This window comes from Salmo trutta, chromosome 16 (assembly GCF_901001165.1).
Source record: "Salmo trutta chromosome 16, fSalTru1.1, whole genome shotgun sequence".
Taxonomy (NCBI): domain Eukaryota; kingdom Metazoa; phylum Chordata; class Actinopteri; order Salmoniformes; family Salmonidae; genus Salmo; species Salmo trutta.
In genome coordinates, this window is record NC_042972.1 from 40,349,466 (window position 1) to 40,421,554 (window position 72,089).

Consider the following 72,089-nt stretch of genomic DNA (forward strand, 5'->3'; position numbering starts at 1 on the left):
TCAATTTACCCTCTCATACATTCCAGGTTCCCGGAACCGGAAGGCTGATGCACTGTCGCGTCTCTACGACACCGAGGAGCGGACCATCGATCCTACTCCCATACTCCCCGCCTCCTGTCTGGTGGCACCGGTGGTATGGGAGGTGGATGCGGACAACGAGCGGGCGGGTCAGTCAGAACCCACTCCACCACAATGTCCCGCGGGCCTAAAATACGTTCCGCTTGGTGTTCGCGATCGCCTGATCCGATGGTCCCACACTCTACCCTCCTCGGGTCATCCTGGGGTGAAACGGACAGTGCGGGGCCTGAAGGGGAGGTACTGGTTGCCCACCTTGGTTGAAGATGTTCGTCATTATGTCTCTTCCTGTTCGGTGTGCGCCCAGTGCAAGGCTCCTAGGCACCTGTCTCGGGGGAAACTACAGCCCCTCCCCGTTCCACAACGACCTTGGTCTCACCTCTCGGTGGAATTTCGTCACAGGGGAACACCACAATCCTGGTCGTTGTGGATCGGTTCTCGAAGTCCTGCCGTCTGCTCCCTGTGCCCGGTCTTCCTACGGCCCTACAGACCGCGGAGGCCCTTTTCACCCATGTCTTCCGGCACTATGGGGTGCCCGAGGACATCGTATCTGATCGGGGTCCCCAGTTCACGTCCAGGGTGTGGAGGTCGTTTATGGAGGGGCTGGGGGTCTCGGTCAGCCTGACCTCGGGTTTCCACCCCGAGAGTAATGGGCAGGTAGAACGCATTAACCAGGATGTGGGCAGGTTTCTGCGGTCGTATTGCCAGGACCGGCCAGGGGAGTGGGCGCGGTTCGTGCCATGGGCCGAGATGGCCCAGAACTCCTCTACTAACCTGTCACCTTTCCAGGTTGTATTAGGTTATCAGCCGGTCCTGGTGCCATGGCAGCAGAGCCAGATGGAGGCTCCTGCGGTGGAGGAATGGGTGAAGCACTCGAAAGAGACCTGGAATGCTGTCCAGGAGTGTCTAAAGCGGGCTGTAGAACGACACAAGGAGAGCGCTGACCGCCACTGCAGTGAGGCCCCCGTGTTTAACCTCTATGGGCTAGGTGGGACGCTCTCGTTAATCTAACCACACTGTCCAATTTCAAAAAGGCTTTTCAACGAAAGCAAAACATTAGATTATGTCAGCAGAGTACCCAGCCAGAAATAATCAGACACCCATTTTTCAAGCTAGCATATAATGTCACAAAAACCAAAACCACAGCTAAATGCAGCACTAACCTTTGATGATATTCATCAGATGACACTCCTAGGACATTATGTTATACAATACATGCATGTTTTGTTCAATCAAGTTCATATTTATATCAAAAACCAGCTTTTTACATTAGCATGTGACTAGCATGTGACTAGCATTCCCACCGAACACTTCCGGTGAATTTACTAAATTACTCACGATAAACGTTCACAAAAAACATAACAATTATTTTAAGAATTATAGATACAGAACTCCTTTATGCAATCGCTATGTCCGATTTTAAAATAGCTTTTCGGTGAAAGCACATTTTGCAATATTCTGAGTAGATAGCCTGGCCATCACAGGCTAGCTAATTTGACACCCACCAAGTTTGGCACTCACCAAACTCAGATTTACTATAAGAAAAATTGGATTACCTTTTGCTGTTCTTCGTCAGAATGCACTCCCAGGACTTCTACTTCAACACCCAACGTTGGTTTGGTTCCAAATAATCCATAGTTATATCCAAATAGCTGCGTTCTGTTCTTGCGTTCAAGACACTATCCGAAGGGTGACGCGCCGGTGCGTATCGTGACAAAAAATGTAAAAATATATTCCATTACCATACTTCGAAGCATGTCAAACGCTGTTTAAAATACATTTTTATGCGATTTTTCTCGTAAAATAGCGATAATATTCCGACCGGGAGACGTTGTATCCGTTCAAAGACTGAAAGAAGTAAAATGGAGTCGTCACATGCATGCGTGCGCCTGTGTCATTGTTCTCAGATCGACCACTTTTCAAATCCCTTACTGTGTTTCGCCCAGGGACTGCAGAGTCATCATTCCCCGTTCTGGCGCCTTCTGAGAGCCTATGGGAGCCTTAGAAAATGTCATGTTACAGAAGAGATCCTCTATTTTCCATAAGGAGTCTATAGAAGTCCAAGAAATGGTCAGAGAGGGCACTTCCTGTATGGAATCTTCTCAGGTTTTGGCCTGCCATATGAGTTCTGTTATACTCACAGACACCAGTCAAACAGTTTTAGAAACTTTAGGGTGGTTTCTGTCCAAATAAAAATTATAACAACAGCAAAGGACCTTGTGAAGATGCTGGAGGAAACAGGTACAAAAGTATCTATATCCACAGTAAAACGAGTCCTATATCCACACAACCTGAAAGGCAGCTCAGCAAGGAAGAAGCCACTGCTCCAAAACCGCCATAAAACAGCCAGACTACGGTTTGCAACTGCACATGAGGACAACGATCATACTTTTTGGAGAAATGTCCTCTGGTCTGATGAAACAAAAATGGAACTGTGTGGCGGAGGAATCAGAATGTATCCCTTTGGACTCTGGTGTTGGCAGTTGCACTTCTGCACTCCCCTCAGCTGGAGCTCTGTCGCTTGGGGCCCAGAGAGGGGAGAGTTCAGGCTTGTCTTTTTACATGTCTCTTGTGCAATGCAGAATATCAGAAAGGGAAGAGGACAGGATGGAACATTGTCTTCATAGGTGAATGTGTCTGTTAAACCATGTGAAGGGATGGCGTGATTAACGGGGAACCAATTACTTGTCTCCACAATGTCTGTGCGCAAGTCACTCCCTCCTTTGGCATTGGGGGGAGGTGTATGACAGTGTCTGGAACCATTGTATGTCCTCTCTGATGTTGCACTTATTCTGGGATAGTGTATGACCTAGAGGCTCACTCCCCTCAGTGAGCTTGTCCAGGGGTGGGGTCAAGAGGGGGTTTACTTGAGATGGGAGTATCTAGAGTTGACAATTGATTTATGCCATTGGATGAGATGGTGTTTTTGTGCTGTGAATTACCAGGAACGGGATTAGAACCTCGTTTTAGGGACCAAACTGAACGATAATTTATAGCGAATGCTATCTGGCTATGGGATACTCCTCTCTCAAGCAAAAGTCTTTCTTTGTGAACTGTTCCTAAGATCTGTGGTTCGTCATGTACGTTGAGAGGGGTGTATCTTGACTATAAAAGATCTTTGTACTTTTGTGTTGTCACTTTTCAATGGTGCATCATTGAAAGTCAAGTGCTATTGCAAAGCTCTTATTATTAAAGATGTAGTTTAAGTATAACTCTGACTGGTGTGTGAAGTTTGTAACTCTCCTCATTTGGTAATGCAGAAATTAACCACCACAACTGTTTGGCCATAATGACCATTGTTATGTTTGGAGGAAAATGGGGGAAGCTTGCAAGCCGAAGAACACCAACCCAACGGGGGTGGCAGCATCATGTTGTGAGGGTGCTTTGCTGCAGGAGGGACTGGTGCACTTCACGAAATAGATGGCATCATGAGGCAGGAAAATTATGTGCATCATGAGGCAGGACAATTATGTGGATATATTGAAGCAACATCTCATGACATCAGTCAGGAAGTTATTTAGGAGGGATATATTTTTCCTGCCGAGGTGTGCCCTATACCTGCACCCAGAGGGGAGTAGTTCAAAGTCCGGGTACAGGGCGTGACTTGGGTCTAAAATTATTTTGTGAGCCTTGCGGAGGGCCTGACCTTAAAGATCTCATCCAGGCCTGTCTGTTTGACTCCAAGTACCTTCCTTGCTGTGGGGAAAATCCTTCTCAGCATATTTCTCTGGCTGACAGTGACATTGCCAAACCAACAAACAATACAAAAAGTAAAAATACTCTCAATGAAAGATTTGTAAAACACGATAAAAGTCATTGTATTACAAAGTTGGGTTGGAACTCGTAAGATGTCGCCCTTCTCCGTCGCTGCATCTTTACAGAATTATATAGAAAAGGATGTTTTTTTTCAATGGAGAACATTTTTATTGCGTGGTGATGAAATGCACAAAATATACTGATGTTAACATATCGTGACATTTTACTGGAGTGGAGACAGCTATAACGTCTACCCCCACTCCCCCTTTCCAGGGCTCGACGTCGCCAGTTTACTCATTATTACGCACACCTGCCACCCTCGTTACGCACACCTCATGAGACTCACCTGGACTCCATCACCTTCCTGATTACCTCCCCTACATCTGTCACTCCCTTTGGTTCTTTCCCCAGGCATTATTGACTCTGTTTCTGTGTTTCATGGCTGTACGCTACCCTTGTTTTGTTCAATGTGCCGTTATTTATTAAATTCACTCCCTGTACTTGCTTCTCGACTCCTAGCATACACGTTACAAGAGCAGTATGCTCTCAAGGTCATTTTCTATCTACTTTGTTTGGATAGCCCTAAAAGAGCGACTTTTACAGAGTTTCACAGTCAATATTTGGACTGTAATAGGTTGAAGAAGAGTTGGTTTTGTACAGCGAGTGCTGGACATTTATAGGAACTTTTAGGTTCAAGTGCTGAGCTTTATTTGTTTACTCCAGTGTTTGCCTCACATCTTTGGACATGAAGAGAGTTATCTCATAAGATATCTGTTTTTTCCTATCCCTGATAGTAATCACATAAGCACAACCCTCGCAACCTCTCATATCAACATGCTATTTGAAATTATATCGATTAGTAAACACAAACTGAGGACATATGTTTTCTGACTGGGTATTGACATTGATCCTGAACGTGACACAAAAGTTTCTTTCCATAGCAGCTAGATTTGTTTAAAAGTAGCACTTAATCAGTGAAGATCAACACTTATCAGTGGAAGCACATTTTTCATGGAAAGTCACAGTTTGACGGGTAATTTATTAATTTTTCTCTCACTGTGCGATTTGTCAGATGTTCTTCCTCCATCTTCAGACTGTCTTCACTTGGAACGAGGTTCACACTTTTTTAAATTTAAAATACATTTTCCCTGTGGGGATTTTTAAAAGAACCGAGAGTGAAGAGTTATTTCAAGGTTGTTCTGTGAAAGTTTAACGTGTGAGGTGTGTTATAAGTGTGAATACACAAAACACAAAAATTCAATAAATCTCAGATTTAACACATTTAACCTCTCTAGGGTATGTGGGACGAAATCGTCCCACCTACTCAACAGCCAGTGGAATCCCGTGGCGCGTTATTCAAATACCTTAGAAATGCTATTACTTAAATTTCTCAAACATATGACTATTTTACACCATTTTAAAGACAAGACTCTCGTTGATCTAACCACACTGTCCGATTTCAAAAAGGCTTTACAACGAAAGCAAAACATTAGATTATGTCAGCAGAGTACCCAGACAGAAATAATCAGACACCTATTTTTCAAGCTAGCATATAATGTCACATAAACCCAAACCACACATTAGCATGTGACATTAAGAACTAGCGTTCCCACCGCAAACTTCCGGTGAATTTACTAAATTACTCACGATAAACGTTCACAAAAAACATAACATTTATTTTAAGAATTATAGATACAGAACTCCTTTATGCAATCGCTATGTCCGATTTTAAAATAGCTTTTCGGCAAAAGCACATTTTGCAATATTCTGAGTAGATAGCCCAGACATCACGGGCTAGCTATTTTGACACCCACCAAGTTTGGCCCTCACCAAACTCCGATTTACTATTAGAAAAATGTGATTACCTTTGCTGTTCTTCGTTAGAATGCACTCCCAGGACTTCTACTTCAATAACAAATGTTGGTTTGGTTAAAAATAATCCATAGTTATGTTCAAATATCCTCTGTTTTGTTCGTGCGTTCAAGACACTATCCGAAGGGTGACGCGCCCGACGCGTTTCGTGACAAAACATTTCTAAATATTCCATTACCGTACTTCGAAGCATGTCAACCGCTGTTTAAAATCAATTTTTATGCGATTTTTCTCGTAAAAAAGCGATAATATTCTGACCGGGAAACCCTGTTTTCGTTCAAAGACGAAAAAATAAAAACATGGTGTCGCCTCGTGCATGCGCCCCAGTCTCATTGTTCTCTGATCGACCACTATCCAAATGCGCTACTGTTTTTCAGCCAGGAGCTCCAAAGGCATCATTCAGCGTTTTGCCGCCTTCTGAGAGCCTATGGGAGCCATAGGAAGTGTCACGTTACAGCAGAGATCCTCAGTTTTCAATAAAGAGAGTGTAGAAGCCCAAGAAATGGTCAGAGAGGGCGCTTCCTGTAAGGAATCTTCTCAGGTTTTTGCCTGCCATATGAGTTCTGTTATACTCAGACACCATTCAAACAGTTTTAGAAACTTTTGGGTGTTTTCTATCCAAAGCCAATAATTATATGCATATTCTAGTTTCTGGGCAGTAGTAATAACCAGATTAAATCGGGAACGTTTTTTATCCGGCCGTGCAAATACTGCCGCCTACCCTAGAGAGGTTAAAATTGTGTGTTAAGGCCTCCCGAGTGGTGCGACTGTCTAAGGCACTACATCACAGTGCTAGAGGCATTACTACAGTCCCAGGTTCATTCCCGGGCTGTGCCACAACCGGTTGTGGCCGGGAGTCCCATAGGACGGTACACAATTGGCCCAGCCTCGTCCGGGTTAGGGGAGGGTTTGGCCGAGGGGGGCTTTACTTGGCTCATTGCACCCTAGTGCCTTCTTGTGGTGGGCCGGGTGCCTGCAGGCTGACCCAGTTGAATGGTGTTTCCTCCGACACATTGGTGCGGCTGGCTTCCGGGTTAATCTGGCAGGTGTTAAGGAGCACGGTTAGGCGGGTCATGTTTTGCAGGATGCAAGACTTCGCCTCTCCCGAGCTCATTGGGGAGTTGCAGTGATGAGACAAGATCGAAATTGTGGAGAAGGGGGGTAAAATTCAATGAAATAAATAAAAAGTGTGGTAATTGCTAAACTTATGGCCAATGCACATGCTGTGGGCTGGAAGATCAGGCATAGTTTATCAACTCTCCAGTAGGAGAAAATTATGAGCCATGCTGCTGTTTCTGTAGCTCACAGAACACACAACCTATGCAATGTAGCCAATCGTGCCTTTGTTTCAGCATATGCACATCACTCTCTCTACTGTTGCTGATTTAAAACGGGAAAATTAAGATGCAGAATATGACTGCACTTGACCTGTCAGCCCGCCTACCACAACAGGGACCGTCACCACCCACACCTCAGTTATAACAAAATAACAACATCAACATCAAGATCAGCAGATCAGCTACTAACTAAATAAACAACAATTAGAGAGTATTGAAAATCCTCTTTTTTTACTTTAATATAACTCTGCCACAATGGCACCAAGTTTCTTTAGATGTTGAACATTTGTGAATAGAGTCAAATTAAAATTGAATGAATCATATTGTAGGTTAGCCGTATACTGACAAGTGTGGAATGAGCACAAGAAGAGTCATACTGGCACGCATGAACACACAAACTTGCAGAGAGAAATAGAGAAAGAGAACAAGAGAGGAAGAAATTGTGAATCATAGCTGTACTAAAGTTGGCGTGCTTTTTGAATTAAGTGAGACAACCCAGCCCTTTAATGACAGTGTCTTGAGGAGATTTCAAAGTGTGTTTACAAGTTAATGGTAGCCTGTACTTGCAGACAGAGGAGAGGCGACACATGCCTGAAATCATCCAACACTCAAAGAGAGAAGAAATGCATTTCAAGAGTTTCACAACAGGGAAAGGAAGTTGATCGACCAAACAGTTTTGTTAGATATTTACATATCATTTAACAGTGCTGCCTCGTGCCTTAGAGGGATACATTAGCTTGTTGCTCTGATGCAACTGCAAGTGGGGGAAGCAGACATTACCAGAGATAAAAAAAGAATGTCAACCAACTAGAGAGAGAAGCCATGTACAGGCCCATATCTGGTGTTGGACTGAGAATCTTGAAGGCATTGATGACTACACTATCTAACTGTGAAACTAATCTAGCCGTTGGCAAAGCGAGACCAATATAAACACATTGCAACCATCTCTCATATCAACTTAAAATCTGTTATGGCTAGGCGTGGCGCTAGCGACCCACCTCGACAACATCCGGTGAAATTGCAGAGCGCGAAATTCAAATTACAGAAATATTTAACATTCATGAAAATACAAGTGTCATACATCAAAATAAAGCTTAACTTCTTCTTAATCCAGCAGCTGTGTCAGATTTCAAAAAGGCTTTACGGCAAAAGCACACCATGCGATTATCTGAGGACAGTGCCCTGCATACAAAACCATGAAAACATTTTTCAACCAGGCAGGTGTGCCACGAAAGTCAGAAATAGAGATATAATAAATGCCTTACCTTTGAAGATCTTCTGTTGGCACTCCAAAAGGTCCCATATACATCACAAATGGTCCTTTTGTTCGATAAAGTTCTTCTTTATATCTCCAAAAACTCAGTTTAGCTGGCATGCTTCATTCAATAAGCCACCGGTTTGACATCTAGTGGAAGAAATCTAGTGGAAGCAATCTGGGAGGATTTTGCCATATCAGTTCTGTTATACTCACAGACATTATTTTAACAGTTTTAGAAAGTGTGTTTTCTATTAAAATCTACCAATTATATGCATTCTGGGCCTGAGTAACAGGCAGTTTACTTTGGAACTCTTTTCATCCGGACGTCAAAATACTGCCCCCTAGCCCAAAGAGGATGTATTAACCTCTTTGAGCAAGTACCAAAATCCCTCTGCAAGTGGTTGGAAGAAGCTTCGCCTGGCATTTCAAACTCTACTGTTTAGCCTAGTTCCCAAGTATCCTCCCTGGTAGGAAACCTTGGTCAAGGGCAAAGGGAAAAAGGTTGCCTCTGAGATTTAACCTGGTGACACTGTGGTCCAGCTTCCAGAACATTTCTGCCTGCCCCACAGTGCACTCAATTCATTCCACATGGCAAGCCACCTCAGAAGACACACTCATATTTTTGCCACTAAAAATAAAGGATTGTGGGTTATATTTACCTTATCTATTTCTATAAATACAGAGTGTGATGTGATTGAGAGTGCAGTATATTGTGGCTTTTAACACTATACTACTACCACTACTACTGTTGTAATACAACTTTTTAACACTGGGTTTAAGGCTGGGTTTAACTCTCTACATTAACTGGAAAGAGACCTGTATCCTAAGTAATGCTCTACAGAGCAATGATGCAGTAAGAAATTACAATGGGAGAATCACAGGACTCAAAATAAATTACAAAATACTGCTGGATAGAATACACTAGAGAATAGGGAAAATCACTTCAAAATCAAATATTTTGCTAATGGTTTTTCTGACATCAGATTTATCAGTAGAAACACATCATAGTTTCCAAGAAGAAAAGAGAGAGAGACTAAACTTACTCAAACATCATTATCCCCACTTCCTGTCCCATTATTAATATATAAATATTATTTCATACTGATAACAACAACAACAACAACAACAACAACAACTAGAGATTGTTTTCATCTGTTATCTTTCATCTCCCCTGCATACACATTTACAGGAAAATAATGGGAGTGGGTGTCATTGGGAAAATAGGAAGGTTATTAAGATAGCGAGTGCTGATATGGGCAGAGCGATCCTTTAAGAACTGTCAGTGTGTGTGTGTGTGTTCGTGCTTGGCTAACAGAACCACCAAACAAGACTTGAGAGACAGTGTAATGTTAGAGCTAATTTCTTAAACAGTACTGAACATCTGTAAGAAATCTGAAATAATTACAGATAGCTGCTTGTTATTTACAAAAACCCACAAGCAGAAGAAATCCCAATGTAATACCCATATCAAAGCGAGTGTGTGGAGTTGTTTGACCCTGGATTATGATTTGACTGGTTGTGATAACTCCTTTAGCCAGCCTATCGGTAGGGTTTCAGCAAGCCTTTGAAAGATGGCCGTTGGAGCCCTGGTAGGGTGAACTGCCGCTGACATAATGAACGGAGGAGGGTGACTCATTTTAGGGCTAGGCCTGATTTCATGGGGGCAGTCAGCGGCCACGGGGTATTAATCAAATCCAATGAGCAATGGGTAATTATCAGAGCTAAGACCTTGATGATGTGCCCTGCCACAGAGGAGGGAGGCGGGGGCAGAATCAGTGATGTAGTCAGATGCATGTGCACGACTAGCAGAATAAAATACAGATGGACCTGTCGGTCACCAAACGAGTTGAGGTCAGTGGAGCTGTGCACAATGTTATCTCAGAGAAAATCAGCACAAAACAGATGTATGCATGACACCTCCAAAACGTAATTGTGAAGGAACAGATTGTTAGTGAAACACATAGCCTAACATCACAGTGAAACAGATTACGAATGTGCATAGCTCAAAATATATGGAGGAAGACAGTTTACAGTAGCTCAAAAACAACAGATAGGCTGTGCAGAGAGAGAGATTAAGAGGGAGAGAGAGACTGTGTGTAATAAAGAGAAGGAATGAGAGACGGATAGTTGAGTGCCCTCTGTCTCTCTCATCTTCCTCTTCATGTCCTAAAAAGTGGTCCTGCGACAATGGGGCAGTATGAACCTAAATCCTCATTGTTTGAGAGAAGCAAAGCAAAGCCTTCATTACATCTGAGAATCACTCATGCAGTCTGGGGAGTGAGACAATCGTATGTCTGTGACATTTATCCATACTTTTTTTGTTTTTCTTTGAGCTACTTGCATCCTTTTCATGTTTGTAGCTTTCACAGCACATTTGAAAGTGTTAGCAGGCGTGTTCATTTTAACACTCATCCAGTGTTTATATAGGGCCACTCAGTGTTAGTTTAACACTTTTTGTAGTGTTCATATTGAAACACTTGGAGTGTTAAAATATAGTTGTTCAAATGACACATGGGAGTGTTTTTTCAACACCCCTAAGTATTACTATTTATTTTATTTAACCTTTATTTAACTAGGCAAGTCAGTTAAGAACAAATGATTATTTACAATGATGGCCTACCCTGGCCAAACCCAGATGACGCTGGGCCAATTATGCGCAGCCCTATGGGACTCCCAAACACAGCCGGATGTGATACAGCCTGGATACAAACCAAGGACTGTAGTGACACCTCTTGCACTGAGATGCAGTGCCTTAGACAGCTGCGCCACTCAGGAGCCAACTCTGGAGAATGCATCCTGTAGCTGAAATGACACCAGGAAGTGCTAAATATTCACACTAGCAAAATATTTTTTTGGTCTGGTTCTCTCCCACTCAAATCAAGCCTGCAAGTTGTAGGTGAGTTAAACAGGAGCAATAAAGGATTCGTTACAAGAGTAGTAACTAATTTATTTAGGCCACAGAGTGCATCAGAATGAAATCAGTGCATCACAGGCACATCAGAATGAAATCAGTGCATCACAGGCACATCAGAATGAAATCAGTGCATCACAGGCACATCAGAATGAAATCAGTGCATCACCGGCACATCAGAATGAATTCAGTGCATCACAGGCACATCAGTACATCTGTTATATGGGAACAAGAATATTTGCAGAGTTGCTATTTAACACAAGTGGAAGTCCTCCTAAGACTAGGTAAGCAATTCTCTTGACAACGTTGCCAATAATCTCACTATTACTCAATCATGGCAAACAAAGGAACAACAAAGGCTCTCATCAGCAATATAAGCACTTTGAAGGACAAAAGGCTTATAAAATGTCAGATCATCAGCTTTGACAACAACTTTTTCATCAACACCATCAAACACAGTGAATGCATGGTAATGTTCACTGAAGTTATCAGTATGCAACTTGTCCAGCAATAGGTCTACAATATTGTCAACCACAAGGATCTTAGTTATTTTACAAAAGACTTGCATTTCATGCTCCATCTTATTGCAAACCAACATTCCCTCTCTGTACTCCGTGCCATCCATGTTAACCCAGCTGTTCGCATAAATTGCTTTCCGCTATTACACCACCCCCTCACTCTCACTGCCGCCTCCTCTGTGTTTGTGCTTTTATTTGCAGATTTGGGGCAGGTGGTGCTGATTGGGTCGTTGACGTGACAAGTTGCACCTGGGTTTGGGATCAACTAGGAGATAAAAGTTCCTGGCTCTTTCTTTCTCCACAAGCACCATTTTGTTTTGTGATCTGGTTGATTGTTTTTGGATTAGGTGTGCCCTTAGACACAGTTTACCTTCATCCATGCATCTCCATTACACCCCTCACATGCCTACTTTCACAGGTTAGTTTTCCTTTGTAGTTGTGTACTTTGTTAGTTATTTAATAAACATTTGTATTCCTTAACTGCCAATGTGTGAACTCCCTTGTTTGTCAGCATCTAAAAGCCAGGTTGTGACAAATGGGGGCTTGTCTGGGTTTTTGCCTTGGCTATTTTGATGTTATCCCTAGTATACATGGTAATTGGTGACACTTTGGTGGGTCTTGTGGTTTTCTTAGTTCTGGTATTGTCCCAGAAGCCTGTATGGCTATTTGGCCATTATGTATGTGCTATTGTATATTGGGAGTTACATGTTGACTTTTTGTAATAACTTGTGTTTATTCACACTTCGATTGGTTGAGAAATTGCCTTCTCTTGTATTGGTTTGATGACTTTATTTATTAGAAGTTTTGATTTGGTGCATTGGTGGAGAGAAGACAAGTCTCTTTTCCTGTACTGTCTAGAGACACTTTGTTCTGTTCCCTGTTGGGTCATCAAATTATGGAGGTGAGTTGTCTTTGCAGTGTATGACAGTGAAGTTGAGGCAGCCATAACTGCCCAGAGCATTCTCTCTGGAGCACATCTGTGGTTCGGGGTTGGTTACCAGCGAGCTGGTTCCTCCATGTCAGCGGGCTCTAGTGCATCGATACCTCCCGCAAAGCCACACAAGACTAGGTTTAAGTTTAACAATAGGATTTGAGTAAACTCAAGTAATACTCACCAGTTTTTTGCGCTGTTAAGTCAGCTATGTACTTGTTCTGTAGTCAATATACTCATTAGGGCAGTTCAAGTTTGGTCTACTAATCTGTTCATTTGGTAGTAGCATTATACATTTTGTCCATGCTCCTGATGAGTTGCTTATGCAGTTTATGAAGGAACAGCTTTTGCAGTTGCGTGAGTATTATCATGTTAAGATTGGTGACAAATGTCTCAAGGATACTGTGAGGTCTATTCTGTCATCTAATTTGCTTTCAGCTGGTATTTTGAAGGCAGAATTGAGTGAACCTAGTCCAGCTGTACTGGACGTACCAATTGGGTCTAGTGCTGGTTTGACATTTCATCAGAAAAAGGAGTTACTTTTATTGCAGCTAAATCATGACAATGATTCTGTGAAGGTTGAAACAGGATACGGAACAAGCTAAATTGCGGTTGCAACATCAGTGGTTAGAACTTGTCAGAGAAAGCAAGCTTTCAGGTTAATTTTATTTTGAGAATGATTACTCAAGCTCCCCAATTGGATGCTCTAACCTTGGTGGTTCTCCACCTCTTGATATTGCTGGTTATCTCTGGTTAATGCCTACATTTACTGAAAAGATTCTGCTCTATTTTTTACATGATTTGAATGTGTAGCACACTGTCGGGCTTGGCCTGATGCAGACTGTACTTTGATGCTACAGTGTCTTGACCGGTAAGGCTCAGGAGGCTTACTCATCTCTTAGCGCTATAGATAGCGCCGATTACCTAAAGGTTAAAACGGCTATCCTGTATGCTAATGAGTTGGTCCCTGAAGTGTATCGACAGCGTTTCAGAACATTGAATAAAGGTTAAAAACAGTCATGTTTAGTTTTCACGGGATTTTTTAACTCAATTCCGTTGTAGGTGTACTGCTTCAGCAGTCACTAGTTTTGAAGATTTGTGCAACCTGGTTGTCCTCGAACAATTTAAAGAATCTGTCCCTGATCATCTTGCTACCCATATAAAAGTACAAAGTATGGACTGCATCTGAAGCTGCTGTTTTGGCAGATGAGTAAGTACTGAACCACAAAGGCAGTTTGAGGGTCCTGTATGTGAGATAGGGGGCAGAGGAACAGTTCAAGTGGATTTCGGTCAGCAAATTCCTTTGGTTCTGGTAATGACACATTACCATTTAGATCCAAACATGGTTCATGTGGACAGAATGATGTAAGTAAAATCTGTAATTGTCAAGGTAAAGGCCACTGGAAGAACGAATGTCCTGTCCTTGGTAAAAAGGTCAGCAGATTGGCCAGCACAAATTTAAAACATGTTGCATTAGCTGAGTCTGTTCCTCATGTTAATCCTGTTGCGCAAGCTCAATTGTCCAAACCTTTTAGTACTGATTATTCACTGTTTGTCACAGAGGGCTATGTTTCACTATTGGGAAGTGATGTGCCAGAAAAGATTCTGCGAGACACTGGTGCATCTGAATCGTTTGTTTTTGAGTGTTGTCTGCCTTTTTCTCTGGAGACAGATACAGGAACCAGTGTCATGATTCAAAGGATAGGTTTGAATACGTTATCTGTACCATTGCACTAGGTCAGATATAAGTTTGACTTTGTGCGAGGTGAGGTTTCCCTTGAGGTGTGTCCCTTTCTGCCCGTTGACGGTGTTCATGTGATTTTGGGTAACGACTTGATGTATCTCCTCTGTTAGTTTCTCATACCCTATCCCATGTAGGGATTATCTATGAAAACGTAGAGTTTCCCGGAGGTATTCTCTGCATGCACTCTGACTCGTGCTATGAGCCGTGCTGACACTACGGTCAAAATGGAACTTGCATAACACATAGCCGGACAGTTTGATAATCTATTAACTTATGGGCCGGTGGGATGGTAACGTCCCACCTGGCCAACATCCGGTGAAATTGCAGAGCGTGAAATCCAAACTACAGAATTAGAAATATTTAACTTTCATAAAATCACAAGTGTAATACATCAAAATAAAGTTTAACTTCCTGTTAATCCAGCCGCTGTGTCAGATTTCAAAAAGGCTTTACGGTGAAAGCACACCATGCGATTATCTGAGGACAGCGCCCCGCATACAAAAGCATGAAAACACATTTCAACCAGGCAGGTGCGACACGAAAGTCAGAAATGGCGATATAATAAATGCCTTACCTTTGATCTTCTTCTGTTGGCACTCCAAAAGGTCCCAGTTACATCACAAATGGTCCTTTTGTTCGAAAATGTCCTTTATATCCATAAAACTCAGTTTAGCTGGCGCGCTTCAGTTAATAATCAACCCAGTTTCCCTCCATCAAAATGCATACAAAATGAATCCCAAACGTTACTAATAAACTTTTCCAAACAATGTTTATAATCAAACCTTAGGTATCCTAATATGTAAATAAACATATTAAATTCAGTGAAAATAAGGTCTCATTGATTTATCAAGGCCAGTCCCCATGCTTGTCTCACAGTTGCGTGACACAGTGCTAAAATAGTTGTAGGCTATTGCTTCAAATCCTATTGCTTCTAACTTCAATATGCTCTTAAAATAAGATCTACACCACTTTTAATAGCACATTACTCAACACTAGTGAGACTCCTGTCGTCTACGGTAGGCCTACAGTATATCGAAAAATATGACGTGACTCTCCGCCAAAAACTACATAGAGGATTGGATTCTAAATTAAAACCAAAAGCCGCCTCGTAGGTCTCCGGTGGTGGCTGGCACGGCTATCTGTAGCAACACATTTTGCATTATGGTGACTTAGACAGCTGCACCACTGGGAGGTCCCATCCACAAAGTATCAAAATACCAAGAAGTGTTGGTAAAGGTATATTGTCCTGCAAATATTATTAGTGCAATGCCCCTTAAAGTGTTGCTCTGTGCTACCCACTGTTGCGGGGTGGGTGTCCACTCCCCTTCCCTCCTCCTCCCCCATGGGCTAGGTCTGTCTTCCACGCGCGGCTCTGCGGCCCATCCCGTGCTCCTTACCCTCGTGCGCTTTTAGTGGATACAGCTGGAGAACTGCAAGGCAATCCCATTGTGCGGCACTCGGGGGCCATGACCAATATGACCAATATATATTGTCCGGCTAATAACAGGGTTAATAATATATGTGAGAATATCCAAGGGGCTTTTATATAATTCTAAATTAATAATAATAATTGCTTTGTTTAAAAAAATAACATTTTGGAGATTTCGTTTTCAAATAATGTAAAATGAGCAAGGAAAAAGGCCATTCTTGAACATGGAGTGAGACATTGTTACTAATTTGTAAATAAAGCCATTTTGTTAATTAGAATTGTTTCTGTTTTTAGAGGGAGAGAAACCAAAAACCTACAGTCATCTAATGGGTCTCCCAGTCGAGGTTGGCAGAGGTATTGAACTAGCATCTGTAGCAACACAGCTTGCACTGCTATGCAGTGTCTTAGACCATTGCACCACTCAGGCGCTGTACAATGTGACTGGTCAGGAGTGGCCTGCAGTACTACAGTAAGAGCAAAATAATCCTAAAAGAATAAAAACCTTAGTGTAACAACAGTTTAAGTAAGTAATACTGAAGTCGTGCACAATTATCAGTTTCTATTTCGGTTTATGTCGCCCATTCATTGTCAGACACAGTAGGACCCAAAAGCAAAATCAGTGCTCTAACGTCCCCTTGCGCTGGTCTGGAGCAATGAAGTGGTGATGCAGGGTACTGTACTAAACCACAAATTACCTCTAAGTACCGCAGCATAATCGCAAAACATTTAGTGGAGCAACCACTGTATGTGCTAAAACGGACGCGGTTAGTCCTGTTCTTTCGGGGGGAATCTGTTGATCTGAGGTCAGCCACTCCACCTTCACATACTGTGGCAGAGTGTGATGAAGACGGTGTGCCGGGCCCTGATGATATTTTTTGCAGGGTAGGTTGATGAGTCCCTTGCAAACTTGGAGAGTTTGTTGGGTCACCTGTCTGATTGTAAAGCAGAGTTAACCGATTTGATCACTCATTTTCAGTCTTTGTTTGCTGATACACCTTCTCAAACACATTTGGCATTGCACGATATTGATGTTGGTGATGCTGTCCCCATTAAACAACATTTTTGTGTCGCATTTAACAGTTATCAGTTGAATTATTCAGTGGGGGAGAAGGAGGCCCTTGCCTTAATTTGGACGTTGCAGCATTTTGAGGTATATGTGGGGTCGGGTGTGGTCCCTATTGTGGTTTACATTGACCACAACACCCTTACTTTCCTGCACATGATGTTTTGGCCAAATCGCAGGATTATGCACTGGTGTTTGTTCCTTCAGGCATTCCATTTGGAACTACGACATGTAAAAGGTGTGGATAATGTGGTGGCTGATTCGCTTTCCCATGCACCGATTTAGTCGATCTTCGGACGCCTTTGTTGCGTTTGTTTTTCTTTTCGGTTGGTGGTCTGTACAGAGTTTATTTTGTCCTTCCTGTTGCTCTGGCTTCTGCTCTCCTGTCGCTCGGTCTCCATTTATTTCTCTTAAATTGTTGATTCCAGGTACCGTGGTTGCCGTGGTTGGATGGGGTCCGGAAATTTGGTTGGGTTGGTGTCATGGGCATCCGGTGGGCTACTTATGTTTATGGTTTGTATAGTATTTTGTGTCTGAACCTTTATTAGTTATGGTTTTGATCAGTTGTCTTTGTGTGGTTGTGTGTTTTGTTTTCGGGTCCTTGTTAGTCCCCGATTTTAACACCCTCTCCCTGCCGTCGCCTCTACGTTTGTGCTTTTATTTGCAGATTAGCGAGACATGGAGCTGATTGGGTCGTTGACGCGACAAGTTGCACCTGGGTTTGGATCAGCTAGGAGATAAAAGTTCCTGGTGCCCAGTCCTGGCTCTCTTTCTCCACAAGCACCATTTTGTTTTGTGATCTGGTTGATTGTTTTTTGATTAGGTGCACCCTTCAACACTCACACGCATTTACCTTCATCCATGCATCTCCATTACACCCCTCACATGCCTACTTTCACACTTCACAGGTTAGTATTCTTTTGTAGTTTTATACTTTGTTAGTTATTTAATAAATTATTTTTGTTATTCCTTAACTGCCAATGTGTGGACTCCCTTGTTTGTAACACTGCATAGGAACCTGAAGTGACGCTGCCAACTCCTCACCACCAGTAAAATCACTCATGGAAAATGCTTTCATCAGTCCATACTCAGTATGTCGCAATGGTGATGGCCTATAGCAAATTGGTGTTTTTGGCAAGGGACTTAGTAATGTTGAAATTTTCGAAGGTTTTAGTCTTATGTATGCTAGGTAATGTATGGTAAAGTGATGTTTGGGTATTAAAACCTCTTGCATCTAGACGTTCTGCTAGCGGAACGCCTCACCAATATCCAATGGTAGAGCGTGGCGCGAAATACAAAAACCTTAAAAATGCTATAACTTCAATTTCTCAAACATATGACTATTTTACACCATTTGAAAGATAAGACTCTCATTAATCCAACCACATTGTCCGATTTCAAAAAGGCTTTACAGCGAAAGCAAAACATTAGATTATGTCAGGAGAGTACCGAGCCAAAAATAATCACACAGCCATTTTCAAAGCAAGCATATATGTCACAAAAACCCAAACCACAGCTAAATGCAGCACTAACCTTTGATGATCTTCATCAGATGACACTCCAAGGACATTATGTTATACAATACATGCATGTTTTGTTCAATCAAGCTCATATATCAAAAAACTGCTTTTTACATTAGCATGTGATGTTCAGAACTAGCATACCCACCGAAAACTTCCGTTGAATTTACAAAATTACTCATGATAAACGTTGACAAAATACATAACAATTATTTTAAGAATTATAGATACTGAACTGATCGTTCAGGTCACTATCCAAAGGGTAACGCGCGAGCGCATTTCGTGACATAAAATTTCAAATGTTCCTTTACCGTACTTAGAAGCATGTCAAACGCTGTTTAAAATCTATTTTTATGCTATTTTTCTCGTAAAATAGCGATAATATTCCAACCGGACAACGTTGTATTCATTCAAAGAGGGAAAGAAAAAAATGGCGAGGTCTCGTGAACGCGCATCTCCAGTCTGTCACCAGGCAGTCCACTGACAAACTGAGCTGCTGTTATCTGCCCAGAGACAGGAGACACGTCAATCTGGTTTCTGAAGGCTTTAGAGAGCCAATGGAAGCCTTAGAAAGTGTCACGTAACAGCACAGATACTGTAATTTCGATAGAGATGCAACAGAAGGACTACAAATTGTCAGACAGGCCACTTCCTGCTTGGAATCTTTTTGCCTGCCATATGAGTTCTGTTATACTCACAGACACCATTCAAACAGTTTTAGAGTTTTAGAGTGTTTTCTATCCAAATCTACTAATAATATGCATATTCTCATTTCTGGGCAAGAGTAGTAACCAGTATAAATCGGGTACGTTTTTTTATCCGGCCGTGAAAATACTGCCCCCTATCCCAGACAGGTTAAGTTATGTAGGTAAACCTGTTTGAAAAGTGTGTGATGTTCAATTATCAAATGCTTCAGATAGACAATCATGGCCTGGCTAAGAAAAGGTGAAAAAACAATGAATATTTGCAGTAAGATGAGCAGCAAATATCAGTTCTCATTTCATGGTGGAACACCACCCAAAATCAAGGGAACATTTCTCACAAGACAGAGTTTTAATAGAATTAAGTGCTATGCTACTTCTACTGTTCTTTCGCCTCTTAAGGATCGGTCCCTTTTTGTATATTTTCGCCTAAAATCACATACCCAAAGGACATGCAGGACATGCATATTCTTGATACCATTTGAAAGGAAACACTTTGACATTTGTGGAAATGAGAAATTAAATGTAGGAGAATGAAACATTAGATCTGGTAAAAGATAATACCATGAAAAAAACATGCGTTTAAATTTTTTTTAAAGTTCCATCTTAGAAATGCAAGAGAAAGGCCAATATATGAATTTAGGTGCAATTTAGATTTGTCTATGTTCACAAGTTTAAACTGATCCAATGGATCATTGCATTTCTGTTCAAAATGTATCATGTCTGTACAAATGTGCCTAATTGGTTTATTAATACATTTTCAAGTTCATAACTTTGCACTCTGGCAAAGTAATGACCACTGAAGGACTTTGTGAAACCAAAGACTACATGCATCTCCAAATTGTCTCCAGTTATTTGGCAGACAGTGCTATAAACTCTATCAGTTGAAAATGCAAAATTCTCTCCAGTTTTTTTACATCAATTTCAAAGGGCTTTAGAATGGCATCAAAGCCACATTTCATTAGATCTTGATAATGAAATAATGACACTAAATGAATATTCATCACAGCAGAGAATATTTGGTGGCAGATTCCTGAGGACAAAATAAATTGCGCCTGTCTTGTTAACACCACGCTTGGATCCAACCGGCTTAGCAGTTTCAAAGTCATCATAGTACAATTGGATCTGTAAAGTATTTCTATGTTTTTAGAACAAGGGATGAGTCTTAAGTAACTTCCATCACTAAAGTCTTCATAAGTGGGACCAAATTCAGGAAACTAGGCGTATGTCGGAAGTCACAACTTCACAGGAGAGCCGTTTGAAGATAAAAAATATTTTATAAAAAAGCGTTTTTGGGCAGAAATGCCTACTCGAACATGTGAACTTCCATGTGCCTTAATAACAAACGTGTATGCTATCTGTAAATACAAAGAAAATTGTTAAATTACGAGCCTTGTTGGTTAAGCCACAGAAAAAGTTGGCAACCTTCCCACTAGCCATGATTGGCTGATATAATGAGTGGGCCGGACATGCCGAGAGAGGAGTTCGGAGAGGTCTGCCATATTCTGTCTATTTGAGCTTGTCAGTCTGTGTTGGTAATCCTGTTGAACGCAGCTTTTTTTTAAAGTATTCTGTAGTGGGAGCTGCATAAGTGTTGCTCTCCACTTTCTAGAGGATCAAGTTTTGAAATCAGTGGAATTAGAGTCTGACAGCTAAAGAGATGGAGAAAACACCTGTCTCCGGATTACATCTTCAAACTAAAGGCAACCATGGTATGGCATTCCTGACAGGGAGACTCATCCATTATGCATGGTGATGTATGCAGGTAAGATAGTCTAGCATTAGCCAGCTACTGAGGGAAAAAAGTATTTGATCCCCTGCTGATTTTGTACGTTTACCCACTGACAAGGAAATGATCAGTCTATAATTTTAATGGTAGGTTAATTTGAACAGTGAGAGACAGAATAACAACAACAAAAAAATCCTGAAAAACGCATGTAACATTTTTTATAAATTGATTTGCATTTTAATGAGGGAAGTAAGTATTTGACCCCCTCTCAATCAGAAAGATTTCTGGCTCCCAGGTGTCTTTTATACAGGTAACGAGCTGAGATTAGGAGCACACTCTTAAAGGGAGTGCTCCTAATCTAAGCTTGTTACCTGTATAAAAGACACCTGTCCACAGAAGCAATCAATCAATCAGATTCCAAACTCTCCACCATGGCCAAGTCCAAAGAGCTCTCCAAGGATGTCAGGGACAAGATTGTAGACCTACACAAGGCTGGAATGGGCTACAAGACCATCGCCAAGCAGCTTGGTTAGAAGGTGACAACAGATGGTGTGATTATTCACAAATGGAAGAAACACAAAAGAACTGTCAATCTCCCTCGGCCTGGGGCTCCATGCAAGATCTCACCTCGTGGAGTTGCAATTGTCATGACGTTGGCCTGTGGGTAAGGTTTATGACCCCCCCATAAATACCCTTCTCCCTTCCCCTCTCTCTCTGACCCTACTGAAGGACTTGAATAGCCTGTGTTAAATATAGAGAGTCTGGGAACATCAAACAAATGGGGAAAAGGAACTATCTTTTGATAATTAAACCAGTTGGAAATATGCTTGATAATGTAATGAGTATGTATGTCAGTTCATTGTTATCTGAGACATTATGATTGATGACAGGACGACATAAACTGTACCTGAGAAAGTATACACCCTCTAGTTATCAGAGTCACATGGAATTGTTATGCAATTGAAATGTTTGATATTGAAATTGTTTGTTAGGAGATTAAATGTAATTTTAGCTTCCAAATGAGAGAATTGGGTTTTCATAAGGAAAGGGCCCTGCCCGATCAGTGGCCAACCCTGTGAAGAGACATGGGGTTATAAACGATGAAACACCTCCTTTCCCCCTCTCCACTATATAAGTCTTTGACGAAAAGATAACCAGTGTTCCAGTACGTGAGGACTGCAGCCTCTACGTTAGAAGGACAGACACATATCAAGAACAGAACTAAGCCAACCTCGGCGTGAGCTATGGTATGAACTGGTATGAACTTTGAGCTTATTCACTACAGAAGTGATACTTCCTAGCCGTTGAGTTAGCCGCTGCTAACGTGGGCTAGGAAAGGACGGACGACGGATCCAGTCTAACAACCAGACGAAGATACCAACACGTATCCATTACCACTAGAGGCATTCTTCCACTACAGGAAGATCTGGTGGCCAACCCGGCCAGCATCTACGACCAATCTACCGAAGCGCAGCTCAGAGTAAATATTTATTGCATTTTCCTTTTCCAAATGGGCGGTAATATAGAATGCATAAGATAATGTATTTACGATAGCATAGCTGCTGTTTCTTTGTTCCTAAATCTTCCCGCTCTTTCATTCAAGCCCAACCCCCCTTTCCTTTGTGTAACCAGCCATGATACAGGCTCCGTCCACCAGGGCGAATTCTGTATGACATCATTGTATTCTGTGTATTTGTAATTCTGTGTGATTAGTTAGGTATTTAGTAAATAAATAATTAAACCCAATTTTGTATTGCTGATTCAACTTGTTAACCAGGGTTGGTGAAGATAACCAAGAATTTACAACTTTCATGATGAGACTGAAAATAAGATAAGGGTTAATATTGACTGCTATCGATGTAAAATATTACTAAGTATTTTAAGAGTTTATTCGGAAGATAACAGCTCTATAAACGTTCTTCTGTGGTGCCCCGACTTTCTCGTTAATTACATTTACATGATTAGCTTAATCAGGTAATATTAATTACAGAGAAATAATTTTATATGTTAGCATGTCATATCACTTAATCCGGCATAGCCAAAGACACGACACAATGATCATGAGAACGGTGAGGAATCAGCCCAGAACTACACGGGAGGATCTTGTCAATGATCTCAAGGCAGCTGGGACCATAGTCACCAAGAAAACAATTGGTAACACACTACGCCGTGAAGGACTGAAATCCTGCAGCACCCACAAGGTCCCCCTGCTCAAGAAAGCACATATACATGCCTGTCTGAAGTTTGCCCATGAACATCTGAATGATTCAGAGGACAACTGGGTGAAAGTGTTGTGGTCAGATGAGACCAAAATGAAGCACTTTGGCATCAACTCAACTCACCGTGTTTGGAGGAGGAATGCTGCCTATGACCTTAAGAACACCATCCCCACCGTCAAACATGGAGATGGAAACATTATGCTTTGGGGGTGTTTTTCTGCTAAGGGGACAGGACAACTTCACCGCATCAAAAGGGACGATGGACGGGGCCATGTACTGTGAAATCTTGGGTGAGAACCTCCTTCCCTCAGCCAGGGCATTGAAAATGGGTCGTGGATGGGTATTCCAGCATGACAATGCCCCTAAACACACGGCCAAGGCAACAAAGGAGTGGCTCAAGAAGAAGCACATTAAGGTCCTGGAGTGGCCTAGCCAGTCTCCAGACCTTAATCCCATAGAAAATCTGTGGAGGGAGCTGAAGGTTCGAGTTGCCAAACGTCAGCCTCGAAACCTTAATGACTTGGAGAAGATCTGCAAAGAGGAGTGGGACAAAATCCCTCCTGAGATGTGTGCAAACCTGGTGGCCATCTACAAGAAACGTCTGACCTCTGTGATTGCCAACAAGGATTTTGCCACCAAGTACTAAGTCATGTTTTGCAGAGGGCTCAAATACTTATTTCCCTCATTAAAATGCAAATCAATTTATAACATTTTTGACATGTGTTTTTCTGGATTTTTTTTGTTGATATTCTGTCTCTCACTGTTCAAATAAACCTACCATTAAAATTATAGACCGAACATTTTTTTGTCAGTGGGCAAACGTACAAAATCAGCAGGGATCAAATACTTTTTTCCCTCACTGTACTTTTATCCAATGTAAAAAAACACAATTTCACATTTTGCTACATAAGACCGAATCCAGGTGGTGAGTCACAAGTGTCTTCCACAGATGTATAACCTAGGTGCATTATCCAATAACTTACAGATTTCAGAATTGAAACACATGAACGCCAATGTTTGCAGTATTGGAATGTATAGAAAAGTGTCTTTCACTGGGACTGGATCATACATGCTTTTTGTTTATTTCATAGGCTAGTTGCCTGGTTGGGAACAAGCCTCTTGTCCACCACAATGTAGTAGTTGTACATCTTGCTCTGTCTTCTTCTGACGGCAAGGAGGTATGGCTGTCGACCATGGCTCCCGTCAAGATGGTCTTCAATGCTGCAGCATGACTGCAACACACAAAGGGTATTTTTAAGTCACTCTCCAGATGTTAAGACAATGAAGAGACAACACAAAAAAGAACTGTATCATCTTACCTTATGAAAGTGAGCTAGTCTGCCCACAGCATCACTGGCACTGATCTTGGTCCTCCTCCCTCTTTCTGGTGGTGGGAGAAGATTAAGCAGCAGCAGCAGGGATGACATATCATTGTCCCAGTCTGAGGGCAAGAAAAGTCAAACACCCCAAATCACATAAAACAATAGTGCTGAGTTTGAAACATTGCACTAACCACAAGAGAATCCACTTACTGGTTTCACTGTCATTCTCCGGCAGTTTTTCTGCAGACTTCAGGATGCGATGCAAATCGGTGGTCGTAGTCAGGGATTTTGCCAGTTTGATGAATTTAGGCTTCAATACAGTGTCCCACTTTTCAAGGAGCTTAGAGGATGTTTCATCGTCGAACATCAGCAAAAAGTCCAGATTCACCTAAAACAAAGTGGATCAACTCAACTTCATGACCAACACAAAATCATGTTCTCAATCAGACAAATAGCCTCTACTTACGATTCCAAGACATACTACATAACTCACCAATCCTTCAATTGGGAAAGACTGAGGTCTGTGCTTCTGTCTGGCCTATAAACTAGCTCCTGGCGATACTGGAACACCTCAATTTTCTGAGATTTGTTTTTCATCGGTCGAGTGGACAAGGAATGATATGACCTCCTTGTGTCGGATAAATTCTATAGGAAGAGAGAGACTGTAGATTCTTCCAACAATAGCTTTATTATAATATTTGCAAAAATGAAGCAATCAACATTACCAAGAATGGTTCAGAGTTGAAAGCTTACAGATTTGGGTAAAAAGGAAGGTCGTTTGGACCCAGCCAGAGGTTCCTCTGTATGTCAAAGGAACACTTTTCTACTGTCTCACCTCCCCAGGCCCTGCACCTGAATGCAGATCAGAAACATCCTGTAATGAAAACATATTTGCAGCAGAAATGGGAAGTGAAACCATTTGGAGAGTGGGGGAAACAATCGACATAGCAGCTGCTTTTGTAGCCATAGCATTCCCTTTAGAGACAGGGTCCGATGCGTTGGTGTGAGCTTGACACTTGCAGACAGAAATGGATGTAGGCAAGAGAATGGCTTCCAACAGGTTTGCAATCAGTTTAGAATTTGAAATCATCTTACCAGCTGAAGTAAGGAACCCACGCTGCTGCCACAATGTTCCAAAATCAGTATACATTGTAACAGTTTTATCCTTAGCTAGAATGCACACCCTAGTCAGTGCAAACAATTCTTCAGCCTGAGCTGACAGATGTGATGGCAGTCTTGCACTCTCTAAAGTATCTACAGCAGTAGTGTCTGCATAGGCCACCAATGGTTCACCCTGTGATGACTTATGGGCAGAGGCATCAACAAAAAGCTCTAGTGCCATTACAGAATGCTGACCATCAGAGAGGTCAGGGCGGGGTTTACAGGCCTGTTCCACAAGGATATCACAATCGTGTGGTTCCCCATCATTGTTATATGACAAAAGAGTAGCAGGGTTAAGAACAGTATAACGTTAAACTTCTTATGGATGGTGGCAGTATTGAGTAGCTTGGATGACTGACATGCCCAGAGTAAACTGCCTGCTACTCACGCCCAGAAACTAAGATATGCATATTATTAGTATATTTGGATAGAAAACACTCTGAAGTTTCTAAAATTGTTTGAATGATGTCTGTGTGTATATAATAACTCATATGGCAGGCAAAGACCTGAGAAAGAATCCAAACAGGAAGTGGTTTGTAGTTTTTCAAGTGATTGCCTATCAAAACTACAGTGTCTGTGGGGTCATTTTGCACTTCCTAAGGCTTCCACTAGATGTCAACAGTCTTTAGAATCTTGTTTGAGGCTTCTACTGTGAACCGGACTTCCGGTTTGGAACGAGCAGTCGCACTACGCTTCACTCCACAGGTAATATTACACTTCACTACATTACAACGGTTTGATTTGTTTGATCTGAGCAATTTTTTCTTAGCTAGCTACATAGCCGTCTTTGTAGCCGTCTTTGTATCAAAGATAATCGTGTAGCTTAGAGTAATTATCGAAGTTAGCTATCTTCGTCCTCCTAACGTAGTCATCACTGCTAGCTAGCTAGTCAACACTGCTAGCTAGCCAACCAGCCAACTTCCACCGACTAGCAGCACTGTAGAATCTATTACATTACAACGGAACGACTTGACTAGTGTAGTGTTAGTGAGCCAGCTACATAGTTGTCTTTGCATCTAAGATAATTGTGTAGTTTAGAGTAATTATTAGTAACTAGCCAGCCGCGACGCCAGACGTAGTCAACACACCTAGTCATCATTAACCCACTGCTAGCTAGCTAGCCAACAGCTAGCCAACCGTTACCGACTAGCAGCGCTGTGATACTAATACATTACAACGGAACGATTTGGCTAGTGCAGTGTTGGCTAGCTAGCTACATAGTTGTCTTTGTCATAGCTTGATAATTGTGTAGTTTAGTAATTACCGAGGTTAGCTAGCCAGCTATTGCCGTCCCCCGCGACGCCATTTTTCCAAACCCAGCCAACTATTACCGACGAGTAACACTGTAGAAACTAAATACATTACAAAGGAACGTCTTGATTAGTGTTATGTTAGCTAGCTACAAAGTTGCTTTTGTATCATGACAAGGTGTAGTACTGAAACTATCGAGGTTACCTAGCCAGCTACACGTTCAAACAAAGTCAACAACGCAGCCACTGCTAGCTAGCCTACTCCACCAGCCAGCAGTACTGTATCATTTTCGTCATTTTAGTCAATAAGATTTTTTGCAACGTAAGCTTAACTTTCTGAACATTCGAGACGTGTAGTCCACTTGTCATTCCAATCTCCTTTGCATTAGCGTAGCCTCTTCTGTAGCTTGTCAACTATGTGTCTGTCTATCCCTGTTCTCTCCCCTCTGCACAGGCCATACAAACGCTCCACACCGCGTGGCCGCTGCCACTCTAACCTGGTGGTCCCAGCGCGCACGACCCACGTGGAGTTCCAGGTCTCCGGCAGCCTCTGGAACTGCCGGTCTGCGGCAGTTCCAGAGGCTGCTACCCTCCAGTCCCTAGACTTCCTGGCGCTGACGGAAACATGGATCACCACAGCTAACACTGCTACTCCTACTGCTCTCTCCTCGTCTGCCCACGTGTTCTCGCATACCCCTAGAGCATCGAGCCAGCGGGGTGGTGGCACTGGAATCCTCATCTCTCCCAAGTGGACATTCTCTCTTTCTCACCTGACCCATCTGTCTATCTCCTCATTTGAATTCCATGCTGTCACAGTTACCAGCCCTTTCAAGCTTAACATCCTCATCATTTATCGCCCTCCAGGTTCCCTTGGAGAGTTCATCAATGAGCTTGACGCCTTGATAAGTTCCTTTCCTGAGGATGGCTCACCTCTCACAGTTCTGGGTGACTTTAACCTCCCCACGTCTACCTTCGACTCATTCCTCTCTGCCTCCTTCTTTCCACTCCTCTCCTCTTTTGACCTCACCCTCTCACCTTCCCCCCCTACTCACAAGGCAGGCAATACGCTTGACCTCATCTTTACTAGATGCTGTTCTTCCACTAATCTCATTGCAACTCCCCTCCAAGTCTCCGACCACTACCTTGTATCCTTTTCCCTCTCGCTCTCATCAAAAACTTCTCACTCTGCCCCTACTCGGATGGTATTGCGCCGTCCCAACCTTCGCTCTCTCTCTCCCGCTACTCTCTCCTCTTCCATCCTATCATCTCTTCCCTCTGCTCAAACCTTCTCCAACCTATCTCCTGATTCTGCCTCCTCAACCCTCCTCTCCTCCCTCTCTGCATCCTTTGATTTTCTCTGTCCCCTATCCTCCAGGCCGGCTCGGTCCTCCCCTCCTGCTCCGTGGCTCGACGACTCACTGCGAGCTCACAGAACAGGGCTCCGGGCAGCCGAGCGGAAATGGAGGAAAACTCGCCTCCCTGCGGACCTGGCAGCCTTTCACTCCCTCCTCTCTACATTTTCCTCTTCTGTCTCTGCTGCTAAAGCCACTTTCTACCACTCTAAATTCCAAGCATCTGCCTCTAACCCTAGGAAGCTTTTACCAGCTACCTTCTCCTCCCTCCTGAATCCTCCTCCCCCTCCCCCCCTCCTCCCTCACTGCGGATGACTTCGTCAACCATTTTGAAAAGAAGGTTGACGACATCCGATCCTCGTTTGCTAAGTCAAGCGACACCGCTGGTCCTGCTCACACTGCCCTACCCTGTGCTTTGACCTCTTTCTCCCCTCTCTCTCCAGATGAAATCTCGCGTCTTGTGACGGCCGGCCGCCCAACAACCTGCCCACTTGACGCTATCCCCTCCTCTCTTCTCCAGACCATTTCCGGAGACCTTCTCCCCTACCTCACCTCGCTCATCAACTCATCCTTGACCGCTGGCTACGTCCCTTCCGTCTTCAAGAGAGCGAGAGTTGCACCCCTTCTGAAAAAACCTACACTCGATCCCTCCGATGTCAACAACTACAGACCAGTATCCCTTCTTTCTTTTCTCTCCAAAACTCTTGAACGTGCCGTCCTTGGCCAGCTCTCCTGCTATCTCTCTCAGAACGACCTTCTTGATCCTAATCAGTCAGGTTTCAAGACTGGGCATTCAACTGAGACTGCTCTTCTCTGTGTCACGGAGGCTCTCCGCACTGCTAAAGCTAACTCTCTCTCCTCTGCTCTCATCCTTGTAGACCTATCTGCTGCCTTTGATACTGTGAACCATCAGATCCTCCTCTCCACCCTCTCCGAGCTGGGCATCTCCGGCGCGGCCCACGCTTGGATTGCGTCCTACCTGACAGGTCGCTCCTACCAGGTGGCGTGGCGAGAATCTGTCTCCGCACCACGTGCTCTCACCACTGGTGTCCCCCAGGGCTCTGTGCTAGGCCCTCTCCTATTCTCGTTATACACCAAGTCACTTGGCTCTGTCATATCCTCACATGGTCTCTCCTATCATTGCTATGCAGACGACACACAATTAATCTTCTCCTTTCCCCCTTCTGACAACCAGGTGGCGAATCGCATCTCTGCATGTCTGGCAGACATATCAGTGTGGATGACGGATCACCACCTCAAGCTGAACCTCGGCAAGACGGAGCTGCTCTTCCTCCCGGGGAAGGACTGCCCGTTCCATGATCTCGCCATCACGGTTGACAACTCCCTTGTGTCCTCCTCCCAGAGTGCTAAGAACCTTGGCGTGATCCTGGACAACACCCTGTCGTTCTCCACTAACATCAAGGCGGTGACCCGATCCTGTAGGTTCATGCTCTACAACATTCGCAGAGTACGACCCTGCCTCACACAGGAAGCGGCGCAGGTCCTAATCCAGGCACTTGTCATCTCCCGTCTGGATTACTGCAACTCGCTGTTGGCTGGGCTCCCTGCCTGCGCCATCAAACCCCTACAACTCATCCAGAACGCCGCAGCCCGTCTGGTGTTCAACCTTCCCAAGTTCTCTCACGTCACCCCGCTCCTCCGCTCTCTCCACTGGCTTCCAGTTGAAGCTCGCATCCGCTACAAGACCATGGTGCTTGCCTACGGAGCTGTGAGGGGAACGGCACCTCCGTACCTTCAGGCTCTGATCAGGCCCTACACCCAAACAAGGGCACTGCGTTCATCCATCTCTGGCCTGCTCGCCTCCCTACCTCTGAGGAAGCACAGTTCCCGCTCAGCCCAGTCAAAACTGTTCGCTGCTCTGGCACCCCAATGGTGGAACAAGCTCCCTCACGATGCCAGGACAGCGGAGTCAATCACCACCTTCCGGAGACACCTGAAACCCCACCTCTTTAAGGAATACCTGGGATAGGATAAAGTAATCCTTCTAACCCCCCCCCCTTTAAAAGATTAGATGCACTATTGTAAAGTGGTTGTTCTACTGGATATTATAGGTGAATGCACCAAGTTGTAAGTCGCTCTGGATAAAAGCGTCTGCTAAATGACTTAAATGTAAATGTAAAAAAATGTAAGTGGGCATGAATAAGAGCTCATTGATTCTATACATCGTTTGACATGTTTCTATGAACTGTAATGGACATTTTTAAGTTTTCGTCTGACCTGTGCGTCGTGAATTTGGATTTGTGAACTGAAGGCGCGAACAAAAAGGAGGTATTTGGACATAAAGGATGGACTTTATCGAACAAAACAAACATTTATTGTGGAACTGGGATTCCTGGGAGTGCATTCTGATGAAGATCATCAAAGGTAAGTGAATATTTATAATGCTATTTCTGACTATTGTTGACTCCAACATGGCGGAGATATTGTATGGCATGTTTTTGTGTCTAAGCGCCGTACTCAGATTATTGCATGGTGTGCTTTTTCGGTAAAGCTTTTTTGAAATCTGACACAGTGGTTGCATTAAGGAGAAATGTATCTAAAGTTCCATGCATAACACATGTATTTTCATCAACATTTATGATGAGTATTTCTGTAAATTGATGTGGCTCTCTGCAAAATCACCGGCTGTTTTGGAGGCAAAACATTACTGAACATAATGCGCCAATGTAAACTGAGATTTTTGGATATAAATATTAACTTTATCGAACAAAACATACATGTACATGTATTGTGTAACATGAAGTCCTATGAGTGTCATCTGATGAAGATCATCAAAGGTTAGTTATTCATTTTATCTCTATTTCTGCTTTTTGTGACTCCTCTCTGTGGCTGGAAAATGGCTGTTTTTTGTGTATAGGCGCTGACCTAACATAATCATATGGTTTGCTTTCGCAGTAAAGTCTTTTGAAATCAGACACTGTGGCTGGATTAACAAGAAGTAAAGCTTTAAAATGGTGTATAATATTTGTATGTTTGAGGAATTGTAATTATGAGATTTTTGTTGTTTTGAATTTGGCGCCCTGCACTTTCACTGGCTGTTGTCATATCGATCCCGCTAACGGGATTCAAGCCATAAGAAGTTTTAAGAGTCACATGAGATATTGTCAACAACACATTCTGAAGATGCAGGAGCCATGCTGGAGTGAGATGGGCGGTCTGCGCCTGTGAGATTAGAGCATGGACAGCATGAGGAACTTGAACGGTTAATGAACACATTGTAACACTGCTTCTGTAGCAGCCGCTACAGCCCTGAGACAACATACCGACCCTCTTATCACACTGTCAAGTCTTTTAGAATAGTAAGCAACAGGCCGTTGCTTCCCACCATGGTCCTGAGTGAGGACAGATGACATGAAACCATTTTTCTCGCAAACAAACGGTTAAATGGTTAGGAGTGATCTGGCAATCCTAAACAATAGGTTAGAGAATAGGTTAGCAATTGTTTCAATTTGTCAAGTGCCTACAGTCCTTCACTTGTCCACTTTATCATTCATCACCATCTTGTGGCCATGAATGAGACCAGAAAGTGGCTGAGTGACTTCAGCATAGTCAGATAGCCAGGCTCTGTAATAGCCTGCCATTCCTTTGAGTGTCATCATGTGCTGTTTTCTAACTGGCTGTGGTATGGAGAGAATTGCAGCCACACGCTCCAAACCCAATTTCCTACCATTAGGTGTAATGTCATGTCCCAGATATTTAACTGTTTGGGAGACAAGTTGTAACTTTTTCTTTAAAACTTTGTGGCCATTTTCAGCAAGAAACACTAACAGAGGTCTGGTGTCGACTCTGCATGCTTGTTGGGTTTCATAACACAGTAACAGGTTGTTGAAATACTCTGTTAACATACTCCAATCGGGGGTATGAAACTCTATAAATGTTTTGCAGCAAAGCAGCAAAAAATACCTGTAGAGATTCCGAGTAACCTTGGGGGCAGATGGTCCAAGTCCAACGCCTGTTTAAGAATGTAAACGCGAACCAGAAACGTGATTCTGGTGCGACGCGAATGCTAAAAAATGCATTAGCCAAATCAACAACTGAAAACCAATCTAACCAGCACAGCAGATAGAATCGTAATGAGGTTTGGCACAACAAGAGCCCTTGCATAAACTGCATTGTTAACAGGTCTGAGATCTTGAACAAAACACCATCACCTGAAGCTTTTCAGACAAGAAGAATGGGGGCATTACAGGGAGAATCTGTACAAGAAACAATAGCTCCTCTTTCTACCAATGAAGCATGCACAGGGGTAATACCCTTGACAGCTTCCTGACTTAGGATGTCAAAAGGTGTATTGGAAGCAAAGTCACGTGCAGGAGAGCAGAGTATAATGAACAGGCACACTTTTATTATAGTTCCAGAAACGAGAGCACTACATAAATCAAACGCGCTCAAAAAACGGAACATAAAAGTAAAGCGCATAAACTAACACCGCATAACATGAAACAATTACACACAAAACATGATGGGAAACAGAGGGTTAAATACAAGTAGCTTAAACCTCTTGAGCGTCTCATCCCGTTAGCGGGATCATTTTCCAGCAAAAAACTCCTAGCGACATTAGCATAACGAAATTCAATATATTTTTTTTCAAATATAGGACTGTCTCATATCGTTTTATAGATACACCTCTCTTGAATCGACCCTCGTCGTCCGATTTCAAAAAGGTTTTACAGGAAAAGCACAACATTAGATTATGTTAGAGGAGTACATGGTAAAAGTAGCATCATTTGAATTTTCCGACCAAGCACATGCATCACATATAACCAAAAAACAGCTAAATGCAGCACTAACCTTTTACAAACTTCATCAGATGACACACCTAGGACATCATGTTACACACAGCATGCATTCTTTTGTTCAATAAAGGTCATATTTCTATATAAAAACAGCATTTTACATCGGCACCTGACGTTGACTAACTATTTTCCCATAAAATGCGTCCTGGGAAACAGTGCTACAATTTCATAAATTACTATTCGAAAACGATTTTCTTATTTTATATTGTCAATCTAAGATTTATAGATGAATATCTCTTGAAAACACCCGTCATAACAGATTTTAAATTAACTTTACAGGGTAATCACACTTTGAGATAAAAGGGGATGCGATACTCAGAAAATGAGCTAGAAAACCTAGCTCGGCGCCATCTTGGAACAATCGCAAATCACATCTGATCTTGTATAATATTGTCAATAATCCCTCACCTTTAGTTGTCTTCATCAGAAAGCACTTCCAGGAATCCCAGGTCCACGACAAATGTATTTTCGGTCGAAAAAGTCCATCCTTTATGTTCCATTAGCTTGCTGTTGTTAGCGCGTCCGAAGGCTGTATCCAAATGCTGATCCGGGCGCGGGACTTGGCTTACGAAAAATAACTTTTTTCCCTCCTTTAGGTTCGTTCAAACATGTCAAACGTTGTATAACATTAATCTTCAGGGCCTATTTCAACAAGAGAGCCAATAAGATTCGAGTGGGACGATTTCATTGTTTTTCAAAACGTTTCCAAAGGTGGGGGTAGACACGGCCGCCGACGTCACAATGCTGATGGCCCTCCTACTGTGACCAATTGCCACAGCGTCTCCTTCACTGAGTTTCGACAGTAGAAGCCTCAAAACACTTTGTAAAGACTGGGGACATCTAGTGGAAGCACTAGAAAGTGCTCAATGAACGTTTTCTCACGTTGTGAATTACAGGGAAGGCTGTGAAGTCGAGTCCACAATTCAGAATCCCACTTCCTGTTTCAATCGGTCTCGGGGTTTTGACTGCCATATGAGTTCTGTTATACTCACAGACACCATTCAAACAGTTTTAGAAACTTTAGGGTGTTTTCTATCCATATAAAATAAGTATATGCAAGTCCTAGCTTCTGAGTTTGATTAGTAGGCCGTTGAAAATGGGAACGAATTTTTTCCAAAATGCGCTGTGGCGCCCCCAATGGTAGGATATCCTCAAGAGGTTTTAAGGCAAGGGCTGATTTCAAGGTTTTACTGCTAACCTACAAAGCATTACATGGGCTTGCTCCTACCTATCTTTCCGATTTGGTCCTGCCGTACATACCTACACGTATGCTACGGTCACATAACGCAGGCCTCCTAATTGTCCCTAGAATTTTTAAGCAAACAGCTGGAGGCAGGGCTTTCTCCTATGGAGCTCCATTTTTATGGAATGGTCTGCCTACCCATGTGAGAGACGCAGACTCGGTCACAACCTTTAAGTCTTTATTGAAGACTCATCTCTTCAGTAGGTCATATGATTGAGTGTAGTCTGGCCCAGGAGTGTGAAGGTGAACGGAAAGGCTCGGGAGCAACGAACCACCCTTGCTGTCTCTGCCTGGCCAGTTCCCCTCTCTCCACTGGGATTCTCTGCCTCTAACCCTATTACAGGGGCTGAGTCACTGGCTTACTGGTGCTCTTTCATGCTGTCCCTAGGAGGGGTGCGTCACTTGAGTGGGTTGAGTCACTGACGTGGTCTTCCTGTCTGGGTTGGCGCCCCCCCTTGGGTTGTGCTGTGGCGAGATCTTTGTGGGCTTTGCTCGGCCTTGTTTCAGGATGGTAAGTTGGTGGTTGAAGACATCCCTCTAGTGGTGTGGGGGCTGTGCTTTGGCAAGTGGGTGGGGTTATATCCTGCCTGTTTGGCCCTGTCCGGGGGTATTATCGGATGGGGCCACAGTGTCTCCTGACCCCTCCTGTCTCAGCCTCCAGTATTTATGCTGCAGTAGGTTATGTGTCGGGGGGCTAGGGTCAGTCTGTTATATCTGGAGTATTTCTCCTGTCTTATCCGGTGTCCTGTGTGAATTGAAGTATGCTCTCTAATTCTCTCTTTCTTTCTTTCTTTCTTTCTTTCTTTCTTTCTTTCTTTCTTTCTTTCTTTCTTTCTTTCTTTCTTTCTTTCTTTCTTTCTTTCTTTCTTTCTCTCTCTCTCTTGGAGGACCTGAGCCCAAGGACCATGCCTCAGGACTACATGGCATGATGACTCCTTGCAGTCCCCAGTCCACCTGGCCGTGCTGCTGCTCCAGTTTCAACTGTTCTGCCTGCAGCTATGGAACCCTGACCTGCTCACCGGACGTACTACCTGTCCCAGACCTGCTGTTTTCAACTCTCTAGAGACAGCAGGAGAGTTAGAGATACTCTCAATGATCAGCTATGAAAAGACAACTGACATTTACTCTTGAGGTGCTGACTTGTTGCACCCTCAACAACTACTGTGATTATTATTATTTTACCATGCTGGTCATTTATGCACATTTGAACATCTTGGCCATGACCTGTTATAATCTCCACCCAGCACAGCCAGAAGAGGACTGGTCACCCCTCATAGCCTGTTTCCTCTCTAGGTTTCTTCCTAGGTTTTGTATTTTCTAGGGAGTTTTTCCTAGCCACCGTGGTTCTACACCTGCATTGCTTGCTGTTTGAGGTTTTAGGCTGGGTTTCTGTACAGCACTTTGAGATATCAGCTGATATAAGAAGGGCTATATAAATACATTTGATTTGATTGAGTTCCTCAGTTAGGTGGTTAACTGATTTTTGTAATCTGACGTACTTGGGTAGGCGGAGGGAGTCTGGAAGGGCATCTAGGAATCTTTAGGTTGTCCGAGAATTTATAGCATGGCTTTTGATTATCCTTGGTTGGGGTCTGAGAAGATTATTTGCTGCGATTGCAAACGTAATAAAATAGGCCAGGATTATGAGGAAAAACATTAAGATCCACAACATTTATTCCACGGGACAAAACTAGGTCCAGAGTATGACTGTGGCAGTGAGTAGGTCCGGAGACATGTTGGAGTCGATGATGGCTCTGAAAGCCTTTTGGAGTGGGTCTGTGGACTTTTCCATGTGAATATTAACCTGTTAGGGTATAGGGGGCAGTATTTTCACGGCTGGATAAAAAAATGTACTCCATTTAATCTGGTTACTTATCCTACCCAGTAACTACAATATGCATATACTTATTATATATGGATAGAAAACACCCTAAAGTTTCAAAAACTGTTTGAATGGTGTCTGTGAGTATAACAGAACTCATTTGGCAGGCAAAACCCTGAGACAGATTCTGACAGGAAGTGGATACCTGATGTGTTGAATTGACTTTAAGCCTATACCATTGAAAAACAAAGGGGGTGAGGAATGTTTTGGCACTTCCTATTGCTTCCACAAGATGTCCCCAGCCTTTACAAAGTGTTTTGAGTCTTCCACAGTGAGATCTGACCGAATAAGAGCCTTGGAACTGTGATGGCCCATTAGACACCTTGCGCGCGAGTTGATGGTGGGTACTCTCATTCCGAAACGTTTTAAAAGAGAACCCAATGGTCCGCCTTGAATTTTATTCATGTTCTGGTTAAAAAAGGCCCTAATGATTTATGCGCTACAACGTTTGACATGTTTGAACGAACGTAAATATATTTTTTCCGTTCGTGAAGTGAAGTGAAGTCCGGCTGGCTAAGATCATGTGCTAACAACACGGAGCTTTTTGGACATAAATTATGAGCTTTTTTGAACAAAACTACATTCGTTATGGACCTGGGATTCTTTGGAAGTGACATCTGATGAAGAGAATCAAAGGTAATGGATTATTTACATAGTATTTTCGATTTTAGATCTCTCCAACATGGCGGTTAGTCTGTATCGCAATGCGTATTTTTCTGGGCGCAGTGCTCAGATTATTGCAAAGTGTGATTTCCCAGTAAGGTTAATTTTAAATCTGGCAAGTCCATTGCGTTCAAGAGATGTAAATCTATAATTCTTTGAATGACAATATAATATTTTACCAATGTTTTCTAATATTAATTAATTATTTTGTTGTCATGACTTGACTGCCGGTATTGGAGGGAAACGATTTCCGGAACATCAACGCCATAGTAAAACGCTGTTTTTAGATATAAATATGAACTTGATAGAACTAAAAATGCATGCATTGTCTAACATAATGTCCTAGGAGTGTCATCTGATGGCGATTGTAAAAGGTTAGTGCATAATTTTAGCTGATTTTATGGTTTTGGTGACGCCTGTCTTTGAATCGACAATACATTACACACAGCTATTGTCAATGTACTCTCCTAACATAACCTAACTTTATGCTTTCCCCGTAAAACCTTTTTGAAATCGGACAACGTGGTTAGATTAAGGAGATGTTTATCTTTCAAAGGCTGTAAGTTAGTTGTATGTTTGAGAAATTTGAATTTTGACATTTATTTGGTTTCAAATTTGCCGCTCTTGAAATGCACCTGCTGTTGATAGGGTGCGCCACGGGGGGCACGCTAACGTCCCACATAGCCCCAAGAAGTTAAAGTCACCAAAAATGTGAATATTATCTGCCATGACTACAAGGTCCGATAGGAATTCAGGGAACTTAGTGAGGAACGCTGTATATGGCCCAGGAGGCCTGTAAACAGTAGCTATAAAAAGTGATTGAGTAGGCTGACTAGAAGCTCAAAAGACGAAAATGTCGTTTTTTCTGTAAATTGAAATTTGCTATCATAAATGTTAGCAACACCTCCGCCTTTGCGGGATGCGCGGGGGATATGGTCACTAGTGTAACCAGGAAGTGAGGCCTCATTTAACACAGTAAATCCATCAGGCTTAAGCCATGTTTCAGTTAGGCCAATCACATCAAGATTATGATCAGTGATTAGTTCATTGACTATAACTGCCTTGGAAGTGAGAGATCTAACATTAAGTAGCCCTATTTTGAGATGTGAGGTATCACAATCTCTTTCAATAATGGCAGGAATGGAGGAGGTCTTTATTCCAGTGAGCTTGCTAAGGCGAACACCGCCATGTTTAGTTTTGCCCAACCTAGGTCGAGGCACAGACACGGTCTCAATGGGGATAGTGTCACGACTTCCGCCGAAGTCGGTCCCTCTCCTTGTTCGGGCGGCATTCGGCAGTCGACGTTATAGGCCTTCGAGCCATCGCCAATCCACTTTTCATTTTCCATTTGTTTTGTCCTTGTCTTACACACCTGGTTTCACTCCCCCAATTACTTGTTCATTATTTAACCCTCTGTTCCCCCATGTTTGTTTGTGAGTGATTGTTGTATTTACGGTCCGTATTGTGGGCTAGGTATTATCGACTTGTATTTGTAAGTCTTGAGTAAAATTATGTGTATTACTCATCTCTGCTGTCCTGCGCCTGACTCCTCTGCACCAGCTACACCCAGACCTATTACAGATGGCTTAGCTGACAACACTGACTGTGCTAGTGGCAGACTCCACTAAGCTGGCAGGGTGGCTAACATCCTGCTGCCTGGCCTGCACCCTATCTCATTGTGGAGCTAGGGGAGATAGAGCCCTGTCTATGTTTGTAGATAAGATGAGAGCACCCCTCCAGCTAGGATGGAGTCCGTCACTCCTCAACAGGCCAGGCTTGGTCCTGTTTGTGGTTGAATCCCAGAAAGAGGGCCAGTTATCTACAAATTCTATCTTTTGGGAGGGGCAGAAAACAGTTTTCAATCAGCGATTGAGTTGTGAGACTCTGCTGTAGAGCTCATCACTCCCCCTAACTGGGAGGGGACCAGAGACAATTACTCGATGCCGACACATCTTTCTAGCTGATCTACACGCTGAAGCTATGTTGCGCTGGTGCCAACGTGGATAACAATATCCCTATACTCTCTACAGTCGCCAGTTTTAGCTTTAGCCAGCACCATCTTCAGATTAGCCTTAATGTCGGTAGCCCTGCCCCCTGGTAAACAGTGTATGATCGCTGGATGATTCATTTTAAGTCTAATACTACGGGTAATGGAGTCGCCAATGACTAGGGTTTTCAATTTGTCAGAGCTAATGGTGGGAGGCTTCGACGTCTCAGACCCCGTAACGGGAGGAGTAGAGACCAGAGAAGGCTCGGCCTCTGACTCCGACTCGCTGCTTAATGGGGAGAACCGGTTGAAAGTTTCTGTCGGCTGATTGAACGACACCGGTTGAGCATTCCTACAGAATTTCCCTCCAGAAGCCATGCAAAAGTTGTCCGGCTGCGGGGACTGTGCGAGGGGATTTATACTACTATCTGTACTTACTGGTGGTACCGACGCTGTTTCATCCTTTCCTACACTAAAATTACCCTTGCCTAACGATTGCGTCTGAAGCTGGGCTTGCAGCACAGCTATCCTCGCCGTAAGGCGATCGTTCTCCTGTATATTATGAGTACATCAACTGCAATTAGAAGGCATCATGTTAATGTTTCTACTTAGCTTCGGCTGGTGGTCCTGACGAACCACGCCCAGATAAAGCGTCCGTGGTGAAAAAGTTGAATGAAAAAAAATTTGAGCAAAGGAAAAACTAAAAATATAAACGGTAATTAAAAAGTAAAAACCGTAAAGTTGTCAGGTAGCAAAGTAAGGTTAGCAACAAAACCGACAGCAGCACATAAACAAGTCTGCAAGTTGTGACCGGAAATGATCATTGTGGGGTAATGGGTATGGCCCAGTACATCACTGGCCAAGCTTCCTGCCATCCAGGACCTCTATACCAGGCGATGTCAGAGGAAGGCAAAAAAAATGGTCAACGACTCCAGGCACCCTAGTCATAGACTGTTCTCTCTGCTACCGCATGGCAATTGGTACCGGAGCGCCAAGTCTAGGTCCAAGAGGCTTCTAAACAGCTTCTAACCCCAAGCCATAAGACTCCTGAACATCTAATCAAATTACTATTTGCATTGCCCCCCCCCTTTACGCTGCTGCAACTCTCTGTTTATTATCTTTGCAAAATCACTTTAATAACTCTGCCTACATGTACATAATAACTCAATTAACTGGTGCCCCCGCACACTGACTCTGTACCGTTACCCCCTGTATATAGCCTCGCAATTGTTATTCTACTGCTGCTCTTCAATTATTTGATACTTTTTTAAATGATTTTTGTAGGTATTTTTCTTAACTGCATTGTTGGTTAAGCATTTCACTGTAAGGTTGCACCTGTTGCATTCGGCGAATGTGACAAATAAAATTTGATTAGATTTTGAAGAGAGAACGACAACACCTTTTCCCCCTCAGGAGATGGAAAAGATTTGGCATGAGTCCCCAGATCCTCAACTAGTTCTACAGCTGCACCATCGAGAGCATCCTGACTGGTTGCATCACTGCCTGATATGGCAACTGCTCGGCATCTGACCATAAGGCACTGCATAGGTTAATGCGAAATGGCCCAGTACATCACTGGGGCCAAGCTTCCTGACATCCAGGTCCTATATACATTGTCAAAGACTCCAGTCCCCCAAGTCATAGACTGTTCTCTCTGCTACCGCACGGCAAGCTAAACTGAGTGCCAACTCTCAGACCAAAAGACTCCTAAACAGCTTCTTCCCCCAAGCCATGAGACTTCTGAACAATTAATCAAATGGCCACCCGGACTGTTTACATTGACCCCCCCCAGCCTTTGTTTTTACACTACTGCTACTCGCTGTCTATTGTCTATGCATAGTCACTTTACAAATTACCTCGGTTAACCTGGATCCCCGCACATAACTCCATATGGGTACCTCCTGCATATAGCCTCGTTATTGTTATGTCATTTTTTTTACTTTAGTTTATTTTGTAAATATTTTCTTAACTCTATTTATTGAACTGTCTTGTTGGTTAAGGGCTTGTAAGTAAGCAATTCACGACCTGTTGAATTTGGCACGTGACAGATTACGTTTTATTTGTTTTGATTGTTACTTTTGGATTATTTTCCCCTTATTAAGAGGCATTAGAAGAAGACTAAAAAGATCCATCACACATTTGGTGTGTCATCATAGTTGTCTCTGACTAGTGGTCAGACTTGCTCAGGAGGAACAAACTTAAACTTGCAGCTTTTTACATTGCTGAATTGAATGTCATTGATAAAACAGAAACATGTCAATGTATTTTTTTTCCACAAAAATCCTTTCAAAATGTTAAAGTAATCCATAATTATCTTTAATCTTCTTACAATATTTTTTGCTGGAAACGTAACTGATTGCAGTTCGTATTTTTAAATCAAATTACATGTAACTGATTACATATAATCAGATACTCCTCAACCCTGGTCATAACAAATCACAAGATTATACCACCCCCTCCTCACCACAATCACTCACACACACACACACACACGGCTGCACGCACGCAGACAGGCACGCACAAACACACATACAAAAACACCCTCTGTCTTGCAAAGGTCAACTTACAGCAACTGTTTTCTTTTTCTCTCTCTCACTCTCTCTCTCCCTCTCCTCTGTACAGGTTCCTGCTCCTTCCCTGTCGTGGAGCTGTGGGGCACGGCATTAGGCACAGTCCAACAGTGTAATTCACTCTGCCACAGCCCCAGAAACCAATTCAGAATGGAAGGCTGAACTCTCTTTCCCGTCCGAGATGGCTTCCTTGCACTGTACACATGATCAATATTTTTAATTATTTCTTCATGTCCGCGTCTAATCTTGGGTGGTGAAGGAGGTTCCATTTCAGCACACTGCTGGAGCAATTCCATCACCTCAAAGCAAAGCAAGAGTCTGGCTTGTAAAAACCAACAACATTGTCCTCCTCCCATCATCACTAAACAAAAACTAATTCAACATACTCCACCAAAAGGGGGAGAGAGAAAGATGGACGACATTTAATTATGTTCAGAATAACACAGGGAATTGTCCCTGTGCAATCACCAGAGATTGTCTCTTTAATCTAAATCAGAGGTAGGCTATGTAAAGTATGTGAGAGGAGACCCAGGTTGACATCTCAGAGGCCTAAACCTTGTTGAGGCATGTTTGATTTAGAAAATGGCTTTGAAAATGGCTTTGTTATGAAAATAAATCATATCTAGGTTTCAGATTCATCACATCTACCTTTAAAGTATAGTAAGACCACTGAGATTTTTTTTAAAACTTATCTGCTATTTCAAAACCCTTTGAATGAATACATCTGCCTGTCTAATGGTGGCACTGTTGGTACACTTTAGACACCACAGCGGGTGCGTTTCCACTGCTTGTGTGCACTGACAGTCTATGATGCAAACCCAGCCTCTAACGGACAGAAACTGAAGGACAACAGCTAATGGGGTTATCAGACCGAGGAGAAGACAATGGAGAGAGAATGAACACTGATTGTTTATAGTAAGACATCCATGATTTGAGGATATGGTTCATGTATTTCAGTTTATTTACTTTATTTTTCAGGGTTTATGTTGTCATCATCATCTGTTGCTATTACATTCATATGGATATCTGCATGCTTAGTGATGCAAAGAGACAGTTTTAATTGAGAAATGTTAAAGCTTTGTGAATAGGCTGTGTGTGTGTGTGTGTGTGTGTGTGTGCTCACAGCCGCACATATGTGCACGCATGTTTGTTTGTGTGTGTAAGTGAGCATAGACATCAATATCAATGAACTGATTCTCCAGAAATGTGTAGGATGCATCTCATTAGAGTGGGCTTACATGGAGTGTCATAAGATAACTTGGTAGGTAGCCTAGAGTCAATCGATTCTATGGCATGAACTCCAACAAAGCATAACAAATGTAAATGCCGGAGATGCAGGTATTAGAGTCCTAAAAGATATCAGATTCCTGCAAATAGAGACACTGCCAAAGAGGGACTAAACAGTGTCAGTGCTGCATCCATGTGTGCGTAGAACTGCCACTCATAAAACTTCAGTCAAGTCTTCACACATATTCTACTTCATAATTGTTAGAAAACCGCAAGCAGGTGGACATCTTAATGAAAGACAGTTGGTTTGATTTCATCACTCGGTCTACATCCAGATTTTATTGAGCAGAGTTGACTACTCAATGTAAAAAAAGAGAGAACATTTTGCACGGTATCAAAGCCTGTGTTGATTGTAGTTAGGGGACTGGGCCGAGAATTGGAATAACAGCTCTTAACAGGACAAGATGATAACAACTTGATAATAATTATTTGTTCATTGTGTATCTTGGTTGCACAGTAGAGCAATTTTGGAAAAGCTGTTGATCTCTTGGTCTTCTTTGATTGTAAACACTTACAATGATTATAGTTTGGTGCCTCTCCAACAAAAGCAATCGAATAGAATAGAGGTTCACAGCCAGAACATTTTACTTTCTCTCAATTGCCCCTTTATCTTTTATTATAGGATACACTTTCTTTCTCACTCCCTACTTCCATCTCTCGCTCTTGTTGTCTCTCTCAATGCTCTACTGTCCCGGAGTGATCAGAATCCCATCACAGGCTAAAAAGCGTTGAGGGTCTGGGCAACAGGATACTGCTAGACATGCGCAAGCAAGCACAAATGCACGCAAGCATGTGCGCACACACACACATACACAAACGCACACACAAACACACAATAATTGTAATTGTATTTAATCTTTATTTTGACAAGGAGTCAATGCTGAGACCAAGTAATTTCCAGATGAGCCCGGTATAGCAATACAATACACATCAAAATACAATAAACAGATTAAAGTACACATTCATATACACATTAAAATACATTATAAAACAACACAATCATGAAAAACAGACACATTCTTCAGTAAAAACGTCCCTTAACAACTAGGGCTAGGCCCCTTTTTTCTCAATTTCCGCCTGACTGACGTGCCCAAAGTAAGCTGCTTGTTGCTCAGGCCCTAAAGCCAGGATATGCATATAATTGGTTCCATTGGAAAGAAAACACTTTGAAGTTTGTAGAAATGTTAAAATAATGTAGGAGAATATAACACAATAGATATGGTAGGAGAAAATCCAAAGATAAACCAACCAGATATTGTTTTTGAGAGAGACCATACTCTTACAATGGAAGGTATAAGGGCATACTGGAAATTAGCTCCCTGGATGCAATTCCTATGGCTTCCACAGAGTGTCAGAAGTCTATATTCAGGGTTTCAGGCTTGTAACTTCAAAAATGAAGAAGAAATATCAGTCTTAGTACAGGGACACAGTCTTGGAAATTTGTGATTGCGTGCGCCATGAAGAAAGAGCGCACCTGCTAAAATCGGTTTTCTATTGAACATACTTCTTTCCGTAATAAATATTATAGTTTGATTACATTTTAGGGTATCTGAGGAGGAAATAGAAATGTATTTTGACATGTTGAAACAAAGTTTAGGGGCTGATTTTCGGATTCCTTTCTCTGCAAGTTGAACGAGTGGATTACTCAAATCGATAGTGCCAACTAAACTGACATTTTGGGATATAAAGAAGGATTTTTTCTAACAAAATGACACTAAATGTTATAGCTGGGACCCTTTGGATGACAAATCAGAGGAAGATTTTCAAAAAGTAAGTGAATATTTAATCGCTGTTTGTGAATTTATGAAACCTGTGCCGGTGGAAAAATATTTTGATGTGGGGCGCCGTCTTCAAACAATCACATGGCATGCTTTCGCTGTAATAGCTACTGTAAATGAGACAGTGCAGTTAGATTAACAAGAATTTAAGCTTTCAACCGATATAAGACACTTATATTTACCTACATTTTTTATATCCATAATTTTTATGATTGTTTATTTGAATTGCGTGCCCTCCAGTTTCACTGGAAGTTGTCCCGCTAGCGGGACGCCTAGCCCTAAGAAGTTTTAACAACTGTCTGAAATGCACTAGAGGCACCAATTCCTCCAATTTTCATGTGCATTGTAAATCATTCCACATGCAAGGCGCAAGGAAACTAAAGGCTGATCTACCTAACTCTCTAGACAACAAAGGACTCTTCAGAGTTAACCAACCCTGTGAATGGGTTTGATAACTTGTGATTTTAAGTCTTAACATTGATGTAAGTCGGAAGTTTGTGGAGCAGGGATTTTTAAACAAAAGAGCATAATAATGTGATCTAGGGGATTTCAATGAGGTCCAGCCAACCTTTTGGTAAAGAATACAGTTTCCTGTGATAAAACGAAGGATGCTATGGAAAATGGCATCCAGGGGTTTAAGAGTAGAGGCAGCTGCACTTTGATAGTAGTAGTAGTATATGTCACGTCCTGACCAGTAAAGTTATTTGTTATTTGTTATTGTAGTTTGGTCAGGACCTGGCAGGGGGTGTTTGTTTTATGTGGTTCGGGGTTTGTTGGGCTATGTACTTATGTAAGAGGGGTGTTTGTTTTATGTGTTCCGGGGTTTTTTGGTCTATGTTCTATGTTCGTGTATTTTTATGTTCAGTCTAGTCTATCTATTTCTATGTTTAGTTCACTGGATTGACCTTCAATTGGAGGCAGCTGTTCCTTGTTGCCTCTGATTGAAGGTCCTATGTATAGGGGTGTTTTTGTAATTGGATTTGTGGGTAGTTGTTTCCTGTTTTGTGTCTGTGCACCTGACAGGACTGTTTAGTGGCATTCGTTGTTTTCTATACGTGATTTGTTTGTTTTTCCTTCTTTTGATTTAATAAAAAGGATGAGTATACACGTTCCCGCTGCACCTTGGTCTAATCCTTATGACGCCCATTGCAGTATAACCATAATCAAGAACAGGTAGAAGGGTTGACTGCACAATGTGCTTCCTGCTGACTAGAGATAGACAAGATCTGTTTCTGCAAAAAAATCCCACTTTAAATCTTAGTTTCTTAACAAGCTCAATGGTATGTTTTTTAAACGATAAATCATTGTCAATCCAAATACCAAGGTATTTGTATGCAGTGACTCGTTTGATTATAGACCCATCCGATGAGTGAAGATGTAATCCATCTGAGACAATCTTATGAGAGCTTGAAAACAAAATGTTTTTAGCTTTGCCCGTATTAAATACAAGTTTTAGATCAGTATGGGCTTCCTGCACAACTGCAAAATTGGACTGTAGTCTTGTCACAGCCAGCTCAGCAGTCAGGACAATTGTGTACATAATAGTATCAACTGCATATAGATGAAATGTAATTTTTTTAACAGATTGACCAATAGCATTTATATAAATAGTGAAAAGAACAGGTCTTAGTATCGACCCCTGCGGAACACCTTTTATGTTCTTCAAGAAATTCAGACTTAACCGAGTCAATCACGATGGTCTGAGTTCTGTCACTAAGATAATCATGAAACTATGAACAGGCGTCAGAGCTCAGGCCTATTGAGGACAACTTATTTAATAAAATAGCATGATCAACAGCTTTTGACAGGTACACAAACAAAGCAGCACATTTGATTTTAGTGTCTAATGCATTGACAAGATCTTTAACAGCTAAAGTGGTTGCTGTAATAGCGCTATGCCCAGGCCTAAACCCTGAATGGTTTACATTCAAAATACATTTCTCAGATGAAAAAAGAGCAAAGTTGTACATTTAACAAGGATTCAAGAATCTTAGCTGGACAAGGACGCCTTGAAATAAGGTAATAATTATTAGGATCACTACACTTCCACTTCCTTCTTCCCCCTCATACATCAAATACTACTCTCATGCACCAACGGATAATAAGAATAATGACTTGACTTGTTTCTAGTTAATTTATGCAAAAATACATCCACAATGACAAAAATAATGTTGACCTTAAGTAGGCTTGGGTGGTATACAGATTGTCATACTGGGATATTTGGTAATACTGGCTGAACACAAGGGGTGCTACGTTCAAACCCTACTGAGCCTCTGTAATCCGAAGGTTAACAATGCTAACAAGTACATGTACAATCCCATAGTGATGCTAACTTAATGTAAATCTTACAGCATGCTTCACTCTCACATCAGACTGATACGCAACAAACATTCAAAATTGAACAACTATCTGTAGTTGAAACCTTTTCAAAGTTATTGGAACTTTAATATGTGAAGACACAGAACAGCTCTGAGAAGGCAGACGGCTTCTTTTGGAGATGAATGCCAGCACAAAAGGTGACTGTAGAGGTTACATGCAAACAAACACAGTATTGAATTTTCATTAATAATGAAAGAAAATATATTTTATGATATAACAAGCCTGTAGGAGTTTGACATCAAACCACCCCACGAATGATTATTCACACAACAAGAACGGCGTAACACAGTTCAAGTGTTTTCTTTAAAAATAATACAGGAGTGGGTTTTTGTGTGTGCACACGTGCATGTGTTTACGCTCTTTCTTTCTTCCCATTCTCTCTCTCCCTCTCTCTGTGTCTGACCCTGACCTGTTTTATCCTTTCAGGTGGAGCTTAACACTTTTGGCAAACCCACATGAAAAAATACTGTAGCAAACTATGGTGTAAACTGTGGTATACAGTGAGGGAAAAAAGTATTTGATCCCCTGCTGATTTTGTACGTTTGCCCACTGACAAAGAAAGGATCAGTCTATAATTTTAATGGTAGGTTAATTTGAACAGTAAGAGACAGAATATCAACAAAAAAATCCAGAAAAATGCATGTCAAAAATGTTATGAATTGATTTGCATTTTAATGAGGGAAATAAGTATTTGACCCCTCTGCAAAACATGACTTAGTACTTGGTGGCAAAACCCTTGTTGGCAATCACAGAGGTCAGACGTTTCTTGTAGTTGGCCACCAGGTTTGCACACATCTCAGGAGGGATGTTGTCCCACTCCTCTTTGCAGATCTTCTCCAAGTCAATAACGTTTCGAGGCTGACAGTTGGCAACTCGAACCTTCAGCTCCCTCTACAGATTTTCTATGGGATTAAGGTCTGGAGACTGGCTAGGCCACTCCAGGACCTTAATGTGCTTCTTCTTGAGCCACTCCTTTGTTGCCTTGGCCGTGTGTTTTGGGTCATTGTCATGCTGGAATACCCATCCACAACCCATTTTCAATGCCCTGGCTGAGGGAAGGAGGTTCTCACCCAAGATTTGACGGTACATGGCCCCGTCCATCGTCCGTTTGATGCGGTGAAGTTGTCCTGTCCCCTTAGCAGAAAAACACCACCAAAGCATAATGTTTCCACCTCCATGTTTGACGGTGGAGATGGCGTTCTTGGGGTCATAGGCAGCATTCCTCCTCCTCCAAACACGGCGAGTTGAGTTGATGCCAAGGAGCTCCATTTTGGTCTCATCTGACCACAACACTTTCACCCAGTTGTCCTCTGAATCATTCAGATGTTCATTGGCAAACTTCAGACGGGCATGTATATGTGCTTTCTTGAGCAGGGGGACCTTGCGGGCGCTGCAGGATTTCAGTCCTTCACGACGTAGTGTGTTTTCTTGGTGACTATGGTCCCAGCTGCCTTGAGATCATTGACAAGATCCTCCCGTGTAGTTCTGGGCTGATTCCTCACCGTTCTCATGATCATTGCAACTCCATGAGGTGAGATCTTGCATGGAACCCCAGGCCGAGGGAGATTATTATAGACTGATAATTTGGGAGATTATTATAGACTGATAATTTCTTTGTCAGTGGGCAAACGTACAAAATCAGCAGGGGATTAAATACTTTTTTCCCTCACTGTACATACTTGACTGTTGCGAACTTGACTGTAGTATTCACTGTAGTGTTTTTTTAGACTTAAGTCCTCAAACACTACAGTGAAAGCTGTAGTGTTTACAGTGAAATTTAGAATAAATACTGTAGTAAAAGATAACTGTAGTATATACTATAGTAATGTAGTATTTTTGAGGATTTTAGTATACGCTAGTATTTACTGTAGTGTTTTGCAGACTGTAGTATGCTGTAGTATTTATTGTGTGTTTTTGCAGACATTACTGTAGTATTTAATTCAAAAAATTTGCGAATAATACTGTAGTATTTACTATAGTATACTAATACTACAGTATACTAAAAAATGATATAGTAAGTACTACACATGATCAAGGGATAGTGAAGTCTGAAGTATAGTATTTTAAAGTATACTACGCTTACTACAGAATTCTATAGTAAGTACAATAGTATTCTATAGTAAACTGTAGTATTGTTTCATGTGGGTGAACATATTTCATCCTCTGACACTTTTAATACATCCCTTTCGACTCCCACTTCCTCCCTCCCCCCTCATACATCAAATAATTACAGTTGAAGTCAGAAGTTTACATACACCTTAGCAAAATACATTTAAACTCAGCTTTTCACAATTCCTGACATTTAATCCCAGTAAAAATGACCTGTTTTAGGTCAGTTAGGATCACCACTTTACTTTAAGAATGTGAAATGTCAGAGTAATAGTAGAGCATTATTTGTTTCAGCTTTTATTTCTTTCAACACATTCCCAGTGGGTCAGAAGTTTACATACACTCAATTAGTATTTGGTAGCATTGCCATTAAATTGTTTAACTTGAGTCAAACATGTCGGGTAGCCTTCCACAAGCTTGCCACAATAAGTTGGGTGAATTTTGGCCCATTCCTCCTGACAGAGCTGATGTTACTGAGTCAGGTTTGTAGGCCTCCTTGCTCGCACACCCTTTTTCAGTTCTGCCCACAAATGTTCTATGGGATTGAGGTCAGGGCTCTGTGATGGCCACTCCAATGCCTTGACTTAAGCCATTTTGCCACAACTTTGGAAGTATGATTGGGGTCATTGTTCGTTTGGAAGACCCATTTGCGACCAAGTTTTAACTTCCTGACTGATGTCTTGAGATGTTGTTTCAAAATATCCGCAAAATATTTCCTCCTCATGACGCCATCTATTTTGAGAAGTGCACCAGTCCCTCCTGCAGCAAAGCACCCCCACAACATGATGCTGCCACCCCCGTGCTTCACGGTTGGGATGTTGTTCTTTGGCTTATTCTTCGGCTTCTTCGGCTTTGAAGTACGATCTTTGTCCCCATGTGCAGTTGCAAAACATAGTCTGACTTTTTTTATGGAGGTTTTGGAGCAGTGGCTTCTTCCTTGCTGAGCGGCCTGTCAGGTTATATCGATATAGGACTCGTTTTACTGTGGATATAGGTACTTTTGTACTTGTTTCCTCCAGCATCTTCACAAGGTCCTTTGCTGTTGTTCTGGGATTGATTTGCACTTTTCGCATCAAAGTACGTTCATCTCTAGGAGACAGAACTTGTCTCCTTCTTGAGTGGTATGACGGCTGCGTGGTCTCATGGTGTTTATACTTGCGTACTATTGTTTGTACAGATGAACTTGGTACCTTCATGCGTTTGGAAATTGCTCCCAGGGATGAATCAGACTTGTGGAGGTCTTCAATTTTCTTCTGAGGTCTTGGCTGATTTCTTTTGATTTTCCCATGATGTCAAGCAAAAGTAGGCCTTGAAGGTAGGCCTTGAAATACATCCACAGGTACACCTCCAATTGACTCAAATGATGTCAATTACCCTATCAGAAGCTTCTAAAGCCATGACATCATTTTCGGGAATTTTCCAAGCTGTTTAAAGGCACAGTCAACTTAGTGTATGTAAACTTCTTGCCCACTGGAATTGTGATGCAGTGAATTATAAGTGAAATAATCTGTCTATAAACAATTTTTGGCAAAATTACTTGTGTCATGCACAAAATTGATGTCCTAAACGAGTTGTCAAAACTATAGTTCATTGACAAGAAATTTGTGGAGTGGTTGAAAAACGTGTTTTAATGACTCCAACCTAAGTGTATGTAAACTTCCGACATCAACTGTATCTGATGCACAAATGGATAGATAGAGGGAGGAAGGAGACAAAATAGGCACAATGTCATCAGTTTCCGAGCGCCTTACCAGCATTTTAAAAACCTCTCTTTGCTTCATTCAGTGGAGTGTTGGCATCGTTTTACACAGGACTTGTCTTCGGTACCATAGTGTACTTAATTACTGTCAGATTTGCTCTTTGTCAGGTGAACCTTTTGCTGGCCGCTCCGGTCTCTGTGAACAGAGCTCTCAGTGGCTTTGGCTGTCCGTTGTTAATTACTGTTTCAGCACAGTTTGTAGGATCAGAGTGAAGCTGCTCCCCTCACAGAGACAAGAGGGTCATCCTCACTAGCTCATTATTCAGTGTTGTCTCATTCTCACCACAACATAATGGTCCGGCACCTTCCCTCTATAGTCCTATGTAGTGTAGTCTATGTAGTGTGTTCATAATCTTTGGGGATCACCAGTATGAGCAGTCAACCCTGTAGACCTGCGCATGCAGTAGAAAGATGGATTTCAAAATGGTTACAAATAATGTATTCATTTGACTGTCTGACTGCTGCCCTGCATCCACATACATCATGCCCATTATTTATTTTCTTATGGCAGTGATCAAAGCACACTCTCTACAACTATCCCTAAATTACATAGATTGTTGGATCAAGCTAACATGTGAGACATACAGCATGCAAGCTATAGATTTAAACTCCACTCATGCTGGATGAATACATCTCAAATATAAAAGGTGCCCTCATATTATCTAAGCCACTATGACCTGAGACACAAATATATGACATTCATTAGAGACACTGATGGAATTTAAGTTGTAAATGAAAGTGGTTTTTGGACTGTACCAAACTAACTGGAAAAAAGTACTATTCTGGAGATAGTACCATAGTTATCAGGGATAGATAGGGTCACATACTGGATGTAGGTAATACTTTGATGTTAGGCTACCTTTGATCTTTTCCCACATTTTGGGGAACCACATAGTTACGGTGTTTTTAACCTTCAAAGTGAACATCTTTGGAATATACATAGCCTACAAACTTTCAAAGCAACCAAAATAAATTAATGTAACTGATGCATGTCAGTTTGTACACATGTACAGTATGGCTATTTCTTATTGTTCAAATACAGAAGCCCATCTTACCTCTGCTTCATGTATTGATGGTCATCATTTGATTTAATGTGGTAAGATCGTTAGTTTACAAATATATCAATACACCAAGCAAGTTATTGAATAATGGGCAAAATCATGAAGTATTTCCCTACATTAGCATTTGACACTTTCAAGCCTCTTGGACAAACTCAGTTCAAAGTATGGAAAAATAGTGTGCCAATTGGAAGGAGTAGGAGAAATTAAATAACTGAAGAAAACCGTTGCCATTTTTCAAAAACCTGTCCTGTGATAGAAATGACGGTTGGAGGTGTTTGACCAGTGCTCTTTGTAAGGTCACAAGGGTGCCAATGAAACCTGTAAGAAGATAGCTAACTGTATAACAAGAAACATTAAATGTCACATCCAAGCAATTATGCTTTTGTCACTTTATAATGACTCCAAACTGCTGTAATTAAATACACAGTAGTAGAGCCACTTGAGACTGGCTCTCAGCATGACCCCTCTCGAGATATTGGAGGTTTTTGGGGACAAATACACTGCCTATTCTAACCAGTTGCTGTTGTGCTGGGGTCAGAATGGAGAGCAGAGTGAGCTTCATTGAGAGCAGAGCGAGAGCAGCCATGTCCCCTTGACACGGGCACAACATTTCAGATTCAGGAAGCAATCTCTTCCAGGAACTGATCCAATCTGCGGCCACTTGAACAAAAGGTTACGGAATTGAAATTCGGTTAAAATGTGAAGCTCTCTTGAACTACTTTGACGGCCAGAATGAGCATAGTTTTTTTTTTTTTGCCCATTGCAGCCCGTCTGATCCTAACGTGGGCCTCCAGGGTCAATAACGTGGCATTTTTGGTTGGAGAGAGCTGGAGTCAATGAGATGATAACTGAATTCCATAGCTTCTGTGATGTCACATTGATATAATGACCATCTAGATTAGGGGTGTCAAACTAATTTGGTCAGACTCATAGTCTAATAAATCCAGAAGAACACTTTTGCATTTCATGGGTTGGTGTAAGACCTAGATGTTTTGCAGGGAGTACTGTTTCAAGTATAGACTTACACAGACATCACGGGAGCCTTCGAGGCAACAGAGGGAGACAATTATGTAGGGACACAAGATTGAAATGACTGGCATAACATCTGTCAAAATAACCTTATTCAAAGCAGCTTTAAACATGGATCCTGAAAACAAAATATCGTAGATTTCCTTTAGGAACAGCTTTGTATAAAAACAAGAAAGAAAAAAATGTCTCAGTGTGAATGTAAATGCAATTACTAAAGTATTGGTATAATATGTTTACTGAGAGTAGGGCCGGCCTTTATGTAATTTGCATTATGCCAATATGTCAGTTTACAGTATGTGGATGAGTTTAGACAAGAAATTCAAACCTGGCATCCAAAACGTGTGCAAATTTGAAATACTCTTATGGGAATGTATGTGGACCCATAGAGCCAGCAACCAACATTAGGGTTAATTTACTTGACAAGTACTTGTTAAGGGCTAAATATTGGGAATGGTCAGGTCCTCTAGTATGTCTCAAAGTAGCTTAATATGTGTAAGTCTGGTGAGCTTACCCAGAAGACAACCTGAACTAGTTGTCTGAGGCAGGACCTCACTATCCCCTATCAACATTTTTCTTGAGCTGGTAAAAGGTGCTACAGAATTGGAAGGTGGAGTAGGTCATAGGGAAGGAGTTGGTATAAGCACATGGAAGGGGAAAAGGGTACACTGACAGGTCAGATGGCTGGAGTTTGGGTTGGGGACAGACAGACAGACAGACAGACAGACAGACAGACAGACAGACAGACAGACAGACAGACAGACAGACAGACAGACAGACAGACAGACAGACAGACAGACAGACAGAGACAGACAGACAGACAGACAGACAGACAGACAGACAGACAGACAGACAGACAGACAGACAGAGACAGACAGACAGACAGGTGAAGGGGAATAGATTTGGTACTAGCTAGCAGTCGTTGCATAAGGGACATAGAGGTGCCCTGTCTCCCTCAGTGCCCCTGAGATCCCTCCACTGGCTAATCAGGCTGATTGGAACAGCTGGTTAGACTGTAGAACCAGAGGGACGCGTTAGGACTCACTCAACCTCTGCCAGGATTCCACAACAGAGGATGGGACAGAGGTGACATTGGAGGGAGAGAGGGAGAGAGACTAAAAAAAGAGCAATTCAGTTTTGGAAATATCTCAAATACAGTGACTGTTGAAGTGTCTGTGAAAAAATAGTTCAAATCAGACAAATATCTGAGATCTGTCAACTGGATCAATTAAACTCTTATTAATGAGCTTCTGCTGTGAAAGACATCTAGGCATACAGCTTTCACATTTCTGAGGGTTGCATTGTGTCACTAGAAAATGTCAATTCAAAAGAGCAATCTGAAACTGTCATAGAAAATACTATGTAAAGTGATGGGCAGGGCACATTAAAGGCCTTGAAATGGAAAAGTAAAAGCTGAATGACTTTACGGTTCAGTGATTTTCAACCTTCTAAGCAGACTACTGAAAATGTTACATCTGAATAATATATTCACTGGTTAAAATTAGGGCCAGAATGTGTTCTGTAGTTTACCTGATTTTTTTATTAATCTTAGGAGACGTGAGGGTCTCCCAGACGCTAGTTTCATATAATTTAATTTAGCAGATGTTTATGAATTAATAATCACTCTTGAATAATATCCCTTTTTTCTGTACATACTTCTGTGAGCACTGATGTGTAAGCTAATGGAGTAAAATGAAAAACATCTGCAGAGAAAAAGAGACCATTTAACACATTTCATGGGTGTATATCATTTTTCATTAATTGCAGATTCAAGAGACAGTTGTGATAATATTCTGTTCTCTATGAACTGCTAACCACACTCAGAAACAATCTACAAACATCACACTGTAACTTCAGAGTTGGCCCGCTGACACACCTCAGGCAGAAACTACACTGTATGTAATTTCTAACTACACATAAGGCACCTTGTTATAATGTACCACATGGGTAGAGCTACTTTAGCCCTGTCCTGTGGATGTGATACTTTTATTGTAGTGTGTTGTACGGTATGTGCATATTGCGTATCCCACAGCCCTGGCTGGAGATGTATTTCAGGATCTCAGTGTTGTCCTGTTTCACTGGTGTCTGCTAAGGCAAAGATTCCCTTCAGTTGTTTGAATTTCTTATGTGCTTGCTTCAAGGCTTTTTAATTCAACAAACATTTGTGATTGGCCATGGTCTAGTGGTCACAGAGACCCACAGCAAGGCAAACAGACTGTCAATACAAACACTATTCAACATTTACTCCTTAGTGTTCATCACATGATCTTTTCTCATGTGACAAAAACGACCTAAAATCACATTATTATGCTTATTATCTAAAATCACATTGTTATGCTTCAGAGGCAGTTAATGGGCGGTTGGTTCATTACTGAAATAAAACAAAGCCATTTTTTTCGATTCAATTAAAATATTCACTGCACAGGATTGCAATTTTCACACATTGTGTGTGTATTATAAAATGTTTCCTTTATATAGTGAATGCTGAAGGGTCGTAGAGAGGGAGAGAAACAGAGCTGAGGTCCAGACAGAAAGAGCTGAGTCTATCCTCTAACTCTCAGATCTGTGCCCAGACAGAAAATAGCCATGTTTACTCACCTCTGTAGAAGACAACAAGGACAGCGGTAAATAACCATGTTTGGAGCTGAGACATGGAGTAAATGGCACCATCTGACTATTATGCCATATCTTTTGTGTCCGAGAGCGATAACCACAGCAGCTCAGATATATGTTTCAGCAAGGTGGAGGATCCTCCTCAACACAATTCCCATGCAACATCAGCTTTACACGATAGAGAGACAGAATGTAGTAAACTTCAATACAAATAATTAGTGAGGAACAAGGCAACAATAAATGTATAGAAGAATGATTGAATAGATAAAGTACATGAACCCAATGTGATATGACAGCTCTGGGTGGCTGTTTCAGGCAGCGTTTATGAGTGCTTGATTAGGATGGTAAAGCCGTCATTAGGGACAGCTGTCTTTTTTTATTTGGCGTATCGGGATGAGAGGCTTGTTGAGTCTCACATCTCTTAGGCTTGTAATCTTGTTGAAGTATCACTGTGTGGGGTTATATATGACTGCTCGCCCATAGATACAAACTGAAAAGGCTTCTACATAAAAAACACCAGATCAGTTCAAGGGGCTGTGGAGAAGAAAATGACTTTCTGGAGCAATGGAGGAGATGAGAGGATCTCGGTGCTTTGCAGTCGTATAAGAATTGCACCATCAAATGACAAATCAGAGGGATGGATCAAAGGACTTAGATGTCTTTTACTTTTTACACAACACTTTGATTACCAGAAAGAGGAAGCAGGAGAGAAAGGTGACATTTCTCCCAAAATTATATTGTGACTTCTTCAACTCTTGCTAATCAGTGCATTCAGTTATGACAATATACAATCAACCACAAGCACCTTTCTATTTTCTTTTTGGAAGGAATTGATCGGTTGGTACTGCATATAACAAATTTACACAATATTGCACAACAACAATTACAAAGTTGGATGTGATTTCACATGAGTCAATGTCATTTAATAAAGTTAGATGACTCCATTCTCTGAAGTTCATGATGAAGCTTTATTCTAAGCTGATCCAGTTCAGGGCTAATTGCAGGGCCGTCCTATCAATTTACCTCCTTAGTAGGGACATATGCAAATGGCCACACAATCACAATATTGCAGAATAAGATAAATCCATGAATGATCACTGAGGCCCCTAATCAACATCCCCTCACAGATAGATTTACTCCTGCTACTTTAATTACAGCCTAACGGTTTAATGAGTACCTCACCACTACATAAATAAACCTGACAAAAGTGAAAACAATACACATTAGTTACCCTCTCAGCAGCAGTCGGAGATATAGGAAGAGGAAAAACCCACTGGTGAAGGGGGTATTATGGGACACCTCTGGAGGCACCAATGACATCATTAGCAGAGATAGGCCAGTGCTGATGTATGATGGTGATAACTCACACACAGCTTAACTCACCTACCAAGACTCATTCATATATTTATATATCTATTATCTTCTTTTCGAGGAGCTGGGAACCCAAAAAATGAGCAGTCCTGAAACTAAAATAAATAGAAAAACGTGATAAAACATTTATAAAATAACCTCTGCAAAGAGGTGGCTTCAATGTACTAAATACGTATCATTCTCACTGAAGTAGAACATATTCTACCTTTGTATATCTATGAAATCAAAGGGGGAAGGAAGGGATGTCCGGATTATTATAGATATTCCCAATGCTGACGCTGATGATCCATTTTGTCATTATATTATAAAATAGCTTTAAGTCAATCAATAATGTGAGAGATACACTCAGACGCCACAAAATCCGACTCCCCTGTAATACAATAACTACAGTGAAGCCGCCGGGAGACTCAGTCAGTTGATTGAAAAGTATCAGACAACAACTGCTAATAGATAATACAAATTGAGGTTATAAAAAGCTTGTGTTAAAATAAACAGTCTTATCTCTGTACAAATGGGATTACCTGCTTTGCATAAAAAAACAACCTATAAATGAAATTCCTTCAGTATACAGTACACAAACCACCCTGAATGATGTTGCTTGCCTGGGTGGGTTTTGTGCAACAGTGTTGGTTGGCTCTCATTTATTAGTGATTATAACTGGGTGGTTTGAGCCCTGATTCTGATTGGCTGAAAGCCATGGTATATCAGACTGTATACCACAGGTATGACAAAATATTAAGTTTTACTGCTCCAATTACGTTGGTAACCAGTTTATAATAGGCTCCCCGGGGGTTTGTGATATATGGCCAATACTCTACGTTGCGTTGTGCATAAGAACAGCCCTTAGCCATGGTATATTGGCCATATACCACACCTCCTCGGGCATTATTGCTTAATTAGCCTCCCTGCTGCTCAGTCAGACACACTGTGCAGGGGGGTGTTGGTGGGGGATGGGGGTGTATGTGAGTGAATATTCAGTGCACGTTAGAGAAGCTTTTATGGTATGATCACCTCATTTTAATTGCCCTTGCTGGCACTGAAGACCCTGGGGCCAGGGAGATTTCCCTCTGACTTTTATTTAATGTCCCATTAGTGATAATGAACATCTCTCTCTCTCTCTCTCTGTGTCTCTGTGTCTCTCTCTCTGTGTCTCTGTGTCTCTGTGTCTCTGTGTCTCTGTGTCTCTGTCTCTCTCTCTCTCTCTCACACACACATGCACACACACGTGCACACACGCACAAATACACCTACAGAAAGACATTTTACTGTACTTGTGCACGAGACACTAAAACTTAGAACTTTAAACTACACACACTAACACACACAATGCAGAGAAGGATACAGTCGCATCCCCTGTCTTCATGCCTCTTGGCCTATCACAGATGATTTACATGATGATTTGAGAGTACTTACTAAAGCCTCCATCATAGCCTCGAAACCTGATAATTTACTACACTACTGCTTTGACAAACTGCCGTTAGGCTGCAGATACCAGTGCTTGAACAGCAAGAAAGCTCAGTTTCATTAGAAACATCATCTCAAGAAACACTGAATGTACTGTATTTCTTGTGAAAAACCTTGTCTAGATCTGAAAGATGATGGAATATATGTCCAGTAATTTAATTAAGATGAATGGTTGATTATCAACTGAACACTGCTCCAGTGAAAGATGGTTATCAACCAAATTCATTCAAAAGTCATGTATAATTCAAAACATCAGGCAACAGACTATTAAACTTAATTATTGAGATGGGTAAATTATTTTAGAACTTACAGTACATGCATTAAGCCAATAATAATGATCAAGGAAAATGTTTTAAATAGAGGCGGTTTGTTGAGACCTTAACAAGGAGCCTTTCCACAAATCAGCACCACGGATCAATAAGGGGGGTCTCTAACCTGACTAGAAACCCCCACACTCCCTCTATGTCTCCCGCTGTCTCCCCAACCCTCTGTCCAGAGGGATGCTTACCTGTTTACCGAGCAGCAGGGAGGAAGGCCTGAGTATCTCCATGGAACATCTTTCATGGAAACAACCAAGCCCTTCCTCCATATTGCAGGCTTCTACTCTGCCTCATATATACTCTTAACCAGCAGCAGAGAGACACACACACACACACACACACACACACACGGAATGAGATGTTTCTCCATGGTTAAGGGACCGGATTAAAATCGCACACTGAGAACACTGGGAAGTCCCATAAAAAGGGGCGATCGATAGCAATCTCAGTGGAGATCACCCAAGAAAATAGCGATTTCGCTTGACTCCTGGCCGCAGTTGAGAAGTCCTAGTCGTTTCAGATTGTGTTTATTTGACTCGGCCTACAAGTTGCAATGGTTTCATGTATTAATAGGGATATTCTCCCAGTGTGCACACTGCAGAGTGGGCTCTGTGTGGAATGGGAAGGGGTAATTGAGATGCATGCTAAATACCACTCCATCTCATCACCAGTGTTTCTTTGAGCAGGAGACTTGCTCCGTTAGTACTGTGCAGGTAATTGAACAGAACAGCCAAGGGTATGAGAATCTGGGCTGTAATGGTTTCCTTTTCTCTTTCACACTTGTTTTGGGGCACATACTGACAAGGCTTATTATAGGTGGTGAAAAATAACAATTTAATGGAGCTAGTGACGATCAAAGGCTATAGAAGCCTACTGGCCTCTCTGGTTCAGGACAGAACTAAATGGAAGATTTAATTAGGTAAGACAAATTGATTTGAAGACAGTGGACATGTCCTCAGGGGAGGGAGTTAATGATGTCATCACCAGGGTCAATAGGTGATGGTCCATTCCTAGTCTGTAATTCAATTCAGGAAGAGATCATATCAATGAGAGACTTGTATTCCCCCTTGCCATGTGCACAAAGGTGAGCAGTATGCTTTTATTCTTCATAAGATTCATGTATTTCCCATGCTTCTGAAAATAATGGCACATTAGTAATCTCCTGAATAGGGAGTTCTGCCAAAATGTAATCGCCCAAATCCAAAATATTACCAAGGAGCCTTTTGCAGTCTTCCTAATAAAAGTGGTGAAACATGAATATCAATAACATTCAGTGCACATATCATAAATTTACTGTGAAATATAAACTGTTGTAGATTTACATCACTTAGCAGACACAGCAGAAACTGCTATTTAAGCTATTGTGTGACAAATTTGCCAAACTGCAAAGTCCCATCGTGACACTTCTACTGCTAAGAGCTTTGAGTGAAATGAGTGCAGAGAAGCATAACACACTTAACCAGCGCTGACACACAGTAGTGTGGCACACACACACTATCCTACGCACTTTTCAGATTCATATCATCATGTAACTCATGGTGGAGAGTGGGACCATCGAGGGGGTGGAGAGATGGAGATGTCATTCACCTCCTAACAGCAGGTATGATGGGGCGATATGATATGCATCTCCCACACTATCTCTTTTTTGTTTGTGCCTCCATTAGTCGTAAATTGCCTTTTTCTCATCCTGTTTGCTGTATGCTGTAATGATGCTAACTGACTGTGGATATCCAGCTACTTGAAGGAGAATAGTGGTTGAATCAAAGTGGTCTCTTCATTATTAAAAAACACTGTATTTTAGCAACATAGAAATTATCATGGTACTCATGGGTAAAAAGACAGACAGGTTTAAATGAATTGTGAAATAGATACTGTGTTTTTCCTTAAGACTGATAGGAATGAAGATACAGGCCATGTGTATTTTGAATGGAATAAACTACATTCAGGCTCACCAAATACATTTCATAAAGATATTGGTAAATTGACAAATGGAGGTAATGTAGCTGACGTGGCTGCTGACGTGTGCCCCCGCTGCTCACAAGGATTGTAGGCTCCTGATCTGTGTAGCCGACGTGAGTAGGACCTTCAAGCATGTTAACCCTCTCAAGGCCGCCGGCCCGGACAGCATTCCAAGCCACAGACTACCTCAGGCAGAGTGTTGACATTTTCAACCTCTCCCTATCCTAGTCTGTTGTCCCCACTTGCTTCAAGATGGCCACCATTGCCCCAACAGATCCACAGACAACGCAATCGCCATTGCACTACCCACCGCCCTGCACTCCCACCTGGACTAGAATACCTATGTGAGAACGATGTTCATCAACTACAGCTCAGCTATCAAAACCATAGTGCCCTCTAAGTTCGTCACAAAGCTAGGGGCTTGGGTCTGAACTCCTCCCTTGCATCTGGGTCCTAGATTTCCTGATGGACCGCCCCCAGGTGTTGAGGGTAGGCAACACCTCAGCCACGCTGATTCTCAACACGGGGTGCCCCCCAGGGGTGTGTGCTCAGCCCCATCCTGTACTCCCTGTTCACCCATGACTGCGTGGCCATGCACAACTCCAACTCAATCATCAAGTTTGCTGACGACATGATAGTGGAAGGCCTGATTACCAACAATGACGAGACAGCCTACAGGGAGGAGGTTAGAGACCTGGCGAAGTGGTGCCAGGAAATTAACTCTCCCTCAACGTCAACAAAACAAAGGGGCTGATCGTGGACTACAGGAGACCGAAGAGGGGGAACAACCCCATCCTCATCAACGGGGCTGCAGTAGATAGGGTCAAAAGCTTCAAGTTCCTCGGCATGCACATCCATGGGGACCTGAAATGGCCAACCACACCGACACCATGGTGAAGAAAGCACAACAGCACCTCTACAACCTCAGGCAGCTGAAGAAATTTGGCATGGCCCCTAAAACCCTCACAAACTTCTACAGATGCATAATTGAGAGCATTCTGTTAGGGCTGCATCACTGCCTGGTATGGCAACTGCACCGCCCTCAACAACATGGCTTTCCAGAGGGTGGTGCGGTCAGCCCAACATGTCACCGGGGGCACGCTGCCAACCCTCCAGTCACACTCTGTTAACCTGAGCCACATTAACCCACTATTCAGTCCCATTCAAAACCCTAGTTTACCTAACCCCTAACCCTTACCCTTATCCTTATTAACCTCTCTAGGGCAGGTGGCACCAAATCGTCCCACCTACGTAACAGCCAGTTGAATCCTGTGGCGCAATTTTCAAATACCTTAGAAATGTTGTTACTTCAATTTCTCAAACATATGACTATTTTACAGCTATTTAAAGACAAGACTCTCGTTAACCTTAACCCTAACTATAACCCGAAAACTAACCTGAAAACTAACCCGAGCTCCTAACCCTAAACCTAATTCTAACACTAACACTAATTCTAACCTTAAAACCTGTTTGGGATAGGGGGAAGTATTTTCACATTCGGATGAAAAGCATGCCCAGAGTAAACTGCCAGCTACTCGGGCCAAGAGTCCAATATTTGCATATTAGTAGATTTGCATAGAAAACACTCTGAAGTTTCTAAAACTGTTTGAATTATGTCTGTGAGTATAACAGAACTCATATGGCAGGCAAAAACCTGAGAAAAATCCAACCAGGATGTGGGAAATCTGAGGCTTGTAGTTTTTCAAGTGATTGCTTATCCAAACTACAATGTCTGTGGGGTCATTTTGCACTTCCTGAGGCTTCCACTAGATGTCACCAGTCTTTAGAACCTTGTTTCATGCTTCTGCTGTTATTGGGGAGAGAATAAGAGCCCATTCAACCAGTGTACTGCCTGAGACCAAAGAGTTGTTTCCTGCGCAGTCACGCAGGTGCGCCGCTCCTTCTTTTTCCTCTATATACGCTATTGTCCGGTTGGAACATTATCAAATCTTTATGATAAAAAGACCCTAACGATTGATTGTAAACATCATTTGACATGTTTCTATGAACGGTAATGGAACTTTTTGAGTTTTTGTCCCTGGTTTTGCGCTCGCGCATTTTGCCTTTGGATAGTGATCTGAACGCGCAAACAAAAGGAGGTATTTGGACATAAATATGGAGTTTATCGAACAAAACTAACATTTCTTGTGGAAGTGGGAGTCCTGGGAGTGCATTCCGACGAAGATCAACAAAGGTAAGTGAAGATTTATAATACTATTTCTGAGTTTTGTTGACTCCAGAACTGGGCGGGTAATTGTATAGCTTGCTTTGATGGCTGAGCTCTGTACTCATAATATTGAACAATGTGCTTTCGCCGTAAAGCTGCGTCCCACCTACTCAACAGCCAGTGGAATCCCGTGGCGCGTTATTCAAATACCTTAGAAATGCTATTACTTCAATTTCTCAAACATATGACTATTTTACAGCATTTTAAAGACAAGACTCTCGTTAATCTAACCACACTGTCCGATTTCAAAAAGGCTTTACAACGAAAGCAAAACATTAGATTATGTCAGCAGAGTACCCAGCAAGAAATAATCAGACACCCATTTTTCAAGCGAGCATATAATGTCACATAAACCCAAACCACAGCTAAATGCAGCACTAACCTTTGATGATCTTCATCAGATGACAATCCTAGGACATTATGTTATACAATACATGCATGTTTTGTTCAATCAAGTTCATATTTATATCAAAAACCAGCTTTTTACATTAGCATGTGACTAGCATTCCCACCGAACACTTCCGGTGAATTTACTAAATTACTCACGATAAACGTTCACAAAAAACATAACAATTATTTTAAGAATTATAGATACAGAACTCCTTTATGCACTCGCTATGTCCGATTTTAAAATAGCTTTTCGGTGAAAGCACATTTTGCAATATTCTGAGTAGATAGCCCAGCCATCACAGGCTAGCTATTTTGACACCCACTATTAGAAAAGTTTGATTACCTTTGCTGTCTTTGTCAGAATGCCCTCCCAGGACTTCTACTTCAATAACAAATGTTGGTTTGGTCCCAAAAAATCCATAGTTATATCCAAATAGCTCCGTTTTGTTTGTGCGTTCAAGACAATATCCGAAGGGTAAATAAGGGTGACGCGCCCGACGCGTTTTGTGACAATTTTTTTTTAAATATTCCATTACCGTACTTCGAAGCATGTCAACCGCTGTTTAAAATCAATTTTTATGCAATTTTTCTCGTAAAAAAGCGATAATATTCCGACCGGGAGTGGTTGTTTTCGTTCAAAGAGAGAGAAAGTAAACATGGTGTCAGCTCGGGCACGCGCCTCCAGTCTCATTGTCCTCAGATCGACCACTTACAAAATGCACTAATGTTTTTCAGCCATGGCCTGCAAAGCCACCATTCAGCTTTCTGGTGCCTTCTGAGAGCCTATGGGAGCGTTAGAAAATGTCACGTCATGCCAGAGATCCCCTGTTTTGGTTAGAGATGATCAAGAAGGCCATGAAGTGGTCAGAGAGAGCGCTTCCTGTTTGGAATCTTCTCAAAGATGCCAAATTAGTTCTGTTATACTCACAGACACCATTCAAACAGTTTTAGAAACTTTAGGGTGTTTTCTATCCAAATCAAACAATTATATGCATATTCTCGTTACTGGGCAGGAGTAGTAACCAGATTAAATCGGGAAAGTTTTTTATCCGGCCGTGCAAATACTGCCCCCTATCCCCAACAGGTTAAGGAGAAGTGTATCTATAATTCTTTTAATAACTGTTGTACATTTTATCAACGTTTATGATGAATATTTTTGTAAATTGATGTGCTCATTCACAGGAAGTTTTGGAGGCAATAAAAGGGGGGTTTTGGATATAAATATGAACTTTATTCGAACAAAACATACATGTATTTTGTAACATTGAGTCCTGGGAGTGTCATCTGATGAAGATCGTCAAAGGTTAGAGATTAATTTTAGCTGTATTTCTGGTTTTTGTGATGCCTCTCCTTGCTTGGAAAACGGCTGTGTGGTTTTTCTTGTCAAGGTGATGTCCTAACATAATCTAATGTTATGCTTTCACCGTAAAGCCTTTTTGAAATCGGACAATGTGGTTGGATTAACGAGAAGTTTATCTTTAAAATGGTGTAAAATAGTTGATTTTTTGAGAAATTTGATTTATGAGATTTTTGTTGTTTTGTATTTCGCGCACTGCTATTCCATTGGCTGTTGACGAGGTGTTCCGCTAGCGGAACGTCTGTCCTCAATACCTAAACCCCCTAGAAATAGCATTTCACCTTGTGAGGGCTAACAAAATGTCCCCAGTTGGTAATTGTTTGTTTACTATACCTATGGGGACTTCTGGACGCCACAAGTATGCTTAAACATGTGAACCTCATACTCACACACACATGCACACTGCTGTCACATATAATAGAGACATTAAACCACTGGACACTTCCCGTTTCACACTGTTTATTTTTAAACTGTATTCTCGACAAAGCTCTTTCTAATATTTCTACTACTGTACAGTACATAGCATTTATTTACACTATTTATACACATCACATATTTATTTATATAATTGATTCTTGACATAGCTCACTTTAATATACTTACCGCCCTACATATCATTAATATATCTTGTGTAAATTCATCCGGAGTACACTGAGTGTACAAAACATTAGGAACACTTTCCTAATATTGAGCTGCCCTTTTGCCCTCAGAACAGCCTCAATTCATCGGAGCATGGACTCTAAAAGTTCCCAAAGCATTCCACAGGGATGCTTGCCCATGTTGACTCCAAAGCTTCCCACAGTTGTGTCAAGTTGGCTGGATGTCCTTTGGGTGGTGGACCATTCTTGATACACACGGGAAACTGTTAAGGGTGAAAAACTCTGCTGCATTGCAATTCTTGACACACTCAAACCAGTGCGCCTGGCATCTACTACCATACCCCATTCAAAGGCACAATATTTTATCTTGCCCATTCACCCTCTGAATGGCACACATACACAATCCATGTTTCAATTATCTCAAGGCTTAAAAATCCTTCTATAAAACCTGTGTCCTCCCCTTCATCTACACTGATTGAAGTGACATCAATAAGGGATCATAGCTTTCACCTGTATTCACCTGGTCTATATCACAGAAGGAGAAGGTATTCCTAATGTTTTGTACACTCAGTGTATATACGTAAGTATATAATGCTTTTGATTACTGATACAGTGCTATTTGGGTTGTTAATTGGATTCATTCCGACATTTCTTTTATTTTTATTATTTGTGATATTGTTTGACATTTTACTGCATAGTAACGTAACGTTAGCATTTCACTGCACCCACTATAACATCTGCTAACCTGTGTATGCGACCAATAAACTTGGATTTTATTTGATTAGCTAGCACCGAGTCTAGTCTCCTTGTCAGCCATATGGTAACTCCTTAGTTATGTCCCCTTAGGCCCCTCATGGCCAACTGATCTGACCCCGGCTCTGAGTGGGATTTCAGAGAGCAGGGCCAGACTCATGGATGAAATGAGCACTGATTAACATAGTTAGAGAATCAAAACCGGGGACTTGGTGCACATCTGGACTCACGGAATTATCCCCTTTTCAGCACCATAAGGGTGAAACTAAATGAGTGAATCATCCCTGGGTCTGTGGCCTCGATTTAGTGGAGAGCAGCAGAAAATTTGTCATCTAATCTTCATAACTTAATTACAGAGGCACATAGGAATTATCAATGCAAATATATGAGATACATACCTAGGGGTCAAATTTGACATTTGAGTTAGATAATTAAGAGCATGATTTAGCCGGATGGTTCAAATCAATACTCCAGTCACTTCTGTGATGGGGATTGGAGTGTAGCTGCGATGTTGAGTAAGTCCAATTTGACAGTAATTGCGGATGAGGCTAAGGGACCTTTCGATAATTACTGTACTAGGGGGCAGATGCAGTGGTCGAAAAAGTGACCAATTGTCATACTTGTAATTTTTTGGGGGGCAGAGGCAGTGATGGAAAACGTAACCAATAGTCATACATAATTTCAAATTCCTTATATTAAGCAAACCAGACGATACTGTTTTCTTTTTTTTTCGGATAGCCAGGATTACACTCCAACAATCAGACATAATTCACAAACGAAGCATGTGTGTTTAGTGAGTCTGCCAGATCAGAGGCAGTAGAGATGACCAGGGACGTTCTCTTGATAAGTTTGTGAATTGGTGATTGTGGCGGCAGGTAGCAAAGTGGTTAATCTAACCACATTGTCCGATTTCAAAAAGGCTTTACAGCGAAAGCAAAACATTGGATTATGGCAGGCAAAAAATGAATTAACTGTTTTTTTAAATCATTATTACCTAAGTACTTTACACCACTGGGCAAGGTAATATGTTTTTTCCCCAGTTTGCATTCGCCGTTTTACAGCTTTCCCTATATAATTTGTTCCATTCTAGCCAACTCATTCCATCTGCTTGAATGTGCCTCCCCTATTAATTAAACCTGTGGTTCAACCAATAGTGGCACATGTTCAGCCACTGACAGGCCGCAATGTAACAATTTATCACCACCAACCAATGTGATCACATCACACAAGAGCTTCCCACCATTCAAATTTCCCTTCCAGTTCATTGCCAACGATGTAGCCTATTTTATATTCAGCAAGCAAAAGTTCTTCTTTACCTTGAATATTAGTAAAAAATTGCTCAAAATAAGTGATCAAACTATAACTATTGTTATTCCTAGGACTAGCATTACACCTGGCTAGACCGGGCCGTGCGTTCGTCCGCGTGCACCATTGTGCACATTATCATTTTATGTATCCACACCAGATGCGATCATGACACGCAGATTAAAATAATAAAAATAACTGTGAATCAATTATATACATTTTGGGGCAGGTCAGAACACACAAGCAACATTCTTGGACATTTAGCAAGCTAGCTGTTGCTAGATAGTTTGTCCTGGGAGATAAACATTAGGTTGTTATTTTACCTGACATGCATATGGTCCTCTTTTTAGCTGGTTCTTTGTAGATTTTTCACCCGGAGTCATACAAGATCATCTGTTTCTCTACTCTGGGAGAGGCAGGACTTGCAGCTCGTTGAGCAACTCAAATAGAACCAAGTTATATTTCCATTGCCACTACCTTCTCAAAAGCAAAAGAATGACCACAGCAGCAGCATTTGTTACATGATGCAAATATTTCCGAAGAAAGGGTGTGTGTGTGTTGGGGGGGGGGGACGCATTGGAGATGATGTGAAAAGGCATTTACTGTGATCGTAATCATTATTGTGAATTAATTAAATGAATGGTTAGGGTAGTGCAATTTTTTTCAAGTAAAGGGAAGGGTAATTTGAAAACGTTAGGAAGGTGCCTAAATTTTTTTTTTTTATGACACCTCGTGTTGGACCCCCCATCCCCCTGTCACCCAGTAATTATCAAATGGTCCCTAAGAATGCTCTTTTAATCACAATGTCATTTTTGATAACATCACTAATGGATTCCCCAGAGCTGGGAAGAACAGATGGATTAGTAGCTGAAATTGAGGAAATTAAGTGTGTGTGCGCGTGTGTACAACGCCAAGACAGTTAATACATTTATCCAGCCTTCCAAATTTGCCATAATGTGTGATTTAGATTCCCAGTAAAATAGTGAAATGTAGATAACAAGAAGTGAAAATCCATTAAACGTATCTTGGTCTAGAGTTGCATCACAATATCTAGACTCTAAGAAATTGATGCAAAATGAGACCATACACATTATAGATGAGTAATGTTCCCATTGGCTACTCAAACAGCCACCGCCATCACCCTGCCAGTCTCCCAAACACACACAGCTGCCCCTCCCCAGCCCCCACAAAGAGAAGGAAAACATCCACCACCACTAGTGATTCCATGATGGTGTTGCCATCTGCCACAGATACAAATAGGGTGTGAGTTCTCTTTGACCGCAAGCAAGATGCTCTGCATTCACCTCCAGTGCCAGAACTCGTTAGAAAAACCGTTGGCGATCACACAGACATAGAGGCTTCGCCTGTGATCTCTATCACAATGGGCATACAGCTCACCCTCACATTCAGCATCTGCATCTAGGACAGAACATATGGGCAAGGTTGGGGAGTAACTACAGTCCTTTCAGAAAATATTCACACCACTTGACTTTTTCCACATGTTGCTGTGTTACAAAGTGTTATTTAAATGGATCTACACAAAATACTCTGCAATGTCAAAGCGGAAGACAAATTCTAACATTTGGATTAAAAATAAATACAAAAATATGAAAAAATACAACACTAATATAACACTATTTAACCCCCTTAGTTAATACATGTTAGAATAGACATTACAGCGATTACAGCTGTGAGTCTTTCTGGGTAAGTCTCAAAGAGCTGCTGTGAGTCTTTCTGGGTAAGTCTGTAAAAGCTTTTCACATCTAGATTCTGCATCATTTGCCCATTATCCTTTTGAAAATCCTTCAAATTGGTTGTTGATTATTGGTAAACAACCATTTTCAGGTCTTGACATAGATATTCAAACAGTTTTAAGTCAAAACTGTAGCTTAGCCACTCTGTTCTCTGTTTTCTTGGTAAGCAACTCCAGTGTAGATTTGGCCTTGTGTTATAGGTTATTGTCCTGCTGAAAGATAAATTCATCTCCCAGTGTCTAGTGGAAAGCAGACTGAACCAGGTTTTCTTCTAGGATTTAGCCTGTGCTTAGCTCCATTGCATGTATTTTTTATCCTGAAAAACTCCCCAGTTCTTAACAATTAGAAGCATACTCATAAGGGATGAATCAAAATGTACATAATTGGTACCAGGAGGAAAATGGGGGAGGGTCATTATTTTTCCATTTCAGTCAAGGGGAGGGTTTAGTATTGGTATGGTATCAAATGCACTGCTCAAAAAAATAAAGGGAACACTTAAACAACACAATGTAACTACAAGTCAATCACACTTCTGTGAAATCAAACTGTCCACTTAGGAAGCAACACTGATTGACAATACATTTCACATGCTGTTGTGCAAATGGAATAGACAACATGTGGAAATTATAGGCAATTAGCAAGACACCCCCAATAAAGGAGTGGTTCTGCAGGTGGGGACCACAGACCACTTCTCAGTTCCTATGCTTCCTGGCTGATGTTTTGGTCACTTTTGAATGCTGGCGGTGCTTTCACTCTAGTGGTAGCATGAGACGGAGTCTATAACCCACACAAGTGGCTCGGGTAGTGCAGCTCATCCAGGATGGCACATCAATGCGAGCTGTGGCAAGAAGGTTTGCTGTGTCTGTCAGCGTAGTGTCCAGAGCATGGAGGCGCTACCAGGAGACAGGCCAGTACATCAGGAGACGTGGAGGAGGCCGTAGGAGGGCAACAACCCAGCAGGGCTACCTCCGCCTTTGTGCAAGGAGGAGCAGGAGGAGCACTGCCAGAGCCCTGCAAAATGACCTCCAGCAGGCCACAAATGTGCATGTGTCTGCTAAAACGGTCAGAAACAGACTCCATGAGGGTGGTATGAGGGCCCGACGTCCACAGGTGGGGGTTGTACTTACAGCCCAACACCGTGCAGGACGTTTGGCATTTGCCAGAGAACACTAAGATTGGCAAATTCGCCACTGCCGCCCTGTGCTCTTCACAGATGAAAGCAGGTTCACACTGAGCACATGTGACAGACGTGACAGAGTCTGGAGACGCCGTGGAGAATGTTCTGCTGCCTGCAACATCCTCCAGCATGACCGGTTTGGCGGTGGGTCAGTCATGGTGTGGGGTGTCATTTCTTTGGGGGGCCGCACAGCCCTCCATGGGCTTGCCAGAGGTAGCCTGACTGCCATTAGGTACCGAGATGAGATCCTCAGACCCCTTGTGAGACCATATGCTGGTACGGTTGGCCCTGGGTTCCTCCTAATGCAAGACAATGCTAGACCTCATGTGGCTGGAGTGTGTCAGCAGTTCCTGCAAGAGGAAGACATTGATGCTATGGACTGGCCCGCCCGTTGCCCAGACCTGAATCCAATTGAGCACATCTGGGACATCATGTCTCGCTCCATCCACCAACGCCACGTTGCACCACAGACTGTCCAGGAATTGGCGGATGCTTTAGTCCAGGTCTGGGAGGAGATCCCTCAGGAGACCATCCGCCACCTCATCAGGAGCATGCCCAGGCGTTGTAGGGAGGTCATACAGGCACGTGGAGGCCACATACACTACTGAGCCTCATTTTGACTTGTTTTAAGGACATTACATCAAAGTTGGATCAGCCTGTAGTGTGGTTTCCCACTTTAATTTTGAGTGTGACTCCAAATCCAGATCTCCATGGGTTGATAAATTGGATTTCCATTGATTATTTTTGTGTGATTTTGTTGTCAGCACATTCAACTATGTAAAGAAAAAAGTATTTATTAAGATTATTTCTTTCATTCAGATCTAGGATGTGTTGTTTAAGTGTTCCCTTTATTTTTTTGAGCAGTATATATCAAACACATGGAAACCATGCCATTCTATTCACTCTGTTCAAGCTATTATTATGAGCCGTCCTCCCCTCACCAGCCTCCACTGGCGCTTATAGGCTATTTAGTGGGGTCTCAGTCAAATGATCCATAGCCTATAGGCTACGAAGTGCATGCTCATAGAAGCACAGATTAAAGTTATATTTCTAAGATGCTAGAATGGTGTAAATAAAACTAGGCTGCATTGCACACTGCAATGGATATTCCAACCCTGAGCCCTGGCCTGCGCTGCTCTTACTGATCTTGTGTGCTGCCTAACCAATGGCTGTGCAGGCCTACGGTGGCAGTTCAATACGAGAGTCAAAGGCTTCTTCTGAAAATGATTAGGCTAAGTCCAAAAAATGTACCATCTTGTGCACAGACTAACCTATAGCCTATGTTCTGTTCAGTTTGAGAAGGAGAGCACAAAGATGAGAAAGAGGACCGGAGATCAACTTAGATTGCTAGAACTATAATTTATTTCATTAAAAACAATAGGTTTATTTTACATTATGTATTTATCAGAGATATTGACCTGGTGCTGAAACTTGAAGCCGCAGCTCATGGTGCTGAAAGTAGGTAAATTAGAGTAGGCATAATTTATTTAAACAACTAAACAAAATCTGTGTCTTTTCCCCATACTTTTCTATTTATTCATTTGTTTTCTATTAAAAATCCAATGACTGCAGGGAAGGGTAATGGGAAGGTTGCAGCACTTCAGCGGAGCATTGCTGTGTGCCAAAATGTGAGGCATGGGTGAAGTTCAACTCTGTGTTGAGCTTCCACACTTTTCCAACATTATAAGAGGCACGGAAGAGGTGGATAATACATTTTCTACGTGACAAGTTCACAGTGACAAATCACACCTGGGTTTGCAGCTGTTATTTCCAAGCTGAGGACTTGATCGAGCCTTTGACCAGCACTTGGCACAGATTATTAAAGAAGGGAGCTCTGCCTGGCCTCTTCCAGTGGAAGGGCTACTCCATCCAAGCATTACGTCCTGCAGTATGTCATAGGAGATAGCGACCATCCTAGGCAGAGGATATTGAGGACGTTGCAGCTGATGTGCCCATGCCCATGGCGCTGGAGCATGGTTACTGTTCAGCCCCCGAACCCTCAGCCCTGGGGAAAAACAAAGATCTCCACAAGGAGATACAGCGACTGAGGAGACAGGTGGAAGAGTTGTCTGTCCGCCAGCATTTCTGTTT